General features: G+C 41.1%; 1 protein-coding gene across 1 annotated transcript; it reads left to right on the top strand.

The window, feature by feature from the left end:
• The first annotated feature begins 16,981 nt into the window (after nt 1-16,981).
• On the top strand, nt 16,982-45,995 carry LOC147622047 (carbamoyl phosphate synthase arginine-specific large chain, chloroplastic-like). The gene is made up of 3 exons (XM_086823126.1): nt 16,982-18,795; nt 43,395-44,087; nt 44,216-45,995. The coding sequence occupies exons 1-3, from the start codon at nt 17,314-17,316 to the stop codon at nt 45,731-45,733; spliced, it is 3,693 nt and encodes a 1,230-aa protein (XP_086679252.1). The 5' UTR covers nt 16,982-17,313; the 3' UTR covers nt 45,734-45,995.
• Nucleotides 45,996-72,089: the final 26,094 nt, after the last annotated feature.

Genomic DNA, 72,089 nt, shown 5'->3' with positions numbered 1-72,089 from the left:
TGTATCTCGAGTACATAGCGATCTTGGTTTAGTGAAGCAACCTAAGTCCTGCAATGAGTTGTTTCTCAAAAGGTCTAGCATCATAATCTTAATAAATAATGCGAACAGTGTGAGTCCCAATCCCAACATTTCTACAACCTCTAATATGCTTAGCATTCACGAGAAATTTCTATGCTGCCAAAACAAAGCTCTTGGGTATCGAAGATGGTTTGTTGCTCCTGAAATCATGCCATTTTAAGGCTTGCAATCTAATAAGAAGAAGTCAAAGAAATAGTTCTTGCCTTTTGGGTTGAGCAGCCTTGTGTCTCTCCAAAAAAAAAGGATGTTTTCTGTTAGCGGATAGGGATAAAGTCATACATTACTCATCCAGTGCATCTTCTTGATATTTCCCAAGTGAGCACTTTTCAAAAACACCACTGCTATGTTTGTCTTATAACTAAAAACCACTAGCTCATTAGAGTAGTTAGTTTTATAGATAATATTGAACTAGTTAGTTGTGCACAACTAGTTCTAGACTAGTTAGAGGGTCACCCCATAGACCCTCCACATTACACTACCTAATATCGGACTAGTTGCACATAGTTATAGCTGTGCAATAGCTAGTTCGAGACTAGTTAGTTTTGCAACAGCTAGTTAGTTTTGCACTCTCATATCGGACTAGCTCTACACTAGCTAGTTGTGGAACAACTAACTAGTTGTAGTTATTTTTTTTACTAGCTACTAGCATTGGACTACTAGTTATGGACTCATTTTAGTGGTGCAACAGCTAGTTACTCATGCACCATCTAGTTATGGACTTGTTAGACCAAGAATTACCTACTAGTTAGGTGTCCAGTAATTAGTTAAATGGACATTCACAAGTTAGTTGTGCATTAAGTAATTTTGGGACTAGTTACCTATCAATTAACTTGTTAGTTTTGCATTAACTAGTTAACTATGCATTAACTAGTTAGTTTGTACTATTTTCACTAGCTATTTTCACTAGCTAGCTCTACACTACTTAGTATTCGAACTAGTTAGCTTTCTATTAACTAGTAGTTAGTTATGCCTTAACTAATATTAGTCTACACTAGTTAGGATTGTGATACACTAGTTAGTTGTGGGACTAGTTAACGATTGGACTAAGAGTAATATGCACACTAGTTAGTTGTGTGACTAGTTAACTATTGATTTACTAGTTAGTTTTGCACTATTGTGCATTGGTTAGCTTTGTACTACTAACTAGCTAGTTGTGTATTAACTAGTTAGGTTTGCACTCTTGTGAGACTAGTCAGCTATCCATTAACTAGGTGTGGGTCTAGATATGTACTTCCATTAACTTGTTAAGTTGTTTGGTATGCATCAACTAGTTAACTTCACACTAGTTTCACTATTTAGTTCTACACTAGTAGTATTCAAACTAGTTAGCTTTCCATAAACTAGTTAGTTGGTTTAACTAGTTGTGTGCTTGGTCTTGATATACAGGTGGAGCTTTTTCTCGATTTTACTAGAGAGTATCCAAACGTGTAAATACAGCAACACTATTTTTTGAGCGCTTGAAACCTTTCTTTGTACGAAAACTAAAGGATAAATACTCATGTTATTGTATTCACCATATTCAAATGTTATATCTAAAGTAAGCTCTTGCCAAATGCACCAACACAATGCTGGGTTTTATGGGCAGACATGTTCTTATAGGTGCAATACATGTGGAAGGAACAATGAAGAATTTAGTTTCTTAGCCTTTGAGAAATTAAAACTCAATATTACATCATTATGTGAAACCCGTACCATTCTTTGATATGGATCTATGGGCATTGTCGCAAGTGTGGACCAGCTAGAGTGCAATGATGCCTACATGAATTGGCTAAGATAGGCCATTATGTTTCAGTCAATGTATTTGAAGATATTTAAGTGGAGGTGAAAGGAAAATGCCAAAAGAAGACCAACCAAGAGAAGGAGAAGACTGGGTATAAGAAGAAGACCAACAAAGAAAAGGAGCAGACCAACTAAGACAAGATAAAGGCTAGCCAAGAGATGGAGAAAAATACTCAAGAGAAGGAAAAATCAAAGAAAAACAAGAAATGGTCAACCAAGACAATGAGAAGACTAACATAGAAACAAAGAAAATTGCAATTATTCAATACCCATCTTTGGAAATTTATACAACACAATTTTATATACAAATGGCAGACTGATCAATTTAAAGAGTGTGTTACGGTTCCCTAAGGGCATAATTATATCAGTAGTGGACTTGGCAAAGAACTATACATTCAAAGAGCAGAATAAGATTTAGTCCATGTATTGGCACTAAAGCCAAGTTACCATTTTTGTTCACATCACATATACTTAACATTATGGTGATGTGCAAAAGACCTTCCATTTCTTTGTGTTAGAAGATAGAGTCTATGACACCCTTTTTGTTTAACATTACTTTATGTTACATTATGTATGGCTACAGGAGCAAGGACTCGCATGGCGTAGCACTGGGTTTGGTCTAATGGTGCTACCTGGCTAAAAGACCATTCTACTTTGTGGCTAGATATGCGGGACTCACAAACATGTTGATGACTTGTAATTTCTATGGTTTTGTACATGTTGGCAAGGGTGAGCATGATGGGGCAACTGTTGTGAAGAGAACTTTAACGCACGAGAAATAGTAGATAGATGGGACAAATTTATAATGTGTTGCAGATGGTGTGGCCTTCTTGAGAGCTAACTGGTCACACGCACTGCCAAATCCAGTTATAAATCCAAAGAGAGGGATGTAATAAGAGTGTTTTGGGAGATCAAAGAAGGCGAGGTTGATAGATCCAATAAATAGGACTGTGAAACCCATTGAGAAGACTCACTCCTTGCACAATGTTCAAGGGTATTTAGAAGACAATAGCATGGCACTTAGAACAAGGAGCCTCTCTTGCTTTTGCAATGCTTGCATGTAAGGTGAGTGGGACAGATGCATCAACAAATCACATATCAAGCCATGGATCTATCATACAATCACTCCCATTCTAGATAAAGTGAGAAAAAGGAAGAAGAAGAGGAGATTGCAATATATGAAGATTCTTTTGACACCCTAAGTAATGCTCTTTGCCTTAATGACAATTTTGTTGTGAATGCAAAGCTAGAAAATAAAGAAGGTACTGACTTCTATGTTATAAAATGCACCGAAGTAAAGAGCCAAATCCTGAAGGCAACTTGAGATGGATGGGGTTGTTGAGATATCAAGCTCAAATAGTGCTACAGACATTTATGACCCGCCTGGGTGATAGCTTCCACACTTATGCCACTGGCATGGTTAGTGAGATTATGATTGATATGCTACCAGCAGTGGTGGATGATAGGCTATGTAATAGCCAGATGCCACCAGTGGATAAGCTTTGTCATAGGAGTACTAGAGTTATGTCATAATAGCACCAACCCATATAGTCGAGTTCACACTATAGACCAAGCATTGTATGCTATTGTAGCAGAGTACTTTCCCTTATAGTATGTATTCTTATGTTTTTAGTTATATGGTTGTAGAGAAGAGAAGAAGATAGAAGAAAATTCAGCCATCCATCTCTCTCTCTTGCGTCTTGCTTTCTCGTGTGTGTGTGTGTGCTTTCTCGTGTGTGTGTGTGTGTTTGCTTGCAAGGAACTCAAGCTCTCCCTCTCCCACCGTTCCCTTTTGGTATCAAAGCTCCAATTTGTGTAAGAGCTAAGGAGGCAAGCAAGAGGCAAGAACAAAGCAAGGAAAAAAGTGGTACATGGGTAAGAGCATCATCATCTCTTCCCCTTATTGTTTAGGTACAACACCCCTTGGTAGCTCTGGTAGCTACACATCTCCAATTGAGGAGTTGTCTTTGTAGGTTTAGAGGTGTCTTGCACATAGTACTTTGTACTGATATTTTGCAACCAGAATCACATTTTTAACACATTTTGGTCTCTATTCGATCACTGTAATGTGTTTTCGGCACTTTCGAGGAGTTCTAGTTAAGAATTATCTCTACTCAAAATTTGGTTATTGCAGTGCAATTACACATTTTTTGAGTGTAGACAGTGTTTGCAGATGTTTTCTTGATCTTGGATGTATGTAAATGTACTCTGGTCACATGTGGTGACATAGAGGTTGTGCTGAAGCACTGTTTACGATAGCAGTCACACAGAAGATACTACTGTGTTATAGGTTGCATATAAAAATTATCTATTTGTAGGTTTCTAATTACTACTGGAAAGTATGTTTGACAGAATCAATCAGATTGTCAGAGTGAGAAGCTAGACAAGAACAACTACCATGCCTTGAAGTTCAGAATGACCAACTTCTTGATAGGTAAAGGATTTTGGGACTATGTCAAAAGAGACAATGAGGATACTCCATAGTTGCCTGAAGAGAATGTCACTCCAGCACAGATGTAAAGGCATTCAAGGACTAGAACTAGGGTGCAAGGAAAGTTATGTATTGGCTTTCAATCAGTGTCACCAACACAATGATAGGAGACATACAAGATGCCAACACTCTAGCACTTACATGGCAGAATTTGATGCACATGTTTTAGACCAACACAAAGGCAAGGAAACTGCAACTAAAATAAGAGCTGCATACTGTGGAGAAGAAAAGCATGTCTATCAATGAGTATGCTTTAAAGATCAAGGGCATTGCTGAATCCCTTGGGTCTATCAATGTATCCCTAGAAGTGATGATTTAGTGAGCGTCTATTTAAATGGGCTTGGCAAAGAGTATAAGCCATTCAAGACGCCATTCAAGACCTCCATTGCAGTTAGAGATAATGTTCCAAACTTTCGAGACTTAGTGTTTATGTTGATCATAGAAGAAAAGTCTCTAGGTGAGCACTCTTCTCCACAAAGCAAGAACACATCAAAATAAGCCTTCTACTCGAATTCAGGTAGAGGCAAAGGTAGAGGTAGTGGTTGAGGCCAAGGTAGTGGGGACAACATGGAAACCAAAATTATGCATAACAGTCCAATGATTCGAGCAGCAATCATACACATGTGGAAGAGGCCAATGTAGAGGTAGGGGGAGCCAGAGGAGGCGAGGTGGTTGGCAAAGAAATTAGAGTGCAAATAGCATAGAGTGTTATTATTGTGGCAAACCAAGGCACATGGTAAAGGACTACTTTAAAAAGAATAATGGCATTAAAAGTGGAAAGTTGCAGCAGCAAAACAACTATGCATCATCTAGTAAACAATGTGGTGTGAGGATGACAAAAGTGAGCAGTTGTTTGTGATGCAGAACATGCATAGTTCCACAAGAGGAGATGTGTTAGGATCTAGTAAACAATGTGGTGAGGATGACAAAAGTGAGCAGTTGTTTGTGATGCAGAACATGCGTAGTTCCACAACAAGAGATGGGTTAGGATCTAAAGATATCTAGTATGTGGATTATGGCACCTCTATGGTGAGTGGTTTAGAGACATGCAGAAAATTGAAAACCAGGTTATGTAAAAATAGGTGATGATACTATGCATCCCATTGCGCATGTTGGTAGAGTGCCATTATCTATGGAGGATGGAAAAATAAAGTACTTGGTATATATACTTCATGTTCCAAATATTACAAAGAACCTCGTTTCTATTGGATAAATAGTTGGGCAAGATCTGCAAGTGAGGTTTAACTCTCAAGAATGTTTTATGGAAAACTTCAAAAATCAGTGTCACTTGGTTGCAAAGGGTAACTGAAATGGCACAATGTTTACTTTGGGTGTGAATGTGCCTGAGGTAAAGGCAGCCATGCTTGTGCATGAAATAGGTGTCATTGTTGCAGATATTGACATATGACACAAACACATTCGTCATGTGAATATACATCGACTAAAGTCTATGCATGCCCAAAATATTGTTGTAGGTTTGTCAAAGTTTAAGGTTGAAGGTATGCATAAAGTATGTGAAGCATGCTAGCTTGGTAAGTAGGCCAAACATGACTTCCCACATGAAAAGCATGTCAATGATGCAAGCCCATTAGATGTTATACATTCAGATATATGGAGACCAACCAAGACTACAACAATTGTAGGTTATAGCTATTATATTACATTCATTCATGATAACACTAGGAAAGTGTGGATTTATTTCATGAAGGAGAAAAGTGAGGTGTTTGCTCACTTTTAAAGTCTTAGTCTCGAGAAGGAAAAAAGCATACAAATAAAATGCCTGAGATCAAATGGTGGGGGAGAGTATTTCTCCAATGAGTTCGGTGATTTCTTGAGAAAGCATGGAATTAAGATACAGATTACATGGAGGTACACTCTGCAAAATGATGTTGCAGAAAGAAAAAATAGGCACATTATAGTTCACGATAACCAATCCCCTCGATATCAGAAGGTAGAGCACGAATCATTCGTAGGGTCATGACCTTAGGGAGCTCCTCACCATCAGGTGTAACCCATGTAGATCCTCTAGCTCCCCATCTATCGATTGTAGCCATCATGTGTATCCAATTTAGATCATCTTCAGGTTCAATAGCTTGTATTTTAGCATCTTTGTAGGGTGGAGCCTTCCCTACCTCAATCTCTTCTCTACACTTAGTATAGCAATATTGCAATGGGGTTGAATGAGTGGTGGTGTCTAAATGGTTTTCAAAAAAAAGTCATCCACTGCCCATAGGATGTACATGGCCAATCGCTCGCAAGATCAACTCTGATGATGGAATCATCAAAGACATGTTTCTTATACCAGTCATGTACCATCTTTGCTTCTCTCATGAACGGGTGTCCCAAGATCATTTCATTTGATTCTTTTTGTTTGGAAAATTCCATAACAATGAAGATATGTTTAACTCGATGTTAAAGAACCTTGATCTTTAAATCTCGTAGCATCCCAATAGGTTTGGTGGCAGTCCCGTCAGCCATCTTGACAATGATATCCAAGATTTCTAAACGTAGCTTAGCCATCTTCTCCCAACGTTTCTTGGTGATTATATTGACTCTCGCACCACCATCTAGGACTCCCATTATTGTGATGTCCTTGGCCGTAATTGGTAGTAGTGCGTTAGACTCATCACCTTCAAAATATTGTCCCAATTTGTTAAGTGCAATTTTAACCATAGATTTGGTATTTTCTTCTTCCACTGGGACTATTGATTTGGGTACAACTCAAGGTGTCTCCATTGTATATTGGGGACGTGTCTTATGTATGTCATCAAATGGTGGTAATCCAACATTGAGTTCCCCATTAAGGAGAGCTCTCATCGCTTCAACAATTCAGGATCTCCACTTAATCGGGCGATTATAGTTGTACTGGTTTATGAGGCCATAAAGTCTAACAATTTGGGGATATTTAGTGGTGCGTTCATGACCTTCTTTTCATAAGTAGGTACCGGTGAGACTGAAAAATCCATTTCTAAGATGGGCTCAGGGTTTCCGTATGGTAATTGTCCCTTAAAACAATCAGGGATCAAACTATGAGAGGTGGAGACCTAAGTCTCTTCCATGATGACGCTCGGCACATCTAGAGGTTTGCGACTCTCAATAGTAGACGTTAAGGTACTAGGGTGTACAGTTTTTGAGACTCTCACTTGCTTGGGTCTTGGTTCAAGCTCCTCTTGTGTTTTTGTAACTAAATCACTAATTTATTAGCGTTGCTCAATCTCCTGTTGAGGGTTAGGATAAGAGCCAAGTTTTTTCATATGTGATCTAGTTTCAGGAATCACATGTTCCCGTGGGGTCTCCTTGCCCGTGCTCTTAGTTTTGGAGGGTGTTTCCCTACCTTGTTCAAAATCAACGGTTGTGTCTAAGGAGTCCGAGTCCCCACCTAGGTCCCTAATGAAGACTGGCTCTTGAGGCATCCCAAGATTTGTCTTTATGGTTTCCTTTATTTTCCCATTCTTAACCAACTTTTTTCTTGGGTTTTTCTTCTTCTTTTTAGATTTCTCTACTAAGGCCATAGATTGTTGCTTGAGAACATGGGCCTTATAGCCAGGTGATAGCATTCAATAGTGTATGATCTAGATTTTTTAGGATTTGCCTTTGAGTTTAATTTCTTACCCCAATCATGTTAAGGGTGTGATGATGGGTCCTGTTTGTGGGCTTGTCACCACAATCTTGTTAGGGCATAGTCCTTAATCCAATGATCTATGCCACAACGATTACAAGTAGCCGGTGTCATGTTTGAGGGCATTGCTTGGTTGAGATGAGAAAATTTCAGAGGGTATTCCGAAAATTGATGGGGACCTTGACAATGGTAACATTGAAGGGGCATTCTTCTAGCTGTGGTATTACTGTCCGGGCCCTTGCTCATCTCACAAAAGCAAGTTGGTAGACTGGCTTGACTCTCCCTTTCCCATTGACCACATAATAGTCTGAATGAAGCTCTGTGGACTCCTTAGCAACATGTGAGGTATTGTCTAAGTCAACCTCGTATTCTAGACACTCAAAAGGTCCCTTGAAATCTATTTGATTCAATGGTGTGATCCTCAGGGGGGGGGGGAGATTGAGGTCCCAAAACTGGTGGAGGTAATGACACATTTTGTGCATTCTAAATCCCCCTTGCAAACAAATAGGTTGTTGTGTGGTTTGATCAGTATTGGGTTGAGATGTTGCCATATGAATTATGGCTCGTGGATTTGATGGGGCCGATAAAGCCAAATGTTGAGGCCTAGAAGCATTAGCAAGGGTTTGCAAACATGTGCGACTGTGAAGCCTCATGACCATAACATCCACAAAAATTACAATTACGATTATAGCATGCCCTTAGGACTGGACACTCACCGGTCGAATGTCCTTGTCGGTAGATTGAGCACCATTAAAGCTCTCTCGTTGGGTACATATATACGTTTTTGGGGGCTCTATTGGTCTTCATTCCCTCTTGGAGTGCCTTCATAAAATCTGTGAAATTCATGTCCGCTAAAGTGTTGGCTTTAGCAAGGGGTTTAACTATGGAAGTTCTATGTCCCGTGACTCTGGAAGCAATAGATTTAGAATCCGATGCTTTAGCTCCCTTAACCATGAGATTATCTTCTAGTTGGATGCCATTTATTGTGACTCCATCCCATGTAGTGATCCCTCTAATGACAGCCATTATAGATCACGTTAAGCACATGTGTGGTTCAGCACATGGATGAATCTATCAAGAAGTTGGTCTAATAAAATCTCTAACCAATTCCTCCTCTTCCCTCTTGGATTTGTGTAGCTTTGAAGCCACACCCCATGAGACTCCTTCACGCACAAATTGCTTCAAGAACAATCTCCTAAGAGTGGTGAAGTTCAAGCATTCCTCGACCCTGAGAGTTCTATACCAATCGCTAGCCTTACCATCTAAGGTTATACTAAAGGCATTGGTCTTGGGAACCTCATTTCTTTCTCCTAGGGCCTCACACACTTGATCAAATACTTCCAAATGTCTCCTAGGAACACCATCTCCGGTGAATTTATGAGTTAGCTTGGCTATCTGGGTAGCCTTCCCATGGCTCTATCAACCACCATCTCTCACAACAGGTGCTATGCCTTCCACTACTGCACTTCCTAAGGCCTATGCAAAAGCAACTGGGTTTGTGGGTAGAGCTGGTGCTGGCATAATAGGAGCAACGATAGGAGCAGGTAGAGGTGCAACACATGGCACTGCATGAGGATGCATTGTTCTAAACCTTGGTGGGGGTAAATGTGCTACATAAGATATATGTCCTATTGTGGCATCCCAATAGGTGCTTTCTAGTCATATGGCCTAAACCAGTTGCAGCAGCCGGTCTCTCACTCTAGGGAAGGGATGTTTCATGGGGGCACTAGAATGAGATGTGACCTCTTTCGAAATGGTAATACCAGATATACTAGGCACATGGGGTTCCATATGTGAAGTGGTGTTGGCTACCGTGGTAACCGTGGGCATGGGGCTCAAAGGCAATTCTGCATTAGTCGTCGTAGGTGTCATAGTTGGTAATAATGTCTTGGGCGGGGGAAGTTCTAGGATCTAAGAAGCTGAAGCTCATTCTAGTCTACCCTTGAGTCCCTGCAACATGGCCTTGTGGGTTAAAAGATGTGGTTTGGTCCATGGTTTAGTTGGGTGATACTACAAAAGTAGGCTCCACTGGTGGGCTCACAGGAGGTGTTACCATTTTGCTCATTGTGGGCATTCTTGGTTTGGATGTCCCAACTTGTGCCATGGGTCTTTGGATCCTTTCATGTTCAATTACCCTATATATATAATCTGAGATAGTTTGTAATCATTCCTCCTCTGTTGTGGCCCCAGATATGGATTGGACAATCCCTTCCTAATTAACACCATGATACGCTTGTGGCAAAATCCACAAAAGTCTCTGTTGAGGCATCATACTCCCAATCATTTGTGAGAAGACATTGATCCATGATTTTCAAGCCTACCTCTTTCCTCGAGGTAGACACAATGTTATTTCTCATGTCGAGACTATCAGACACTACTTGTGCAGTCCTAGTTCGGGGCTCGTTTTGGGTGTATTGGGTTGTTTAGGCTATTAATCGTTGTTGTACCAATTACAATGTCTCTTCTTCCTTTCCTCTAGCTGCTTGGATCAATGCCTCTACCGCACGCACTTCCTATAATGTCCTACCATTGGGCATAAGCACTTGTGCAGGGGTGGTTTGATGGTCACAGTTGCAGCAGGTGCAACAGGAGTTGTATGGACAGGGTACACCAGGTGTCTCTCTGGAGTTAACCTCAACTCCTTCATTATATAGTATGTAAGTCATAAGGTTTGGTTCATAGGTAACAATTGAGGCCGAACCTCTGAGATAGCTAGCTACACAGCCAAAAAGACTGGTAGTTGGCTTGACTGGTGAGACCTGGTTAGGGTTCTCACTTCTTGGGACTATGGATCCTTCCATTGAGTCAAAATCTGACGATGTATCACTAGTCCTTTAGTATGGATCCTTGTACAATGCTAAATTAGGTTCCGACCGAAGGTCCTAAGCCCAATGTAGGCTAGTACACACCTAGCTCAATAGATCTTCTATATCGGCCTCTAATACGCGTCCAGATCGCGTCCAGATCGTAGGTGCATGTGATTATAAGACGTAGGAAGGTCCTACAAATGCCCCGGACAAGTTTGGTTTTGAAATTTTTATTTTTTTAATTTATTTTTTTCTTTTTTTGGATTAGCCAAAGTTTTTTTGAAACACATATTTTGTGTTTCTTAACCCGTTTAGCACTAGAAATAGTGTATTTTTTTTCGGTTCAGTCAAGTGCTGCATACACTGGCTCCCATAGTTAAGGAAGCTCCTTAACTATGTAAAATTGTAAAATTTTCGAGTGTCATAAAAGTTGCATCAACGTGATCGCACAATAGCCTAAAACATATATTAGGCAAGTTTGTGCAAGCACTTTTCGTATAAATTAAAAAAATGGCCCCGATACCTTTTACCTTTCTCCTTATACCTTTTCACTTTTCACTTTTCACTTTTTAATTTTGTTTTTTTCTTTTTACGTTTTTCTGTTTACTATTTACGATTTTACTTTTTGGTTTTACCAAAAAGAGGTTTTCCTAGAATCTTTGACTTAGGGGCCTACATGCATTAAATGCGTCTAGCCACTCAAAATAGACCTCTCGACTTTTTTAGCTAGTGGCCTAAAAGCCTGCACGCATTAAATGTGGCCAGCCAATCAAGATGCCTCCAAATTAGGGAGAGGATTGAGTGTACTTAACTCACGTTAATGCGAAAAGATAAAAAACATAGAAATTTTTGTGTTTACCAAATCCTCCCCTACTTTCAGTTAGTATCATAATTTCTCTACGTAAGGAGTTGAAATTGGGATAAACACTATGCGAGGAAACAGATTTGGTGGTCTATTTCACCCAATTCTTTTAATTTAATGCTCAATTGACTATTTTTTAATTTCAAATTTGAAAAAATGCAAAAAGCCAAAAAATGCAAAATTTACAAATTGGACTTGCAAATGATACGTGGGAGAAGAATTAACCTAAATGCACTAATTGCAGCACTCACAGGAAATGGAAAACAAGCAAAAATTGAGATACATGTAGGAATTGCAAAAATTGAACAATATGCAAAAATTTGTAGAAATTACAGATTTTAACAACAATGCCTCAAAATGGACACATTTTTAGCAATCCATTTCTACCCTTCTTGAAGAAACAAAAAACAAAAATTGAACAAAATTCATTCATATACACACGCGCATTCAAAATGCATTGTGGCTATGTGGCTATGTGGTAGGGCTAGTCCCCAGCAGAGCAGCGCCATTTATGGGAAGCCCTTGCACCATAGAAAGAGTGCATGAACTAGCCAAGGTCGTGGGGCTTTGCCTGACCGCATTCAAGAGCATAAAACAGTTCAAACCGAGAAGTTAATCTACCATAACCTAGCCCACAATTGCATAACCAAGATGTGTCACTCACCTTGTAAATGCTTGTGCTTAGATTCTCGTAGGAGAGAATGTTGCCGTGCAGCCACACTCCATGCTCCACTCCAACGCCACCACCGTGCTCAATGGAAGCTCAACCCTCCTCTCACTCAATCACACACACTCACTCTCTCACATACATGCAAGCAAGAACACAAGAGCTCAAACAAGCAAGAGGCAAGCAAGAAAGCAATAGCATAGGAAAGTAGAGAAGAAGAGCACTCTATTGAACTAGAATAAGAGAATGAGTGGTGAGACTACAGAATGACACTTATCTTGGCCTGAGCCTTCACACCTTGGCGACCATACTTTAAAAATAGGTCCATGGCTATCCACGGGCGCTTAGGCTTATGCAAATACTTAATCTAAGAATACAATCTCCATAATTAATCCCGTGGTGCGCCTTTCATAGACAAGCAGTGATCGCATACATAAAATATACAATGACGTTGGAAAGGTGTCCAATGAGGGTTAAGAAAGTCCATAGTTGATTATGGGCTTTTACATGAGGTTGGTATATAGATACAGCTACATGGGTACACAGATGTTGCATTGGGATGGTAGTGTCATAGACAGAAGATCTACTAGTGCTTTGGGAGTTTGGGAGTGGTGGTATGAGTTGGAGCAATAAGAAATAGCCAACATTTGCTTTGTTAAGTACAAAGGCAGAGTACAGGGGTGTTGCTATGGCAGCTTATGATGTAGCTTAGATTTAGAAGCTACTTGAGCCCGTGGAAAGGGCAATTGTCAACTATTGTGACAACATGAGTAGCATATAGTTGGCCAGTAACCTAGTATACCATGCTAGAATGAAGCACATTAAGGTACATTATCACTTTATGAGGGATAAGCTTCTAGCATGTGATGTAGATATGGTATATGTGAGTAGAAAGGATCAAGTGGCTAACATTTTCACAAAGGGATTAGGCACAAAGAAGCTCCACAAGTTTAGGAGCTTACTTGTGTGTGGAGTTGAGCTTGAGGGGGAGTGTTGAGATATCAACCTCAACTAGTGCTGCGGACATTGATGACCCACCTGGGTGATAACTTATGCACTTATGCCACTAGCATTGTTGGTGAGATTATGGATGATATGTCGCCAGTGGATGACAGGCTATGTGATAGCCATATGCTGCCAATGGATGTCAAGCTATGTGATAGCCACTTTGGAGTGCTAGAGTTATGGCATAGTTACAGCACCAGCTCATATAGTCGAGTTCACACTATGGACCGACCATTATATGTTATTGTAGAAGAGTACTTTCCTTGTAGTATGTACTCTTATATTTTTAGTTATATGGTTGTAGAGAAAAGAAGAAGATAGAAGAAAAATCAGCCATCCATCTCTCTCTTGTGTGTCTATGTTTTCTTGCAAGAAACTCAAGCTCTCCCTCTCCCCTTCATTCTCTTTCTGGGTGGCAGTATTGCAGCAAATTCCTAAGTGACCAAGTGAAGTATATGTGAGCTAATTAGGACTCCAAGAGCTTGAGTCTTTGCATCTCTTTCTTGTTCTTTTAGGTATTGGGACAAGGAATCTGGTTGGAGTGTTGTAGGTCAAACCCGTTCTAGAGCCCCTGTATATGAGACTTGGATCCCATTTCCAAAATGTTGTATCTACTTTTCTTCTCTCTTATAATTCAATTCTATGTGATGATTTTTTGTAAGTAAAAAACTTTAGTCAAAATGGACTTTAGTTAACAAGTTAATCTAAAGAGCAAGTGTACGTTTTAACTAATGTAAAACATTAGTTAAAACTAATGTAAAACATTTGTTATAACAAAAAACATTTCCATATTTCATTCATCATGTCTCATTTACAAAAACCCCAAAAGGAATGCTCACAAAAGCGTTATTTTCTACATACAACCACAATGGGAATATTCACTATTAGATTACAGGAACCTTTCCAAACTGGATAACAAATTTTATGGCAATCTATAGTGTTGCCGCCATTTTACCAATAGTAAAGCTTGGAGTATATTGAGATACAAGATTAGACATTGGCAAGTTCCCCACGACAAGTTAAGGTGAGCATTGCCCATTGCATGAGGAGAGGGATGGTGCAGCCAATAACAAATAGTAGGTGAATATATCATAAAGCTAGTAAAAGGAGATCTCCTTGATTCGAAAAGAGGAGAGAGAGAGAGTGACAATATTATAACATTTTGTTTACACTTTTCCTTGATTCATGCAAGAAGAGAGAGAAGGTGTATTATACCCATTGTAAATATAGCACATTAAGCACAATGTGAAAGTTGCTATTTTGAATGTAATTTTTGTTTAATATTGTTTCGAGTATGCGGTTGTTGATTGACCGCTTTTAAGCAGAATTTTAGTATGGTAATCCTAGTGGTTGATGTAGTCATTGCTATGCTAATTTATAAATATTATGACATAACTTGATGACAATAAAATTCAATTTTACTTAATTTATATTGATATGAATAGCTTTATATAACTTGGAGATAGTGTGTGAATGGAGATGTGTATTCAATGTTGCACATAGAGCATGTGCTCTATGTGTGACATATGAGACTATTATATATGATATTTAATTTAAGTATGTGAATGGAGATGTGTATTTAGTGTCACACAAAGAGCATGTACTCTCTGTGTGACAGATGAGACTATTGTATATGGTATTTACTTCAAGTATTCAACTGATTGTTTGCTTTTAAGTGTAATAATGGTATAACTTGATGACAATAAAATCAAGTTTGCTTGCTTTATATATGAGACTATTATATATGATATTTAATTTAAGTATCGTGTGAATGGAGATGTGTATTTAGTGTCACACAAAGAGCATGTACTCTGTGTGTGACACATGAGACTATTGTATATGGTATTTACTTCAAGTATTCAACTGATTGTTTGCTTTTAACTTGATGACAATAAAATCAAGTTTGCTTGCTTTATATTACTTGGAGATAGTGTGTGCATGGCTATGTGTATTTAGTGTTTCAAAAACATTGAGATGAGAGCATGCACTTCATGTGAATTCTAAGACTATTGTATGTTATATTTACTTTAAGTATTCAATTGATTATTTGCATACTAAAGGACATACATGTAGGCCTACTGAAAGTGGGATTGCTTTTTTAAAGGTATCCTTGATCACGACGTGTCTCATATAGATACTAATAAAGTTAAAGATGGAGGAGATGGAGAGGTAATGGTTGAAGAGTTGTAAGATAAGTATGTAAGACTCTAATTTATGTGTTTACGAAGCACAACAAATAATTCAACTTTGGGTTTTTGTCTATGGTCACCCCCACGCTAGTAGGCACATGGAGTCGTCATCTTGAGTAGCTTTGTAGGTGGCATGTAGTAGAGCATTGATTTCATTCGATGTTTGGAGCTTCTTGCCTATAAAGGGGCTAGCTTTAGAGATGGGATACGATATAACACTGCTTTTATGGGATAGCCAGGCCTCGCAGAGACTATGCTACTCTTTTGACAATGATAGTGATATCATGTTGGCTCCTCTTGTGCACAACACTATGAGCAAAAGGGCTCAAGTTTAGGAGGTCTTGGATGAGGAGAATGATGATGATAAGACTAGGTCCTTATGACTTGTAATGCTCATGTAACTATCTGCTTTGTTTTGTTAAAGCATTGTTATCTTTTTTGATGGGATTACTTGGATTGGTCATGGCTAGTTTTGATGATGCAGATTAGATCCTTGGGCAACCTTTATGACCAGTAATGCTCATGCAAACAACTACTTTATTTTGTTAAATATTATTATATTTTTGGATGGGATTCCTTGGATTGGTCATGGCTAGTTTACTACATGATTTTCTTATGTTACTATTTTGTTTAAATTTTAGTGTTATTCCATCTTATACATAGTCAATGGCTTTTAAGACGTGCTCATATAATCATTATAATTGCATCCATGACCTCGAGCATGCCACTTTGTAGAGATACAACGTGAGGAGGAAGATTGATATCGTATATGAGCATGCCTTTGCACAAGTCAAATATAATTCTTGCGTGGATTTTGTGGACGCATGCCTCGACTAGTGTTATGTAATCTCTTTAATTTTTTGGGGACTTGTGTATGTAGTATTTGTTTGAAGTATGAGGTTGATTGGTTACTTTTAAGTATAATTTTAGTAATGGTAATCCAAGTGATTGATGTAGCCATTGCTATGCTAATTTCTAAAATATTATGGCATAACTCGACAATAAAATTCAATTTTAGTTTCTTTATATGGATAGCTTTATATAACTTGGAGATAGTGTGTTGTATGTAGTGTGTAATAAACATTGAGATGAGAGCATGCTTAGTGTGTTAATTGGAGACTATTGTGTGCGATATTTACTTTAGGTTTTCAATTGAATGTTTGCTTTTAAGTGCAGTAATGGCAAATCAAGTGGTATATGTACACCTTGGCACGGCACCTGCTATGTTAATTTCTAAATATTTTGAAATTGGTTGATGACAATGGAATTGGTAATAGTTTTGCTATGTGTGTTTGGTGTTCCATAAAAGATCAAGATAAGATCATGCTCTTTGTGTGAATGCTGACTCAAAAATTGAAGGAAATGTATTAAGGATACCATGAGACTAGTTGTATAAGTGTATTAAGGATAAGAGCATGCTCTTTGTGTGAATGCTGACTCAAAAATTGAAGGAAATGTATTAAGGATACCATGAGACTAGTTGTATAAGTGGAAAATCAAAGTACCAAAAGAAAAAGACGAGTGGAGGCTTCTGCTGTCACCCTAAGGTATGTGGGCGCTGATTCACGCCGCATGTTCTCCCACCATAGCCGCCACTAACAATATTCTTCTGCACTAACAAAACCCTCTGTCCTTCTCACGAATCCCTTTTGCCCTTTCAAAAGAGGAGGGAGAGGGTGAGAGCGCCCAGAGCCCATCCTCTCTTTTTGGCAAACATTTCCTTGTCTCAAGTGGGCTGAGGGGCTGCAGAACATTAGGGTCAGGGTTTCTTCTGCTTCTCTGCTGCTGCACAAAAGCAGCAACTAGCAACAAAGAAATGGGCGATTGCCTTTTAAGGGTACCTTCAACCCCTTACATGGGTTCTCCCGCATGCTATTCTTCATCACAGTCTAAGTTTCTTGGTTCTGTAAGGGTACCTGTTTTTCTGGGTAAAAATACTGCATTCGGGCGGTCTCTCAACGACCAAAGCTCTTCATTGTATGTGCGCTCCTACACCCATAATCATATAGATGCAGGCCATAGCACTCAATTCTACTGTAGCTGCTCAGCATTCAAGTTTCCAGCAGTGGGGGCTTCAAAAGGGGCCCTGAAAAGAGAGGAGAAAAAGCATGGCGTGAGACCAGTAAAAAGCAGTGTATTGGAAGCCACAGAGGCCCCCCTCTCTGATGCTGCCCCAATACAGCAGCCATTTCTAGCCTGGAACATAGAAACTCAGGGTTTGAAAGGGCAGAAGAGGACAGACCTTAGGAAAATACTGATTCTTGGAGCTGGACCAATTGTCATTGGGCAGGCTTGCGAGTTTGACTACTCTGGAACACAAGCCTGCAAGGCTCTAAAAGAGGAAGGCTATGAGGTGGTTCTGATCAACTCGAACCCGGCGACAATCATGACTGATCCTGAGATCGCAGATCGCACCTACATCACACCCATGACTCCTGAGCTGGTGGAGAAAATTCTAGAAAAAGAAAGACCAGATGCTGTGCTGCCAACTATGGGGGGTCAAACTGCCTTAAACCTTGCCGTGGCCTTGTCAGAGATGGGGATACTTGAAAAGTATGGAGTCGAACTGATTGGGGCCAAGCTAGAAACAATAAAGAAGGCAGAAGACCGGGATCTTTTCAAGCAGGCAATGAACCGTATTGGCGTCAAGTCGCCTCCATCTGGAATCGCCACTACACTTGAGGAATGTTTCCGAATAGCAGAGACTATCGGTGAGTATCCTCTTATCATACGGCCAGCATTTACCCTCGGAGGAACAGGTGGGGGAATCGCATACAACAAAGAAGAGTTTGAGGCAATATGTCAGTCAGGCCTAGCCGCCAGTCTTTGTTCACAAGTCTTGGTAGAGAAATCTCTCCTGGGATGGAAGGAGTATGAGCTGGAGGTGATGCGGGATCTGGCAGATAATGTTGTGATCATTTGCTCAATTGAGAATATTGACTCTATGGGGGTTCACACCGGGGACTCTATAACTGTTGCTCCTGCCCAGACACTGACTGACAAGGAGTATCAGCGTCTGAGAGACCAAGCAGTGGCAATCATGAGAGAAATTGGTGTTGAATGTGGGGGTTCCAACGTGCAGTTTGCCATCAACCCAAAAGATGGTGAGGTGATGGTTATAGAAATGAACCCAAGGGTTTCCAGGTCATCTGCACTAGCATCCAAGGCCACAGGATTTCCTATTGCAAAAATGGCAGCAAAGCTTTCTATTGGCTATACATTGGACCTGATTCCAAATGACATCACAAAAAAGACTCCAGCAAGTTTTGAACCGTCAATTGATTATGTTGTCACAAAGGTAAGATCGTTTGAAAAATCTCTCATTTTGATCTCTCTCATAATATTTTAAGAGCAACTAGGCTTTTAAGGATTTTGCAGTCATGGGTTTGCATTTTTCTATTTAACTTTGAGGATGCAATTTCTGGAGTTTCTTGAAATCATTTAAGGGTCTTCGTACGATGGTACTAGTAGCCATGCTTGAAGGGCATTGCGAGGGAAAGTTGCATCCAAGAGAGATGTCTTAGAGTACGGCTCTTTAGTCTTGATAGGTATTGTATTATGTGCTTAAGCTACCATTTTGCCACCTAAAATTATTACAATGAACTACACTCATGCGGATGGGCAGCAGCAGCGAGAGCCAATTCGGTGAAATTTCCCGAAACACTGGTTCCTCTTGTTTGGCTCTTCAACTTGCAGCGCTCATATGTGAGACCTTGACTGCTCGACTACTTGAATAGAAGTCTATTGATTGATTGATTTCTGAATAAAGGATTGAGGGCTTATTTGTAGGCTTGAGCCCTTGATAGTTAAATTTGGGGCCGTTGAGCTGGTGGTGTGGGCTGTTCGATTGCTTATGCACAACTGTGAGCTAGTTGATCAGTTGACACGCTCTTAAACACCACACTTATTTTATTGTATTATGATATTGTGGAGTAGACTCCCTTGCTCCACACATCTTTGTATCTCAGCTACTTTGAGTAGCAATATCTCTCTCTCTCACTCTTTGAGAGCTTGCTGCTATGTACCATCTTTGTGTGTGTGTGTGTGTGTGTGTCTCTTTGTTTCTCTGAAACCCTAACCCCCAACAGTGGTATCAGAGCTGGGTTGCTTCCCTCTGGCCGTGCAGTTTTTGGCGCCCGTCTTCCGGTGAGGTTCCGCGTTTTTCCGTCGCCTGCGCAGTCCGTGCGACACTCGGGCCTTCCGTCTGCACTTCTGTTGTGATATGCAGCGGAAGTCTTCGTATTGGATGATCCTATCACACAAATGCTCACACCGTCTTCTGTATCCTGAGTTTCGTGAGTTTAGCAATCCATTTCAATACTTCAAACTTTAAAGAGATGAGAGAGAGAGATATGATAACTGTACACCAGATTGGGTCCCGAATTACCCACTGAAGGGCCCCCTATCCCGATAACGAGATAGTATTTGCTTTATTTCTTTAGAGAGAATGACTGTGGACTGTAGATAAGCCAAACGCAAGATCTCGGAGGATCGGAGAGTGGCTGATCTGTACACGGCTGTAGAAACACCTCGATGACCTGATCTCGAGCCTATGCACTCTTCCCAAGGGCATGAGGAAGGGCTGCACACTTGAGGCTGAGAAAAGAAGAAGGTGGACTGTTCTACACTATGTTAGAATGCTGAAAACACTTATGAATGCTGTGTTACCTTCACCAGATGACTGTTGCAAGTATGGATGATGCACAGAGGGCTGGACACTGCTGCAAACTATGGATTCAAGGCTGGAAACTGCTGTGGACAGAAACGCAGGCCTGTAGGGAAGCTGCTGAACTGAAACGCATGAGTAATCTGAGGCTGCAGATGGCTGCTGTACGGCTGGACAGAAACGCAGAGGATCTGCTGTACGGCTGGATAAAAATGCAGGTCTGCTGGGCTGATTGCTGGCGTTGAACTGAGGCTTGACAGTATGCTGAGTCAAGGCTGATCCGATGCTGAATCAGGGCTGCTTTGATGCTGAAGACAGGCGCCTAGGGCTGACTGAAGCAAGGGGTTCTCAAGGGGCTGGAGAAGCAAGCTTATGAGCTCCAAGGGCTGGATTAGTCTAGGACTGAAGGCAAGGATACTCCTAGGGCTGAGGAGGAGAGCAATGAAGACTGAATGAGAAACTAAGCCCTATGCAAGCCTATTTATACTAACTGGAGGTTGGTCATTTAATAAAGTTTATATTTATAAATGCCCAATAATGCAAATAATGCTAAATAAATACTATTAAATATGGAAAAAATACCAGATAAATCCTAGTAAATTCCCTAAGACTTCTGGGATGTTCTAAATGATGCACAGGCATATGAATGCATATTATGCAGGATGCAGAGTGCTTTCTGATGCAAACCCTAAGGCTTCTACTGACTCTACATGCATGAATGATTCTCTCCAAGTGGGTTAAGGGACTTGACTGACTGACTGACCCGCTAAGGCTGAGGAATGACCTACGTAGCTCGTGCCTGACTTATCCTGGACTAGGGATGTACAATGGGGTCACGGCGTACGACAATTATCATCCTATTGGGTTCTAAAACTGTACAATTGTTGCACTTCTGATGATGAGCCATCTTGTCACCATGCACTGAGTGCAGAGTGCATGTGACATCTGTCAACATTGTGTGCCTCCGTCTGCACAGTCCGGCCGGCACTGCGTTCCGACGGCCCCATCCGGCCTTTCCTTGCCGCCTCTGCTCTGCCCAGTTGGCCCTTCTCCGCCTTGCCTAACAAGGTGGCGATAGTGGAGAGGGCACCGCCCCGCCCAGTAGCGGTGCTCGCATTACAAGAGGCGGCGCTTAGCCGCACTTGCGGCTTACGTGGCAAGGCCCACAAATTGGCATAATTTGGGTCCAAATTCCGTCACCCTAGCGCTCCGTCCGGTGGTCTTCGTGCCGGCCGTGCCAGATTTGTCGCGGTTGCACTCCGGTTGTCTTCACACCAGCCTGCCCCGTCGTCTGCTTCACTCGTCGCCACGTCAGCAACAAGCCGCCGTCAAGGTTAGTAGCTTGACAATGATAGGGCTTGCTCGCCTATTCTATCTGCCTGCAGCTCCCATTCTCGCCTGCTCTAGTACTAGCCGGTTCCTGCTCGCCACAAGTGGAGCCCGCTTGCTCCAATTCTACCCGGCTCCTGCTTGCTATCAGCTGGCAGCCTGACGTGTCCACCTAGCAACAGCAGCATTGTGGAGAGGGATCCAGAGCCTACCAAAACCTGCAAAATCAGGGTTCATTCTAATCAGAGCCTACCAAAACCTGTGGAGAGGGGTCCAGAGCCTACCAAAACCTGCAAAATCAGGGTTCATTCTAATCAGGTAACTGATTTTATTACTTTTTTTGGGGGGGCTTTTGCGCATACCTTGCTTCATTGCAAGATTCAAGTGCAAGCAACAGTGCAGGGTAGCATTAGGGTGCAGGATTCAGAAAAATTTGGAGACTTGTCAGATTTTGGGGATTTTTTCGAATTTGGGGATTTTTCAGAATTTGCACAATTGCATTTACAGGAAACATAGAAAATTGTGGTTTTTGTGAAACCATTGCTTAATCGCAAAATTGAAGCTCATTGGTACACAATTTTTTGGGGTTTTGTTAATTATGTGCAATCGACACATAAATTAGCCCATTGGTGCTAAAAAATTTGGGGATTTTCAGCATTGCTTAACTGCAGCTTGAAATTCGGGCAAAACATTTGCACAGGATTGGATTTTGCCTGCAAGTGCTTTTTATAGCATATTTGGTTGCACGTGTTTGCATCTCTCTTGGTGAAGAGATTTGAGCAAATGGTTGGAAATACGACCGATATATTCGGGGTTTTGTCCCAAGAGGACAAATTGGATGGCAGTAATTACTCCCTCTGGAGTTTCATGGTCGGAAACCTTCTTGTGGCCAAAGGATTACGGGGTTATGTGTCAGGTGAAGATGTATGCCCTGTCGACATAGCACTTAACACGCCTGGTTGTGGTGCTCAACAAGCAACAGTACCCACTCCTCCCTCATAGGAGCGAAAGAGAGGATACTCGAGATGCCCAAGCGATGGCTTTGATTGCTTTGTAGTAAAGCGATCAATCATATTGCATATTCGGTCTTGTAGGACCTCATGGCGAGCTTGGGATGTACTTGAAACCATGTATCAGGCAAAGAATGAGGCCATGGTTGCATTTCTCAAGAAAGAGGGCATGGCAGATAAAACAAGATGACAAATCTGCACCCTACACCACACTAGGGGCGAGAAGATGGGCAGAACCCCCCCCCCCCCCTTTATGGTTAGATTACCAAAAAGGAGTCTACTTCCAATACAACTTTGCGGGTGCACAGGGTTCACCACTGGCTGCACCTGTTTCTTCCAATACAATATGAAAACAAGAAAACATCACATAATCTGAATTTGCTGACAATTCTCAGCACAAGTGAGCATTACCGGCATCAAGCACATGCAGGACAACTATGGACAGCCCATAGCACTCCCACATCAGCCCGGGACAACTCAACATCTTCATCTTCTTTCTGTCTGGCTCACAGGGTAAGTCGACCTGAAACCGATCCCGTCAAGTGGGAAAGACTCCGCTGGACACCCACACGCTTAATAGCACAACTTTAAAACCACAAATATGAAATGGACAACTTAAAACAACTTGAATTTAAATGAACAGAAATGGAAAGATGGACACCAGCACTGGGGCCGGAACGGGCCGACCCCCCCCTCAATATATGATATATTTATTGGGAGTATTTAATGAATACAATGCTCCATGGGTTCTGAGAACCAGATAATGTCCATGTACATATGAAAACAGTACCAAACAAATAGCTCGAATTTCGATGTAGAAGCTCGAAGCAGATCGACCACTAGTGTGGTCCAATCGCTACGGTCCTGTGCTTTCACTGGACTCCGCGGAGAGCACCACACTGGTGTTCCGAGACCACGCACAGACAGGCGCTCTCGTACTAACGCCTGGCTCTCCCGATCTCAGCACCTTTGGACCGAGGTTCGCCCATATAGCTTGGACAACCCGGCACCGAACGGGTGTAGGCCGAGCGGGACGAATCTTTTACCAGATTTAAACATATAATACTTTACTCAAATCTGAAAATTCACTTACTTGTAGATGGTTGATATGAAACCAATACTTGTAGTATGATGAAGTCTTCCAGGTGATGCGAAGTTCCTTTGATGAAGACTCAGTCGCCTCGTGGTGAACCACCAAGGCAAGTTCCACCACAAAGGGCACAGCCGCCTGCTGTGAGAGAGAGAAACTTCCACTTGCAAGAGAGGAGAGAGTCAATACACAGCTACCAGTATAGATTATAACCGCCAGCAAGGGGGTACAGAAGGTACACAGCCTGCAACAAGAAGGTACAGCTTGCAGTACGGAGGGTACAGAGGCTGTTGCAGCCAGTCGCTTGTGGAAAAACAAACGTAGGAGAGGTGTAGGGCAGCCACCAGGGAGTACAGTCGTAGCAGAGGGTACAGAAGGTACACAGCCTGCAGCAAGTAGGTACAGCCTGCAGAAAACTGGCGCAGCCACCTGTATGGAGGAAGTGCCGCCACTGTGCAGGGAAGGAGAAGTAGCCGCCAGCAGGGTATAGTCGCCTGTATGAGCAGCAGCCTGTAGGGCGGATGCAATGGTATAGCAGCCAGCCGCCTGCAATGAGTGCTAGCCGCCTGTAGAAGAGGAGGCGCAGCCAGCAGCAGAGACAACAGAAGCAGTCGCCTGTAGAATACGTGCGCCAGAGAGAGGAAGGTTCGCCGGTTGTCTCACGTAAGGTGTAGCGATGGGTGATGGATCAACGCCAGGTAGATGCGATTGCCTTTACGCTTGAAGGAGAGCCATATTTAATAAAAATTGAAGTGAAGATAACCTTAGAGCTACCCACGCATGCATGTGGGGGATTAGTGGGGGTTGGTGACCATGCCCACCCCCACACTCACTTAAAAGTGGGGCTCCCCACCTTGGCCCCAAAGTGGGTGCCCAAAGGGGGTGCCCACTTTTAAATAAGTGTGAACCCCTAACCTTATAAATGAAAGGGTTAGAATTTAAAACATTAAAACAACGTGTACCATATACTTACCACCTGTTCACATGCACTGAAACTCGTCAGAATACAGGGCAGACTTCACGACTCACTGGCAGGCGTCCCCGCTCAGTAAGTAACACGTCAGGCAGGCAAACACACGAATACATATCATGCGAAAACAGTTTCAAGCATACAAATCATGTGTGCATGTGCAAAAAGTAACATGGACATATCTCCCGTTCATGGAACATGTACAAAATATCTGTCGGCACAAAACTGGCACGACATAAAAAAACATAAAATCCTGGTCTTCCTATGGAGTGACAGTCCCATAGGTAAGACACAGTTCCAGGCACGAGTTTCCCTAGGTGTGACAGTCCCATAGGTAAAACACGGCACGAATACTGGCTCTTCCATGGCGTGACAGTCCCATGGATCGAGCACAGTCCAGGTCATACACGGGTGGCACTGATCTGGCTCCCGTCCATACGACACCATCCTGCTAACACACGGGTGGCACCAGTCTGGCTCCCGTCCATGTCAGCAAAATACTGGCCTCTTCACATGAGACACCGGCCTGGCCTCAAGTGAACGAGACGCAAAAACTAGGAATGGACCAAATGGTCGGCCAATTGGTGACATCCCCCCGGGCTTCTAAAGAGTTGACCTCAACTGAAAAGCCTCAAGATATGCCTGCAACAATTGCGGATAATCTGCAAAGTAATCTTCATTTACCCATTTGGCATCAATAGGCAAATAATTCTTAAACTTCACAAGGTATCTCCTGGAAAGCGTTCCTGCAGGTAGCTTTCTCTCCTTGTGAAAAACAATCTGTTCTGGCTGGAGGATCTCCTCAAGCTCTTCAATTTCTGGCGGATCTTCCTGACAGGCTCATCAGGATCTGGCCCCACATATTTCCGAAATAGACTCACATGAAAAGCATTGTGAATCTTCCAATGACTAGGTAAAGCAAGCCTGTAGGACACTTCATTGATCTTCTGAATCACCTTGAAGGGTCCATAATAGCGAGGAGAAAGCTTAGGATATGATCCTTCTCGTCCTGGCCTCTTCCGAAGCCTAGCCTTCTCAAATTACAGCAATACCCAATCACCTTCTTTGACTTCCATGTCCCTTCTATGCTTGTCAGCAGCCTTTTTATGCTTATCCTGAGATCTTGCAATGGCTGTCCGCACCTGACCAAAGGCAACATCCAAGTCACGAACATATTCATCAGCTGCAAAAATCTCATCCTTAGTACGAAGGATGGGTGGCAAGACCACTCTGCCATAAATAATCTCAAACGGAGCCTTTCCTGTGGAAGCATGGATTGTATTGTTGTAGGCAAACTCAACAAGTGGAAGATACTTCTCCCATGCACTCTTTTGATCTGCCACATAACACTTCAACAAATCCAACACGGCTGAATTTGCAGCTTCACTTTGGCCATCCGTTTGGGGATGATAAGCTGATGAAAACTCAAGCTTAGTACCCATATTATCAAATAAAGCCCTCCAAAATAGGCTTGTAGTCCTGGGATCTCTATCCCCAACAATGGATTTAGGCATACCATGATGCTTGAAAATATTAGCAAGAAAAAGCTTTACCATATGATCAGCTTTAATGGTTTTCTTGACGGGCAAGAAGTGAGCTTGCTTGCTAAACCTGTCCACAATAGTCCAAATAGCATCATTCCCATGCTGGGATCTAGGCAAATCCATAATAAAATCCATCGTGATACTTTCCCAAGGTTGCGAGGGAATAGGCAATGGCTGAAGCAAACCTGGAGGCTTTTGCCTGTCAAATTTCACCTTTTGGCAAGTAATACATGTACGCACATAAGCCTCAATGTCTTTACGCATGCTTGGCCAAAAGAAATACCTCTGAATCATGCGAGTAGTAGGCATAATACCTCGATGACCAGCATATGGTGGAGCGTGACATTCGTCCATAACCTTTGGACGCAAATCCTTCACCACACATAGGCAATTATCCTTCATTAGATAACCCTCGTTGATAACATAAGAGGCATGTGAATGACCAGCCATCAAATCAGTCCATATATGGCAAAAATCAGCATCCAAATGATACAAATCTCTCATAGCGGATAGATCTCCATGAGAGGCCACTGAGACTGCAGCAATATAAGGCCTCCTAGATAGTGCATCGGCCACCACATTTTTCTTTCCTGGAGTATGCACAATCTGAAAATGAAACATAGAAAGAAAATTCGCCATTCACATTTGCTTCTCTGAAAGCTTGGTTTGAGATAGAAAGTATCTCAAGCTTTGATGATCTGTCTTGACCACAAATTCAGCCCCAAGAAGGTAGTGTTTCCAAATCTTTAAGGCGTGAATTACAGCCAAGAGCTCTTTCTCATAGATATCCATATGAAGCTCAGCATCATGCAAACGACGGCTCTCGTATGCAACTGCATGCCCTTCTTGGTTTAAGACAGCTCCTATGCAATCACCACAAGCATCACATTCAACCACGAATGACTTGTGCAAGTCAGGAACAATCAATACTGGACCACATATGATCGCATGCTTGAGCTACAAGAAAGCATCCTGTTCCTTTGAAGTCCATTTGAAAACAGTTTTCTTCTTCGTGAGATCATGTAGAGGAGTGGCAATCATAGCAAAATGCCTTATGAAACGCCTGTAGTACGAACATAATCCCAGAAAACTACGTACTTGATGTACGTTTTGCAAATCGGGCCAATTCCGAATAGTCTCTATCTTTGCAGGATCCATTGTAACTCCATCCTTGGATACAATATGTCCCAGATAATGAATCTCTGAAAGGAAAAACTCACTTTTCTTAGCATTGACGAAAAGTTTATGCTTCCGCAACTCTTCGAACACTGTGACCAAATGAGTTCTGTGTTCCTGCTCATTCTTGGAGAAAACCAAGATATCATCAAAGAAGACTCCTGTAAACTTGCGATGGGTCGGAATATCCTATCCATCATACGATTAAAAGTAGCAGGAGCATTGGTGAGACCAAAAGGCATTACCAAGAATTCATATAATCCGAAGGCTGTCCTGAATGCAGTCTTATGGACATCTTGTCGCACCACGCGTATCTGGTGATAGCCACTTTTCAAATCAAGTCTGCTAAAGCAAGCCGAACCATCAAGCTTATCCAAGATATCATCAATACGTGGAATAGGGAATCTGTTCTTGATGGTAAGCTTGTTCAAAGCTCTATAGTCCACACACATACGGAATGATCCGTCCTTCTTTTGAACTAGAAGCACAAGAGAGCAGTAAGGTGAGGAACTGGGCTGAACCAAACCTTTCTCTAAAAGCTCGTTTACCTGCTTCATAATTTCTTCTTGTTGTGCAGCACTCACTCGGTATGCGGGTTTGTTAGGTGGAGAACTACCTGGCACAAGATCTATACGGTGATCTTCGGGCCTTTGGGGAGGTAATTCACCTGGCAACGAGTCAGCAAAACAGTCGTTGAATGCATTAAGAAAATTCAGCCTATCATTAGACATAGCATCCACATGTTGATGATTTGGCACAAGACTATCACGCACAAAAACCAAGTACGCTGAAAGACTCTTTTTCATTGCTTTATTAATTTGGATGTGTGATACAAGTGGGATAGAATCCCCTTCTTTGCCAGCATCAATAAAATGCATGCGGCCTTTATGCATAAAAGAAATCATATTGGACTTGTAGTCTTTGCGGGGCTCAAGCCTATGGTGCCACGGCTTGCCCAACAATACATCACATCCATTCAAAGGAGCAACTAAGAAATGCTCATTATCAAGATAGCCCTGTATATGAATACGCAACTTCCCAATCAAAGGGGTAACCTGCACCTCTTTACCAATAAATGCAGCTTCGGCTTCAATCTGAGGTCCCATGTTTTCAACCTCAATTCCCAATGCAGCTGCCATTTGCATAGAGATGAAATTGTCAGTTGCACAGTCATCAAACATGAAGAGTGCGGGCTGATCCTTGATTTGCCCCCAAGCCTTGCAAACCATACGCTCTTTTGCATCATGACCTGTATTACCTTGCACATCAGGAACTGCATGAACATTTGCTTTGGTGTGCTTGTCCTCGTGCTTTGGTTTGCGATCTGGGCATTGCCGGAACATGTGGTCTTTGCTACCACAAGAAAAGCATTTTCCATCCTTAGCATATTGCTCTCTTTGCTCCGGGGTTAATCCAAATTTGTTCTTTCTTGGGCCCTGTTCTTTAGATGGGTTATTTTCAGCTTTACCACCTTTGTATGGCTCCCGGAAGTTCTTTTTAGGTGGCTGTCCACCCTTTTGCTGATTTGGGACAGCCTTGTCCTTCCCCTTGGAACCTCCTTGATCTTGCTTGATCTTGAGCACCAATTGCTCTGTAGCAAGGGCAGAAGCTGTGAGTTGTTGCAACGTATGTTTTGGGTGCAATTCAATACCCGATCTATATGCAGGTTGCAATCCAGAACGAAACTTCCTCTTTCTTTCATCCTCTGTGATTAGCATGAAGGGAGTCACTTCCAGCAACACTTTCCAAAATTTGTTAACATACTGTTGCACACTCTCATTGTCTTTTTGTTCCAGCCTGTCGCACTTTTGAGTGAGAGTTTGCTCTGCATTGGGTGGCAAGAACTGAGCATAAAATCTATCTTTGAATTCCTTCCAAGTAGAGATGGGATCCTTGGTGATCTTTTCAGTGATCCACCAATGGGCAGCAGTGCCTTTCAGAAACATGCTAGCATGGCGCACCTTTGATTTTTCTGTAAAGTCCTCATCGCTAAAAGCAATGTCGAACTGTGCGACAAACGCTAACACCTTAGAAGCATCGTGTTCACCATGAAAGACATCAAATTTGACAGATTTATCACCTGCTTTGAACTCCTTGAGCTTCCTGGCATGAGGCTCATGGTCTTCTCTTTTTCTTTTCCCCTTATCCAACGGGGTAGCCCTATCTGCATGGGCTCCATGGGCCGTCATAGAAGCTTCATGGGGCACGGTGGCATGTGCTCCACGAACTCGAAGCTCAGATGCATGTGACTTACCTGCATATGGCATGGTCTCTCCATGAGACAACTCAGAAGGCAAAATTTTTCTGGAAGCAGACCTGTCACCATGAGATACATATCTTGCATGCATGTGACTTTCGTACCCTCCATGAGCACTGGCATACATAAATCTGTCAGGCTTAGTGCCTTGGGGAGAGGATGCATGACGAGAGGTGACAGTCACCTCTTCCTTTTGCATAAAAGATTTCAGCCTCTGGGATGCAGGATCTCCATGCTTCAAACGAGGTGGATTTCTGAAAATCAGCTCTCCGTCATCCCCCTCTTTGATTTCACCTTTGCGAAGGAGATAGGCAAGTGCCAACTCCCTTGGTTTCTTGCCCACTTCACGAGCCATTGATTCAAAAGTTACATCAACCATAGCATCAGCCTTCTTGGCTTCAATAGCACTTTGTAGATGAGGATCTTCATGCAAAAACTTCAATTCTTGCTCTTGAGCCTGCAAAAGTTTTCTCATATGTTCCATTTCAGCTTTCATAGCATCAGGGTCTTGTTCAAGCATAACTGTCTTTCCTGGAGACAGTTGACCCTTGGATTCACTATCAAGAACCCTTTCAAGGGGCTTGTGCCTACCACGCAGGGCATCAGACCCACGAGAGGCACTAGATGGACCCCTCAAATTTGGTACTTCCAAAGGGTTGCCTTGGCTGTCCATTGTGTTCAAAGTTTGCTAAAAGCGGGATGTCCAGTACACAGGTTCGTTTCCCCACTAGGAAGAAGGAAACAACCGTGCTCTGATACCAATGAAACCGATCCCGTCAAGTGGGAAAGACTCCGCTGGACACCCACACGCTTAATAGCACAACTTTAAAACCACAAATATGAAATGGACAACTTAAAACAACTTGAATTTAAATGAACAGAAATGGAAAGATGGACACCAGCACTGGGGCCGGAACGGGCCGACCCCCCCCTCAATATATGATATATTTATTGGGAGTATTTAATGAATACAATGCTCCATGGGTTCCATTTCAGCTTTCATAGCATCAGGGTCTTGTTCAAGCATAACTGTCTTTCCTGGAGACAGTTGACCCTTGGATTCACTATCAAGAACCCTTTCAAGGGGCTTGTGCCTACCACGCAGGGCATCAGACCCACGAGAGGCACTAGATGGACCCCTCAAATTTGGTACTTCCAAAGGGTTGCCTTGGCTGTCCATTGTGTTCAAAGTTTGCTAAAAGCGGGATGTCCAGTACACAGGTTCGTTTCCCCACTAGGAAGAAGGAAACAACCGTGCTCTGATACCAATGAAACCGATCCCGTCAAGTGGGAAAGACTCCGCTGGACACCCACACGCTTAATAGCACAACTTTAAAACCACAAATATGAAATGGACAACTTAAAACAACTTGAATTTAAATGAACAGAAATGGAAAGATGGACACCAGCACTGGGGCCGGAACGGGCCGACCCCCCCTCAATATATGATATATTTATTGGGAGTATTTAATGAATACAATGCTCCATGGGTTCTGAGAACCAGATAATGTCCATGTACATATGAAAACAGTACCAAACAAATAGCTCGAACTTCGATGTAGAAGCTCGAAGCAGATCGACCACTAGTGTGGTCCAATCGCTACGGTCCTGTGCTTTCATTGGACTCCGCGGAGAGCACCACACTGGTGTTCCGAGACCACGCACAGACAGGCGCTCTCGTACTAACGCCTGGCTCTCCCGATCTCAGCACCTTTGGACCGAGGTTCGCCCATATAGCTTGGACAACCCGGCACCGAACGGGTGTAGGCCGAGCGGGACGAATCTTTTACCAGATTTAAACATATAATACTTTACTCAAATCTGAAAATTCACTTACTTGTAGATGGTTGATATGAAACCAATACTTGTAGTATGATGAAGTCTTCCAGGTGATGCAAAGTCCCTTTGATGAAGACTCAGTCGCCTCGTGGTGAACCACCAAGGCAAGTTCCACCACAAAGGGCACAGCCGCCTGCTGTGAGAGAGAGAAACTTCCACTTGCAAGAGAGGAGAGAGTCAATACACAGCTACCAGTATAGATTATAACCGCCAGCAAGGGGGTACAGAAGGTACACAGCCTGCAACAAGAAGGTACAGCCTGCAGTACGGAGGGTACAGAGGCTGTTGCAGCCAGTCGCTTGTGGAAAAACAAACGTAGGAGAGGTGTAGGGCAGCCACCAGGGAGTACAGTCGTAGCAGAGGGTACAGAAGGTACACAGCCTGCAGCAAGTAGGTACAGCCTGCAGAAAACTGGCGCAGCCACCTGTATGGAGGAAGTGCCGCCACTGTGCAGGGAAGGAGAAGTAGCCGCCAGCAGGGTATAGTCGCCTGTATGAGCAGCAGCCTGTAGGGCGGATGCAATGGTATAGCAGCCAGCCGCCTGCAATGAGTGCTAGCCGCCTGTAGAAGAGGAGGCGCAGCCAGCAGCAGAGACAACAGAAGCAGTCGCCTGTAGAATACGTGCGCCAGAGAGAGGAAGGTTCGCCGGTTGTCTCACGTAAGGTGTAGCGATGGGTGATGGATCAACGCCAGGTAGATGCGATTGCCTTTACGCTTGAAGGAGAGCCATATTTAATAAAAATTGAAGTGAAGATAACCTTAGAGCTACCCACGCATGCATGTGGGGGATTAGTGGGGGTTGGTGACCATGCCCACCCCCACACTCACTTAAAAGTGGGGCTCCCCACCTTGGCCCCAAAGTGGGTGCCCAAAGGGGGTGCCCACTTTTAAATAAGTGTGAACCCCTAACCTTATAAATGAAAGGGTTAGAATTTAAAACATTAAAACAACGTGTACCATATACTTACCACCTGTTCACATGCACTGAAACTCGTCAGAATACAGGGCAGACTTCACGACTCACTGGCAGGCGTCCCCGCTCAGTAAGTAACACGTCAGGCAGGCAAACACACGAATACATATCATGCGAAAACAGTTTCAAGCATACAAATCATGTGTGCATGTGCAAAAAGTAACATGGACATATCTCCCGTTCATGGAACATGTACAAAATATCTGTCGGCACAAAACTGGCACGACATAAAAAAACATAAAATCCTGGTCTTCCTATGGAGTGACAGTCCCATAGGTAAGACACAGTTCCAGGCACGAGTTTCCCTAGGTGTGACAGTCCCATAGGTAAAACACGGCACGAATACTGGCTCTTCCATGGCGTGACAGTCCCATGGATCGAGCACAGTCCAGGTCATACACGGGTGGCACTGATCTGGCTCCCGTCCATACGACACCATCCTGCTAACACACGGGTGGCACCAGTCTGGCTCCCGTCCATGTCAGCAAAATACTGGCCTCTTCACATGAGACACCGGCCTGGCCTCAAGTGAACGAGACGCAAAAACTAGGAATGGACCAAATGGTCGGCCAATTGGTGACACGACCAGCCCTCAGAGGCTGTTTTCAGCAGTCAACCAGCCATCAGTAGCCACAGAAGAAAGCGACCAGCAGTTGTGCACAAGCTTGCAAAGCTCGGGTCGGAAGGAAAACTGTCTAGAAGCCCACGACCAGCTCTTCCTCCCTGTTTTTAACCTCTGTCCAGCCTCTATTCAAGCTGTAGATAAGCCGCCAGCAGGAGAACATGCAGCAAGAGTTGGCCAGCTTCTCCCATGCATCCGGTGAACTTCAGTCGCGATGGATGGCTGTAGAAACTTGCCAACAGGCTGAAAACCAGCCGACCAGCCTCATGCACTCCTGAAAAGCATGCGCCCTCCCCTCAATATGGAGTTTTTGTTAATATTGGAGGATCCCCTGCTGAAAATAGCCCACACATGTGCTTTTCTGGTCCAGAAAGGGGCGCCTACATGAAGGGAGTCCAAATAATGTCCAGTGCCCGGTCTTTGGCCGCCACGTGTATTGAATAAGTCGTGTTCAATGTGTGCTCACTTATAAGTTGTCCGGTCACTTATAAGTGAGTGTGAACCTGCACCCATAATTATTAACATGTGAACTCATAAAGCTGTAAATTGAGTTTTTGGGAATACTTACCACGTGCAAAACACATGTAGACCACCTGTCAGTCCCAAACGTGTGTGCACATACACGTCCACAGGGTGCCTAGGCATCCCTGGCCCCATGGACAACAAAGGCAGAATTCTCAGGCATTGTCCAGGCAAACAAGACAAGTCATCCAAAGATAAAATCAAAGTCATGCACACACGAGTGCAATTATATTGGAAAAAACACCCATCTGCTTAGTTGTATTCGATAAAATGTCCAGGGCTCATGATCCTTCCGGAACCTTCTCAGAACATAAATACACAAGATCTCCAGGATAGCTAGTCCTAGAGACTTTCATCATGTCAGGCTCCATGGCCATACATGTACACCATGTCAGGCCCCACAAGCCACGCATGTACTATCATGTCAGGCTACACCAGCCATACATGTACTGTCATGTCAGGCTCCATATGCTACACAGACACACCATGTCAGGCTAAACCAGCCATACATGTATGTCAGGCTCCACATGCCACACATGAACAGTAGAAAAATAGAAGCTATAAATAAATTTTGTGACATTCTCCCCGGTTTCTAAGCAGTTGACCGCAACTGAAAAGCTTCCGAGTAGGCCTTCAGAAGTTCCGGATAATCCACAAAATAATCCTCGTCCATCCATTTTGCATCCATAGCCGAATAGTTTTTAAACTTCACAAGATACCTGCGCACTAGCTTGCCACGTGCATGCGTGTGCTCTTTATGAAAAACTATTTGCTCAAGTTTTAAAAGTTCATCCACTCCAGGTGGATCTTCCAAAATTGGTTCCATAGGAGGTGGTTCCACGTAAGGCCTTGACAAATTGACATGAAAAGCATTGTGTATATTCCAGTGATCGGGCAATACCAATCTATATGCCACTTCATTTATTTTTTTGCAAAATTTGGAATGGCCCGTAACACCTGTTTGAAAGCTTAAGAAACCGGCCTTCTTTACCTGGCCGCTTTCGAAGACGTGCTTTCTCAAACTTTAGTAATACCCAATCACCTTCCTTGAAAACCACCTCTCGCTTGTGTTTGTCAGCTACCTTTTTCTGCTTAGCTTGAGATCTTTCTATGGCTGTCCGAACCTGTGTAAACGCAGCATCCAAATCACGGACATACTCATCTGCTGTAAAGATTTCATCTTTTGTTCGTAAGATAGGTAGAAGCACCACCTTTCCATAGACACTCTCAAATGGAGCCTTATTAGTTGAAGAATGCACTGTGTTATTGTATGTAAATTCAACCAATGGCAAATACTTTTCCCAATCTGAATTTTGCTCAGATACATAACATTTGAGCAAGTCAAGCACAGCTGAATTTGCTATTTCACTCTGACCATCCGTCTGAGGATGTAAGGCTGATGAAAAACTCAACTTTGTGCCCGTATTAGCAAACAATGCTCGCCAAAATAGACTGGTAGTCCGAGGATCTCTATCCCCCACAATAGACTTCGGCATGCCATGATGTTTGAAAATCTGAGCTAAGAACAACTTTGCCATGTGCTGTGGCTTGATTGTTTTCCTCACGGAAATAAAGTGTGCATGTTTGCTAAAACGATCTATAATAGTCCATATAGCATTATTTTCATGTGATGATTTCGGCAGATCCATAATGAAATCCATAGTAATGCTTTCCCATGGTTCCTGTGAAATGTGTAAGGGCTGAAGTAAACCAGGTGTCTTGTGTCTGTCAAACTTGACTTTCTGACACACTATGCACTCTCGCACATAAGCTTCAATATCCCTGCGTAGAGCTGGCCAAAAGAAATATCTTTCCAAAGCCTGTGTAGTAGCCATAATACCACGATGGCCAGCATATGGCGGAGCATGACACTCTTCCATAACCTTTCACTCAGTACACAAATACGATTCTGCATCATCAAAACCCATCTCTAATCGAATAAGATGAGACAACAGTACCATGATTCAAATCAGCCCAAATAAGCTGAAAATCTGTGTCCAAAGCATATATATCTGGCATCCTTGATAAGTCCTGATGGTAGGCGGTAGTTACGGCATGCACTTGTGGCCTACGTGACAAAGCATCCGCTACCAAATTCTTCTTGCCCAGGGTATTTAAATCTGAACAGGGAACATGGACAAGAAGTTTGCCCACCTTAGATGCTTTTCCGAGATTTTAGGCTGTGTAAGAAAGTGCCGTAAGCTCTGATGGTCTGTTTTCACCATAAATTCAGTCCCCAAAAGAAAATGCTTCCATGTTTGAAGGGCATGAATAACGGCTAACAACTCTTTCTCATAAACCTGCAAATACAATTCCGCATGTTGCAAGCGGCAGCTTTCAAAAGCCATTGCATGTCCCTCTTGGTTCAAAACAGCCCCCAAGCAATCTCCACATGCATCGCACTCAACCACAAAAGGCCTATGCAAATCTGGAATAATAAGAATTGGCCTTGATATGATGGCATCCTTTAACTTCTGAAAAGCTGTCTTTTCTGGTTCCGACCAATGGAATGCTATTTTCTTCTTCGTTAGATCATGTAACGGTGAAGCTAAGAAAGCAAAGTGTCGAATGAATCAACGATAGTACGAGCATAAACCAATAAAGCTCCTAACTTGATACACATTTTGCAATTTTGGCCAATCCTTGATTGCTTGAATCTTTGCGGGATCCATGCGTACTCCATCCTTGGAAACAATATGCCCTAAATAGTGAATTTCTGACAAGAAGAATTCACTCTTCTTCCCATTGATGAAAAGCTTATGTTTCCTTAGCTCTTCAAAAACAATGGCAAGATGCTCTTTATGTTCAGCCTCACTCTTTGAGAAAATGATAATATCATCAAAGAAAGTTCCTGTGAACTTGCGGTGAGGTCTAAAAATTCAGTCCATCATTCTATTGAAAGTGGCGGGAGCATTCGTAAGTCCAAATGGCACAACCAAATACTCATATAATCCAAATGATGTTCGAAAAGCCGTTTTGTGCACATCTTGAGGTACCACTCGAATTTGATGGTAACCACTCCATAGTTGTTTCTCGTACCGGTACGAATGGGTTCGTACGGTATGATACCGTACGATATCGTACGGTACGAGTTTTTTTTTTTCTCCCAAAAAATTATTTTTCCTTGAATTTTTTTTTCCCAAATGCTTAAAAAAAAATAGAAACCTTGCTTTACGAAGATCCCAAATATTCGCAATACTTCGCAACTTTTGTGTCCACTCAGTATTCCATATGGGGTTGTTGAGAGACCTAAAAAATCTGGCGAGGTAGACTGGTAGTGTACACTTGATTGGTAGGATGAGAGAATCTTGCTACATCACTTGGGGATCCCTGGTATAGGTAGGTTAGACAATTAGATTCTCAAGTTATGTACGAGGGAGAAGATTTGGACATGGCCATTTTGATCTAGAGAGGAGTCCCTAAACTTATCACCCTAGATGCACTCCTCGTATTTGTGCAAGGACGGTCCCTTAGTCATAATAAACGCTACACTGGGAGACCTTTGGTATTGCATTACCCATCCAGGTTCTTTTTTGGAGACAATCGGGAGATCCAACCGGGAGAGACACATATCCATGTTCTGGTTTCTCAAGCACTGTAGACTCCTCCTCTCCCAACCTTCCCTCACATTCAAGCTTGAAGCTCCATAGGTTGTAAGTGTAAAAAATAAAAACTGTATTTTATCGTACGGTATCCGAAAATTTCATATCGTACCAAAAATTTCCGTACGGTATCGTATTTTCGTACCGTGACAACCATGAACCACTCTTAAGATCAATGTGGCTGCAACAAGCAGCTCCCTCAAGTTTATCAAGAATATCATCGATTCGGGGAATCGGAAACTTGTTCTTGATAGTAATCTTGTTAAGGGCCCTATAATCAACACACATCGTGTATGTCCCATCCTTTTTCTGCACAAGTAAAACTGGAGAACAATAAGGTGAAGAACTTGGCCTTATCAACCCCTTCTCAAGTAAATCATTTACTTGAGTCATGATTTCCTCCTGTTGGGCAGCACTCACTCTATAAGGAGGTCAGTTAGGAGGAGAGCTCCCAAGGATTATGTCAATACAATGATCCTTTGGTCTCTCTGGAGGTAACTGTCCTGGAAGTGAATCGGCAAAACAATCAGCATATTCACCTCTGATATCAATCTTATCTTGATCTACGGGAGCTACAGCATCATGCTTAACATTATCACGTACAAGTCCATGCCCAATTCATCATGCTTAACATTATCACGTACAAGTCCATGCCCAATTCTTCAGGCTTTAACCCAAGAGCAGCAGCCATCTGTATGGATATGAAGTTATCTGTTGAGGCATTATCAAAAAGGAATAAAGCTGTTTGGTCCTTTAACTTGCCCCAAGCTTTGCATAAAATCCTGCTCTTTGGTTCATGTGCAGTGTTACCCTGAACATCAGGTATAACATTCACACTTGGTTTGGCATCCTGCACATTATTCTTTTTGAGATTCTGGGGGCATTGAGCTTTCATGTGATCTTTGCTCCCACAGGAGAAACACTTCTCCTCTCTCATGCAATCAAAGATATACTATCTGGACAGCTTAGGATCATCCTTTTTACCCCTGGGCTTCTTTTCTGAACCCCCTTTTGCATCCTTGGACTCATGAGACATAAACTTAGGTGGCTGTCCACCCTTTTTCTGCTCATTTCCAGCTCTGAATTTTCCCTTGTATGAGCTGAATTCTTGTCTTTTTGATGCTCCCTTGCCATGCAACTCCTCGGAAATAGTTGCTGAGTGTATGAGCTCCTGTAAAGTGTTGTGGGGGTACACGTTGTAGCCCTGACTCAAACTTTTTCTTCTCGTCCTCACTAATCGTCATGAAAGGTGTGACCTTGAGAAGAATCCGCCAAAACTTTGAAACATAAGAAGAAACGGATTCGCTTTCATCCTGTGTAGCCAATCCCATTCCTTTCGTACATCCTTCTCAAAGTGAGGAGGAAGGAACTGATCATAAAATTGCTCTTTGAAAGCACTCCATGTACGGGGAGCTGTCCTATCCAAAAGCTTTGCCATCCACCAATCACTTGCAGTCTCTTTAAGATGCACTTTACAATGGCAATGGCCAGCACCTAGATGTTGAACTATGTGCAAGTGAATTGGATGAAAGAGTGAATAATGGGGAACTCCTTATATAGTGCCTCATTGAGCTGGCCGACTGCTCATAGGACAAATAAATAGGAGAAATACAATAAAATGCCCAGATAAATGGTAAAGGCCCTAGAACACTGAGATGCACAATTCTAACAAAAAAGGGGGTGGCGAAGAGAGAAAAAAGGGGGGGGGGGCAGCGAAAGAGGTGCAGAGAGGGGGGTATGCAGAGGGGCGAAATATGGGGAGGGGCAGTGAAAGAAGCACAGCGAATAGGGGGGTGGGGGCAGCAGATCGAATGGAGGGGGGGGGAGCGGCCAGCAGAACTGTGAAAAGGGGGGTGGGGGCGGCGGCGAGCAAGCTGCGAAGAGGAGAAGGGGCAAAAAGCTACAAACAGGGGGTGTGGGGGGGGGGGGGGGGGGGGGGGGGCACAGGTGATGGGGGGGGGGGGGTCAGCGGGGACGAGCTCACGACTCCAAGTTTGTCTGCTCTAGAATACACTTGACGCGGGGCATTGGGAACTTGTTGAGTGCCCCGTAATTCACGCATAAACATGCAATCTTATCTTTCTTTTGAGCGAATAAGATGGGTGCAATGACAACGAGGAGGATGGGTAGTTGAATCCGGCCCTGAATAATTGAGATAAATGTTGTTCCAGTTCGCCCTCCAATGCCTTAGAAAGGTGATAGGGGAACTTACTGGGAGGCTCTGTCTCAGGGACCAACTCAATGCGAGCTCAGGGCGAGAGGGTGGGAACTGTGGTGGGAGATCGTCCCTCAACATGATGCCTTGGAACTTTGGAAGGAGACCTGCCAACTTTCTTTCTAAGGGGGTTGCTAGTTGAACAACAGACTGTTGGGCGCAGACATAAAGCAACGCACACTTGACTCCTTTTTTGAGAGCTCTCTGGGCCTGTACGTGTGAAATGAGAGGGATTCCTTTGGATGCTTCTATCCCCGTCAACAGTTTTGAAGGTGTCTTGTTGCCGATCAGGAATGGGTGCATGCTCTCGGAACCATTGGATGCCGAGAATTACGTCACACCCCAAAAGTAGTGAGACTATGAAATTTCGTTCGAATGAACATTGAACTCAAACTGTTAAGTTTTATGAGTGATATGTGTGCAGAGACCAAGTGTAAACCCATCCACAACTAAATTATGAGACACTTATGTGCAACTCATGGTCTTAGCCAACTGCGGAGAGATGGTGTCTTCTACGCTGCCCATGCCAAATAGGACAATGAATTGTTGTCCCTTGGCTGTACCATAAGCACGGATGAGAGCTTTTGTCTGCCCTTCAGTGTTGCCCTCTTGCATATCAGCAAATAGCATTGGGGGTACTAGATTCAAAGAGGCTAATAGCTATATGACATTCGCATTTGAAGATGGAGGGTAGAGGAGGATGCTTTGGTGGCTTCATAAGCCTGTAACTTAGTGCAATTCCTTTTACCATGGCCTACTTGATGACAGAAAAAACAACTTTTCTTTGTCTGGTACCGCTTTGGCTGGAGATAACCTCCAATAATTCCCTGCTTGGCCTTCTCCTCAGGTGTCTGTTTAGGGTTAGCCTCTGTGGTTTTCTTGGTGCCTGAGGTGCTCTGAGTCTTATTGTCCTTTCTGTCTTTACTGTTCTGAGTACCCTTAACATATTGGGATGAAGATTGCTATTGCTGCTGGGGTTTGGGCTGGTCTTGACTGGCTTAGGCTTACCTTCGTTCAGCATCGTATCTTTATTCTGTGCCAAAGTCAAAGCCCGGTCATAGGACTGAGGCACGAAATTGTGGATGGAAAACTTGATGTTCGTATCTAACCCTCTGAGAAATTGTTTCAGCTTCTCATCTTCTGTCTTCCCCAACTCTTGTGCCATGGTGATGACCTTATTGGAATAAGTCAACACGAGCGACCCATTCTAAGAGAGTTTGTAAAACTTATCCTCAAAATTGGTCATGTATTGAGGTCCAACACAAAAGTCTCCCATACGTAATGGGTCTTGCCTGTGGTGGTTCGGTTTGTGTGCAGACCTGACCAATGTTGCACCAAGTAACGGCTTCTCCTGCGAGGTGTGGAGCCACCAAATGGAATTTGTCTTTTGGATTTGAAACTTGAGCTAAAGGGAAATATGCAACAAATTGATGAATAAATTGTGTAACTGCAGAATGATCACACTTACCATCATACTTGGTGAAGTTTGGTTGAGGTCGTATGACAGTGGTTGATGGAGCCGATAGGTGCTAGGACTAGGTGTCATTTTGGGAAATGTTGCCATAAGGTTGGCATGAAAGGTTGCTAGCAACCGTTGATGGTGGAGTTGCATGGCTTCCCAATCTAGCTTATATTGGTATTCTTCTGCTGTGCGTTCTGCTTGGCGTTGGTCTTCAACCTCCCTGTGCTTGGTTTCCTCTATCTGTCGCGCCTCATCAAGTTCCCGTCTTCTTTGTTGCTTCATGAGAAGAAGCATATGCTAAAAACTTTGGGGACCCTGCTCCATAATCTGCTCTTTAGGTTGCTCTTTAGGCTGTTCCTTTTTTTTTCTTTTGCTTCTTTTTGCTTCTTTTGCTTCTTGTAGTTGTAGCGTGAGTAACTTGTTTTGTTCCATTAGCTCTTGAAGGATTATAGTTGCGCTTTGCAGAAGCGTTTGTTCTTTTCTTGTGTCTTCGGGGACACTTTCTTTTGTTGTGGTGTCTTTGTGGACACTTTCTTCTATAGTGATGGCTTCTTGGTAACTTCTTTCTTCTTCTCTTGACATGGTGAATGGCTGAGTGGTTTTCCTTGACCTCAGTTTTACCATTCATGGTTTTGCTCTCACTTAGGTAGTCAAGCTGGGTCACAACCAGAAGCTTTGATACCAATGTAACATGCAATTGGCTAGATCTTGTAACGCATAGCGAGACCTATATACCTTTACGAAGTGAGTATGAACTTTGAAGCAATCTTTTATACACGGGGGGTAGAGAGAGAGAGAGAGAGAGAGAGAGAGAGAGAGAGAAGAAGAAGAAGAAGAAGAAGAAGCAAAGACAACACCAGATTGGGTTCCAATTTACCCATTGAGAGCAACGCCCCCCCCACCTCCCCCCCCCCTAACAAGCAGGAGTATTTGCTTATATTACTTTGGAGAAGTGTTACAATGCAAAGAACTTACTGAGACTTGACTGACGGAGATTGCCAAACGCAAGGACGTTGTAGACCAGGCGTCTACCGAACCATCAACCGGTATGAAGCCAACTTTGAAGCCACTTCGGATAGCCTTATACACACCCAGATCTGCTGAGGGAGATGCACTACTAAAGGCTGACTCTTGAAGCAAACTTTGGGGATGCCTGTGGATTGAAGCACTAGGTGCTTGGCTGTGATTTATGCTTGCAAAGACCAAGGTCTTCAAGCATACATATCTGCATTGTGTTCTGAGATGGAGTTATGCAATGAAATGAGGGGTTGCTTTTATATGAGTCCAGGCTGCTGGTCGGTGGAAATGTATAGCTGTCAGCCTGTTTACAGAAGCTCACGACCTGAATTTACAAGCATTAAATACTGCACTTGGTCATGGGTGAGAGTATGACTGTTGTGGCATCTTCTGATGCTGGCCGAGTGCATCCCCACCTGACCGGCAGGGTTCCTAGACCTATATAAGCTGCCGACCGGTTCGTAGGGCTCTCCCATGGGCTGGCCAATGGCCTAGCCCATAAGCCCATGTCCTACCAAGCCCTGTGGGCTGGCCAATAGGCTGGCCCATGTACCAAGGTAACTATATGCTGTAACATGCTCTATATATGCATCTAAAGGACTGACTTTTACTATGCCTAACCTCAGATGACCTAAATGCTTGTTCTCCAAGTGGGTTAAGGGACTGACCTTGACATCTAAGGCTGGGAGACTGACCTACGTAGCTCATGCCCGACATGTCCCAGACTGGGGCTCACAATGGGGCCACGGCATCTGACAATTAATCCTAAAAAGGGTGCTAAACATCTGTATAAGTATATCACTATTGATGAGCTAGTGTGTCACACTGCACCTCAGTGCATGGTGCATGTGACATGCATCCAATGGTGCAATTCTCTAGAAATTTGTGCCTAAGATTATTATCATGCCTAAAAACCTGGAAATTAGTCTTGTAAGATAGGAATGTAAATATCTCGCATTATAGACCTGATCTTGAAAATCCCAATGGTGAGAAGGTAAAACACATTGTAATCTACATTTCTATCGTTTCAATCTCAACTCAATCCAAGGGTTCATCACTGAATGAAACTCTAGTGAGAATATGGGTACAGTAGTAAACAGTTTATTGTAAAAGACTAATGATCATTTTTGCTATCCAGTCTAACCATGTGATCAGACATGTAATATCTGTGCTTTTGAATGGTTGATCTGTTTCAAAGTCTGTACTTGATCTTTGGGCTGCATAGCCATGAAGGGCTGCTCCACACTTTCACTCTCCCCTGACCGTCTCTTAAGAAAGGGGAGGCCAGTGGTGGTGGTGGGGATTCTGCCTCTTGCACAAATGTGGCACCTCCTGTTGGTGCATCTGGGACGTGCTAGCAAGGCTGTTTAGGTTGCCATTGTAGCCTCTTCCAATAATAAACACCATAAGAATGCCTTGTATTGCTGCAAACCATTCTGATATTGCCATGGACAGATTAAGCATTTTCCAATTCTACTGATTCTCATGTTTATGTACAACACTAATTTCTAGTACTAGCACGCCTCTGCTGTGAAAGTAGATGCCAATGTTTGTCTTGTTAGCATGGATCTGTGGCTAATAAGTGCTGGTTCAACCTGTGCAGATTCCTCGTTTTGCCTTTGAAAAGTTTCCAGGTTCTCAACCAGTTTTAACCACTCAAATGAAATCTGTGGGTGAGGCCATGGCCATGGGGCGAACGTTCCAGGAATCATTTCAGAAGGCAGTAAGATCTTTGGAGACTGGGCACTATGGATGGGGTTGTGAAAAGGTTAAGGAGCTGGAGTGGGACTTGGAAAGGCTTAAGTACAGTTTACGTGTGCCAAATCCGGATAGAATGTATGCAGTATATGCTGCTCTCAAGAGGGGAATGCCAGAGGAAGAGCTTCATGAGCTAACCTATATTGATCCATGGTTTCTTTCCCAGCTAAGTGAATTGCTAGAGGTTGAACAGTTTCTTGGTAAAATTAGTCTAACGAATCTCATCAAAGAAGATCTCTATGAATTGAAGAGAAGAGGCTTCAGTGATAGGCAAATAGCTTATGCTACGGGCTCGTTGGAGAAAGAGGTCCGTGCTCACCGCATAGCTCTTGGTGTGATTCCTGCATTTAAGCGTGTGGATACATGTGCTGCAGAGTTTGAAGCCAACACACCTTATTTGTACTCTTCCTATGATGATGAATGTGAGGCTTCTCCAAACAATAAGAAAAAAGTGCTCATTTTGGGAGGTGGTCCGAATCGCATTGGCCAGGGGATTGAGTTTGACTACTGCTGCTGCCATGCATGCTTTGCTCTTCAGGTAATTTATTCATCTTCACATAGCTAATGATGCCGTTAAAGTGGAAAGGCTATGTCAACGTCCCTTTGAAGCATGACTCTCCATGCATGCATGATTCTACTGAGCCAAAACTCTCTTTTGTTGTTCAGGATGCTGGCTTTGAGACAATCATGATGAATTCCAACCCGGAAACGGTCTCCACGGACTATGATACCAGTGACAGGCTCTACTTTGAGCCTCTTACTATTGAAGATGTTCTAAATGTCATTGATTTGGAGAAGCCAGATGGAATCATAATGCAATTTGGAGGCCAGACTCCATTGAAATTAGCAGTGCCAATACAGAATTACCTTGATGAATTCAAGCCGAAAGCTGCCAGTGGGTTTGGGTTGGTTAAGATATGGGGTACGTCTCCTGATTCAATTGATGCTGCTGAAGATAGGAAGAGGTTCAATTCCATACTCAATGAGCTTGGGATCAAACAACCTCCTGGTGGAATTGCAAGAAGTGAAGAGGATGCTCTTGGAATAGCTGAGAAAGTCGGGTTTCCTGTTGTTGTCCGCCCTTCCTATGTCTTAGGAGGACGTGCTATGGAGATAGTTTACTCGGCTGATAAACTAAAGGCTTATCTTGAGACAGCTGTAGAGGTGGATCCAGATAGACCTGTCCTTGTGGATCGGTACCTGACTGATGCTAGTGAGATTGATGTGGATTCTCTGGCTGATGCAGATGGTAATGTGGTGATTGGAGGTATAATGGAGCATATTGAGCAAGCTGGTGTGCATTCAGGTGATTCTGCATGCTGTATTCCTACCAAAACTGTCAGTGCACATGCTTTGTCAGTTATCCGAAAGTGGACATCAGATTTAGCAAAGAAACTTAAGGTGCTTGGCTTGATGAACTGTCAATATGCTATCACGGCATCAGATGATGTGTACATACTGGAAGCAAATCCAAGGGCGTCCAGAACAGTGCCATTTGTGTCGAAAGCGATCGGCCATCCACTGGCAAAATATGCCGCCCTTCTCATGTCCGGCTTATCTATACATGACATAGGGTTCAGCGAGGAGGTTATTCCAAATCATGTCTCAGTGAAGGAAGCAGTTCTTCCCTTTGATAAATTCCAAGGTTGTGATGTCTTGCTGGGTCCTGAAATGCGCAGTACGGGAGAAGTGATGGGCATAGACTATGGGTTTGACATGGCGTTTGCAAAGGCACAAATTGCAGCCAACCAAAAGTTGCCACTCACTGGGACTGTTTTCATTAGCATGAATGATCTGACCAAGCCAAAGGTTCTACCGATTGCCCAGTGTTTTGCTAATCTTGGTTTCAGCATTCTTGCAACTGCAGGTACAGCAGGGTTTTTGGAGTCGCAAGGGGTACCAGTAGACAGGATTTTGAAGCTCCATGAAGGTCACCCACATGTGGGAGATATGCTTGCCAATGGTCAGATTCAACTTGTTGTCATAACAAGTTCAGGTGATGTTTTGGATCAAAAGGATGGAAGGCAGATTCGACGAATGGCTCTTACCTACAAAGTACCTATGATAACAACAATTGCAGGAGCCTCAGCAACACTGGAAGCTATAAAGGGGTTAAAAAAAAGTCCTGTTAGCATGATTGCATTGCAAGAGTTCTTTCAAGTGGAAAAGTCTGATGTACAATGAAAGACATTAAGGTTGGTTGGCTTTTTGCAGGGAATACCAAAACATAACCCTTTCTGTTGCCGCTTTTTGGTGTCTTTCAGGCCTGCTTTTCATAAGCAGGTATCTCTTCCGTCAAGGAACCTTTGCAGTACTTGAGCTGAAATTGAGTACGTGATCTCATGCTCCTTTCAACCATGTAGTCAATTCATGCTCCCTTCAACCATGTGCTTTTCTTGTAAAGCTGTAGAACTCTCTTCTAAAAGTCAATTTTGGCTTCTGAGAATGTGGGTCTTTTGGAATGTTGTGTTTGCCATTTATCCTGCTTGAAACATAAGCATTGCTTTGCTTATGAAGAGGCTCTTTCCTTTTTGGGGTTTATTTTTCAGAGTTTTTTTTTCCCTTTTATTTGAGATATATTGCTATGAACAAGCTCAATCTATACACCACGTACCTATGTGTAAGTTGGGGGTAACTTCAAAAACTTGCACATTGGGGGCATTTGCTATTCCCTGGAGAGATGGACATAATTTTTTGAGGAGAAAGGGGGAGAGGGAGGATGATGTGGTTTGGCAGGCCTTCCCTGTGGGACACTTGAGCCTCCATTAATTACCCCCATGGTCCAACGTTCGGCCTTATGCCCCCAACCTAGGTATTCTGATCTGCCCCACCGACGCCCAATGCAGCCATGCTCATGGTGCTCAAAAGACAGCCGAGAGAGAGAGAGAGAGAGAGAGAGAGAGAGAGAGAGTGAGTCTAGCCCTCCTCACAGAGAAGATGCTCGCAAGAGTAAGCTTCTTGTGAGAGCCTTCCCCTCCACTGCAAGCAAACCGGAGCTTCCTATGAGGAACCTTTCCCTCCTCTGGATGACAACTTTCTCTCATCTAAGATTACCGAGAGAGAGAGAGAGAGAGAGAGAGAGAGAGAGAGAGAGTAGCCCTGCTCATAGAGAAGATCCTCGCTGATGCAAGAGTAAGCTTCGTGCAAGAGCCTTCCCCCTCCACTGCGAGCAAAACTGAGCTTCCTCTTGCAAGAGCCTTTACCCTCCACTGCGAGCAAACCCGAGCTTCCTATGAGGAGCCTCTGCATGACAGAACTTTATCTCATACTACGGAAACGAGAGAGAGAGAGAGAGAGAGCCAAAATTTCTCCCCTTTGCTAGTCTTCACCAAGAAAACGCAGCAAGCAATCGGAGCAAGCAAATACATGAGCTCCAGGAGCCACATAGATATTTGTCTCTTTGCACTGTCAAACTTTAACCAAAGAGGGCCGTCTCTTTGCATTGTCAAAAACCCTAACCACAGAGGGCTTCAGGTTCTTTCCCTAGGCACAGCTCAACAAAGTTGAGGACATGTCTCCACGCATATCGAAGTACAGGAGATCTCTCCACATAGAGTTCAACAATCTCTCTCCCTCCATCAAACCCTATCTTGAGGGCTAGCCCATGTGCTAGTGGCGTGTTCTACTAGAGGAGGAACTCCCTTTCTCTCTTGGCGCTAGGTTGCTGTAAAACTGATGTCTCTCTCTCTTTCTCTTCGTGAGGATTGAGGGAGCGATTGCAGGACACTCTCTCTCTCTCTCTCTCTCTCTCTCTCTCTCACACACACACACACACACAGAATTGTAAAAACACAGTGAGGGTGGAGGCGGTGCGATTAGCTGTGAGCTTGCAAAGGTGAGTTGTGTTGGTAGACTTCCGTGTGTTCACAGAGATAAGAATTGGATTATAGATTTTGAATGAACAAAAGGAGGAGTGTAGGCAGGCCTAAGAAGTTATCAAATATTGACGATATTATGGAACAATCAAATGCCAACTTCAAAGTTCTTGATTTGAGTGTGACAATATCAATAGGTCTGAGTGATATTCATGAAGCATTAAGAATTAATCTCAATGAATTCCTTACAATAGAACGCCTTGTTGGCTATTGCTCATTGGAATGTGGAGGTGCAATTTTTCGTCTACACTATGAAATGTTATTAGAATTCATGCAAAGTCAATCATTGTAGTTAATAAGCTGATCAAAAAGTATCTTGGATGGGGTAAGAATGGTCTTGTTGTTTGGTGGAATCCCAATGTAGAGCTTTAAAGCAAAAGAACAGTCACACATTTCATGGGGTGATTGATTATTGCATGAAAGATTTGGATAAGCCTCATTACAAGAATGTTTCACATAATATTAGTGCGAAAGATATCACTTTAGGAATAGAAATTTACATGGAATATGGTGTAGATGAGTTAAAGAATGAAGTATATCTCACTCCTATAAAAACAATTTTAAGGACATTGATGCTTTGGAAGTTCAACTTAAAGCATCACAATAATTTTTGTACTACAATTCACAAAATGAGTAACAGAGGAAAATATTATCCATATTTTTAATTGGATAACACCATACCAAGGTAGATGATTGGAGCAAAAAAAATTTAGTGTTTTATAGAGGACAGTGGTACATCCATCTAGAACAACAATGGAAAACCTCTATGATATTTTTATTAATAATCAAAATTTTGATGCTTCTCATTCAAGATCAGATTAGTTTATCGATAAGTGAAAAAAAAATGAGAACAAAGTTGATGATCCAAGGTATGGATATGAATTTGATGAAATAGAAAAGAGTATGAACAAAACTACAAAAGAAACAATTAAAATAATAGAGTGAGCAGACAAAGAAAATGAGAAGATTATTAATATAGAAAGTGAAGATGATGAGAAAAAGTGCTATTGTAATCACATGAAAATGTACTAAATGATATTTCTAATACGAAAATTCTAGTTCCTGTTTCTCCTAAACCACCAATCTTGCCTACCGCCCACACTAGCACCTCCTGTGTCTGCAAGTCGATGGCCACCTCTCTCTCAATCCTGCCTACTACCGCCCAAAGCACCACCTCCTCCATTAATAGATTCTTCCTCAATTCTGCCACACCACCACCTGCCCATAGAGATGACCTCAGATTATGAGGCAAGTCTTCCCTACTACGAGAGCCAAAAAGAGACAGAGATGCACGTGGTCATGGTTAATCAACAGCCCTCCCTGCGAGAGCCAAAGAGAGAGAGAGAGAGAGAGAGAGAGAGAGAGAGCTCGTCCCACTGATTGACGTGTCTCTCTCTCTCTCTCATGCCAGAGTAATATTGTGTCTCCCCCCAACCCACACTCGACCACATGAACAGCCCCTTCCCTCCATTTAGATAGGTGGCTTGGTTTCACACCCTCCATTTAGATAGGTGGCTTGGTTTCACACCCACATGAACAGCCCCTTCCCTCCATTTAGATAGGTGGCTTGGTTTCACACCCACATTTAGATAGGTGGCTTGGTTTCACACCCACATTTGTCGAAAAAGTCAAATATGGGCGGTTGAAATGTATCCTTGGCCCCCTCTTCCACTTTGCGTGTTCATAGTGAATGAAATCGTTTTGAAGCTTTCTCAAATTAATACGAGCTTTTGTTTTCCTTGATGCAATTGTTTGTGTTTAAAATTACAAAACTATAGTTGTTTTTCAGGGGCACAAGCAAACAATCAACTGTGAAGGGAAAGCATGGCTTGCTCAAAAAAATAGGGAAACCGTTTACCACTCCTTTTTAAAAGAGAGAATTTTTTTTGGGATTTTAAGTAGGGGAAAATCTATTCCAATGTATGGTAGTGTTGGGTTTTGTGAATAACAAACTATAACTTATCAACCCTCAATGTTGCTTTTCAAGTGTTATTTTAGATTGTTTTATCTTGTGAAAGAATAAGTTTTTAACTATATTAAAAAAGGCGCATAGTTTTTTTAGAAGGTCTAAAAAAGCTAGCACTTTTGCTAGGCAAAAAAATCTCGCAGGAGAAAGCTCACACAAAAATCATACTTCAGTAAGGTCCCTTAATCATTCCAAAAGAGAGAAAGAAAGCAAAATGGTTAATTTTGGATTAATCTTTAATTATATTTTCTCACAACTCATTGGTGACTAATGAGCATTCTCAATGGGAAGATGCCTTATGAGTTGGATAGAATCTACTTTTGGGTGGCATTTATGGCATGTGTAAGAGGTGTCATAAAGTGTTGATTTTTTCCTCCCACTTATCTTTTTGGGAAAAACCTCTTACACTCCCTATTTTGAAATTCAAAACCACTCTCTCTACACAAAGTAGATTCCAAAAACCACTATAAAAACTCGAATCAAAAACTCAAAAAATAAGAAAAGAGATAATCATGCCGACAATAGCATAAAAAACCAGAGATATTCATACGTGAAAAACTCAAATTTTCATGATCATGATAACTCAAAAAAAAAAAGTAAAAAAGGCATAATCACAGCAAGATGGTGGCACGAAAAACCAAAGACATTCACACGTGAAAAACTCAAAAAAAGAAGACCAAATTTTTTTAAAAAAATTTTGAGATATTCACACCGACCCTTGGCGTGAAAAACCAAGACAATTCACATAAAAAAGTTGTGCAAATCACTTAGTGATCTGAGGAATCACACACCAAGTCTAAGAAAACTTATTCCTCAAATCAGTCAGTGATTTGAGGAATCGCATTGCTAAGTCTAAAAAACCTTATCTTAAAAATCTCATGCTCAAATTTCGGTGTGAAAAACCGGTCTCGTTTTTCATAGTTGGAAAGATGATAGAGACTAACTATTGAAGTCTATTGGAGGTGATTTTGTATTGAAAACTTGAAAAATTTTTGTGTGAAAAACGATAATCGACACTAGTTTTTTACGTCCAAAACAATCAATTTTTAGAGGTTGGAAAGGTGAAAACTTGTTTTGTGTGGACATAATCTCACGATCCTTGAACTTTGGTAGTTATTAAGTCAGCCTACACTATAAGCTCATCTTGAGTGGATCACTTTCACGAAGAGCAACAAGATGCCATGTCTAGAGGTACTTTGAACATACAATCTATATGCAAATTAAGCCCCTTGGCTATAAATTCTTTGTGGTTGAGTTTGTGTTGGAGGTAGACTTAGTTCTGGGATGAGAATGGATTATTGCTACCAATGCAAAACCATGCTTCATTAGCAACACAATCACCTTGAAGGTCCACAACATGGTGATGGTCATAACGTTTTGTGATAGTGGGAGTCTTACCAAACAGTAAGCAACCTTTTCTAAGCTAGTTGAAAATTGGAGCGAAACTTGGCAACAAACCCTAAAAATTTAGAATTAACTTGATAAACTTTTAGAATAGAAAATAATGCAAAGTGAGCACAAGACACAAGCAGTTACATTATTTTCCATTCACATGCATGAAAATCTTTGATTGAAGCAACACGGTTCCTATCATTGCAGTACATTAGAAGATCACGTCAATCACCATACAAAATTGAAATACCACTCCAACTACAATTTTGTGACTGCACGGAACATGACCCAACAATATCTGCATTAAACAAGACCGAAACAAAATCACTTATCATGGCTCGCAAGCAAACACAAAAGCCATGTGTTGCATTGTCCACTACATATACCATAACAAATCAAGTTGAGTCACACTCATCCCCTATAAAAACATGATGAGCGTGACGTCGTTTTGCATGGTCCTTCTCAAAACGTGCATCTCCGGCCATGGTTCTTGCCATTGCTTTGGCATACATTGGCATAATACTTGGCATAGAAAATAAAGAATAAAAATTGTTTAGTTTTTGCAAATTCACATGTTTAGTATATCTGTGTATTGTAGATCAAACTTGAATGTTCTAGTCTTAAAATATATGTACGAAGGTAACCAAAATCACAAACTTGGATCCTCAAGCATTGACCTAATGTGAAACACTGCTAAATCCATATCAAAATAGAGTGACAATAGTCCCAAACAAGCACATCAAAAAATAAACCCAAATAAATAGTCATCAATGTAGCACTGAATAAGGTCAAGATGCTCACTACTCATATGGATTATGTTCCACACGCTGATCAATATCATCATCCTAATCATATGAACTGCTAGCCTCCCCCTGCCTCCTTGCCTCTTAGGTAGAAGCAATAGCTGTACGTATGAAGATAGAAGACCCTCGTCAGATTCCATCGAAGCGCATAAACAACCTGACCTCAAACATGCCTTAAGTAGAGGAGCTGTGCCGCAACCCAACTCAAGCCAAACACCACCAGGATGACAAAACAACTCCAAATACCCTTCAATGAAAGTAACGTTGCGCTCCACCAAAACACCACGGATCTCCACACCCCCAAGATCCCTATAGCACAAGATACATCTAACAAATAATGGTATGCCACTGAATCCATAGGATGCATATGAAGCGCCTCGAAAAGAGGTGCGCTCTCCAAGCAGTAAATCGCAAGAATCATACCTTGTCTGTGAAGTGCAAAGAGCATAAGAAGAGGTATACTGCAACAATCTAATGAGGTAAAAAAATCGTATATACCGAACAAAATTCGCTAGAACCACCACTAAACACACTACCTCTATCCAGAAACCAGGAATCTCATAGTATCCATAGGGTGAGAGATGCATGACAATAACACGGTGTCAAATCTCCAAATCCGACACGGCAATAGCGATCAACCCAACCCACTGTCTCTCCTATAACACATAACATAACTTTTACCAAACAAATTGCAAGACAAAAAGAAAGGCTTGCAAGCTTCCAACACATAGAATATTACCTCCCATCGATGCCATAATCAACAACCAGCTAGAATCACCAATAGTTGATGCAACCAAACCAACTCCATACCGCACATGGTCCTCAGATATTGTATCTCACGGGGGCCTAGAGTCATTGACACCATGTACTACTCCACCAAAAGGAAGGTCAAAAAATATCAAATCAACCACCCAAGAAACTGATCTCCCTTTCCTTGCATATTGTCTATCCTTTGGTGAGAATTTTTGCATGTGCTCATGAACTACGGTGTAAGATGCATTCTTTGTGCCAATCATAAAATCCTTGCCAATAGCAATATAATCCCCAACAATAGCTAAACACTTTGGACCATCCCCACATGACACATCCGAAAAACTGGCAAATGTGGCTGGTAGACATATGTTGTCATTCTTTTAGAAATGATTCCTATTGTTTTGCCATTAAGGCCCTCATCTTGAAAACAACCCAAAGCAAGATTTACAGTAATTTTTTTTTCTTATTCATGCAATTGTCGATAGGATAGTCAAAAAGTCAAAAAACCATAACTTGACATAATGTACTATCAACACAACAAAAAGAATATTCCAAGCTCAATTCTAGAGAGGTTGAAAATGACTTACCATCATCATGAGCATCCTTAATATTCATGCCTATCTCATCATCCAATAAGTCCACCCTTGGTGGCTGCTCTTCCACAACTTTGTCTTTGTCTTACACATGTAAAAAAAGCAACGAGCAACTCAAGACAATGACCAATAGTTAGTAGATGCCTACATTGATAAAGAACTCGACTAACCTCTCCTTTATGTAGGTCTCTTTTTCTCCACTGCCCTATCAACAATCACCTTCTCCACCTCGACAGGTTTCCCAAGATTGAAATGTTGATGGAGCTCCTTCTCTCGCTCCAAAACGTGACCCTTCTCAAGGTCAATCCACCAAGGACACATCTCTAGCTCCCACTTGGACAACTTATGCATACTTTGAGGGTACATACACAAAGCCTCATTATCCAGAGCCAACCATTTCTTTGCTCTTATAGGCATGATAGCCAAATGACCCCTTTCTTTTAAACACATGAAATATCTGAAAACATTGAAAAGAAACATATGATTGAGAATGGATTTTTGAGTTAAAAAGAATGTAGCATTTTCGTATGAACATTTCCAACACTACTCGCAAAAGATCAATCTCTAAATCAACCTCTGGGCAACCATCTGGACCATGTCATACTTGTTTGTTACCTTTTCAGCATTCTTTTTTTCCCTTGTGTCTTGGCCTGTCTCAAGAGGGAACAATTGCTTCCTCTTCTCAATCTTTATCTCCTCGTAATAATCAGAGAGCAAGCAATCATTGGGCACCACCAGGCCATTAGGCTCATCCACGAAATCTTTAAGGATAGCATTTATCCTTTGCAAAATCTTTTCAAGAGTGACCTCTTTTCGAAGCCAGCTTCAAAGAAAAAAGAAATCACATCACAAAGGAAAGTACACATATGACATATTTGCAGAAATTGCAAACAACTAAACACAAATAGCTATAGAAAACCATGACTTATTGTCTATAGATATGATCTCCGCGCACAAGGCCAAACATATTTTTGGTTGTCTTGTTTGCCTCCAATAAACCCAACCAAAAGATTTTGGACTCTATTGGTACATCACACGATGCTAATAAATTCAGCTTCTCTAGTGTTGCAAAGCTATCCACATCCCACTTTAAGGACCACACTATAGCCTGCCATGCATCACTATGCTTTGGATAAATAATGTGAAGGATCTACACAAATGGAAATAATTCTTAATTCACTATTAATATTGTCTTGAAACACAATTAGAATCACACTATATTAATCTCAATAGTCATGCAACTCACCATTGTAAAACACACTACAAAATACCTTCCCTATGTGGTCACCATATCTTGTGGCCAATTCCTCCCGCATAGGAACTTTAATTGGACCATAATCCAAAAATTTCTGAAAATCTAGACCCTTAGGCTAAGGTCCTTTACCCATTTCCAATTAATTCCAATTGCACATTGGAAAGCTCTTTTTGAATTTCTGTTTCAGGGGAATTCATTTTAGACACTAGGAGGATTTTTATATCCAAAAATATCTCAATTTTGGACTCTCTCTCTCTAGACATTTTCTCTCTCTAGATCAAAACAAGGTAAAACAGAATCTTTCTTTTATTTTAGAGAGGGAAATAATTATAAAATCAGAAGGGGAGGTTCTTACACCTGCACAACTCAAAAAGCTGGAGGGAGAAATCTTACAGGTCGGATCAGTTTGGTTAGTTAAGGCTCTTGACTACGTTAGAATAAAAATAACCTGGAGGAATCGTCTATGTCTGCTGGGCGAGGGAAGTTTTTTCGGGTTCGGTTTTGGAAGAACCGAGGGATTAGTCTTTTGTCCAGATATCTGTGTGGGGGGCGAGGCCCTGAGTGAGAGGTTCTGCCTTGCTGTGTACGAAGTGCTACTTCCACTACTAGCACCCCCCGGAATTTGTTGCGCGGAGGGGGCAGGGATCTTTCAGCTCGTATCTGAGCGAATTGGCTAAAGTGGAACAACCGAGAAGCCAAAAATGTCAAAATTTTATGAAGTACCAGTAAAAGATTGTAATTGTGTGATGAAATTCATACAAATTGATATTGAGAATGAAGATTCATAAATTGGAAATTGGGTCTTCAGATGGAAGTACCGCAATTGTATGGAATCCCTGACTTGCTTGAGGCCTAGATATGATGGTATTTACCTTATAGCTCCAAGGACCGTGACTACCCATATATACCGTGGATATATCTGCAACTCTTTACTAACAATATATACGAGTAAATCTAAGACCTTGAAGTTATAAGCAAAAGTGCTATCCAGAGGATGAATTCGAATGCTGGTTGATATGCTTTTAGAATTTTGGTTGAGAATTGACGAGTTGATTTGGATTCTGATTGAAAGATGATGATTCATGAGTTCTGGTTGAAGGAAGATAAGTTGAACAAAGCCACAATGAGGATGAATGGGACGAATCCGAGTGATGATGTTAGTAACTGGAATGACGATTATGACTTCAGCAAATCACTATGAGATTAGTGGATTGTGCTGCTGAGACAGATTGTTGTTGTTTGACCTTTGATCCAGTGGATCTAATTAAGGGATGACAAATTGAGAACCTGTATAAATGAAATTCTCGTGGAGGAATGTTCAGATAAAATTTTAGGTCTGATGGACCATTATTGTGTTAAGGATATGAATGATATGTTCTGAATGAATTGTTCTCTGATAATGAGTTCTGTATGTTCTTCTTGTAGAAGGGATCTTTATCTCAGGATTCTGTGGGTTGACCAGACTATAAGGAACCCCAGAATCAGTTGGATCTTAAGGTGAAAGAGTTTATCCTCCTGCTTGCGAGATGAGGACATCTCGCATTTTTTAAGTGCAGTAGGATGTAAGATTCCTCCCTCCAGCTGTTGAGGTGTAAAGATGTAAGAACCTCCCCTTCTATTCTCGAAATTATTTCCCTCTCTGAAATAGGAGAAAGATCTTGTTTTACCCTGTTTTGGCCTAGAGAGAGAAAAATATCTAGAGAGAGATAATCCAAAATTTAGATATCTTTGGATATAAAAATCCTCCTAGTGACTAAAATGGATTCCCCTGAAACAGGAGTTCAAAATGAACTTTCCAATGTGCATTAGGAATTCATTGAAAATGGTATAAGGGACCTTAACCAAAGGGTCTACATTTTTAAAAAAATTTGGATTATGGTCTAATTAAGGTTCTAATGGGCCAATTGGATTAATCCAAGTGGTGGGAAGAGATAAATCCAAAGAATAAAAGAAAATACCTAAAAAGGAGTAAATGTTCACATAAGATGAAAAGTTGACTGAGTACAAGGTTTATTAGTTAAAAATTATGAGATACTACTAAAAAATGAGATATTTTGGAATAATGATGCATTTTTGACACCTTGGTAAGGAGAGGGGGGCTCTTGAGGTAGGCGCCTATTTCACATGTGTGGAAGGGTTTTTAATTCAAAAAAATTGTGATATTTTTATCTCTCCTCTCTCCTGGATCAAACCATATCAAAAAGGGAGCCAAACTGGTCCAAATCTTGTCCAAATTGAGTCAAACTGTCTCCTTAGCTTCAATTTTTTTCACCTCATCTTCTCCCATGGTCAAGCGCACTTTCTCAAGATTTTTGTTCAAGGCTTGAATAATTTGAACCTTCACATAACATCAAATCTCATCACATGACAATTTAAAGCAAAGCATGAGTATTAAGCAAAGCTTAAGCTATCAAATACTCACATTATAAAAAGCTTGCCCAAGTATCTACAAGTAAGAGGGTACCAAGGCTTGGTTCCCTTTGGATTCTTCTTCTAATCAAAGTAATTAACTTTCTATCTCTCTCTGGTAAATCTTTCATGTAATCATCATGATTGGCAACACTAATGTTGGCACAATTTACAATCTCGTCCCACAAGGTTGTGGTTACCACAGCATGAGTATTCAAGCTTTAAAAAATGGAGACAAAAAAATTACAATTTGCCCAAGCCAAAACACCACATGATCAAGGTCTCAAACATAAATTTATAAGAAACTTACTAATTCATCCTTTTCAAGCTTGCCAAGAGAGCGATCTCACTCATACGTGTAGGATCAATGATTGTACACAATACATGATGGTGCTTTGATGTGCAGAAAATCCACCACTGGTGCTTTGATGTGTAGAAAATCCACCACTGGTGGTGGGGTGAAAGCGTACCAAGAGAGAAAGGAGTTGAAAAGGAAGGGGATTCTCAAGAAATAGTTAGCTTGGACCAAATTAGTCAAGTGGTGGAGACTAACTTTGAGGGTGTTCAGAGGAGGTTGAGAGTCAGACAGTGACTAACCCTTTGCTGGGTAGCTCACATGTGATTGTTGATGATATAATCGTAGGTTAGAGGCAGCACTCAAGAAAAGGGTGGTATTACTTTACCAAGTACCTCTCTTAATACAATGGATGAGTGGAATGGCAAAGAAGCTTTCTTACAAATTGTGCCTTATGTGATGAGATCGGAGGTGCCTCCATTGGAGGACAACAAAGATGAGGATAAGATTTACATTGACAAAGGTGAGGACATAATGCAAAAAATTAGATTGTTTAGTTGTTTTCAATGTCATATGATCCCTTTGTGTAGACTTACCAATAATCCTTCCAAACACAACCATTAATGCTTCACAACATAACCATTCAACTATGCATCACCAAAAAACTTGACCACTTATTTCACCAAAACACATGACCATTCATTTCATCAACTATGCTTCTGTAGCTCTGAGAGAGACAATCACCATCAAAAGGGACAACTGTCAAAGCTTCTATAGCTCATAGAGACGCAAACATATAAAAACAATGCCCAGAAATAGAGACAAACATCACTCCTTGAACTCACAAAGGAGTCTCAAACATCACCTCCATATCCCTTCAACTTCATCTCAAACCTCCCATGCATCCTTAATTCTCCCGCATGTGCCCTAATCATGCCCTCAACAAATATAAAAAACATATGCCCCACTTGTTTCCTAATCATGTCCATCCATAGCCCTAATCATACCCTTGAAGAAAGACACTCCCCTTGCATCTCGGCCTCAGCCAAACATAAATTAAAAACATCCTTGGCCACACCTTTAAGAGACCCACACACCCTCATTATATGCCCCAAAAGTGCCCCTATCATGCCCATCCATAGCCCTTATCTTACTCAAACATGGAAAAAAAAATGCCTAGAAACAGGCCACGCCGATGTGGCCTGTTTCTGGGCTTTTTTTTACTTCACTTAACAAGAGACATGGCCTCGGCTAGCCACAGCCCCTTGCTTACAAAAAAAAGGCTTGATTCCTCTCGGTCTCAGCCATAGCTCTGAGAGACCCAAACAAAAAAAACTAGTTGCAGCGCATGGCCTATTTCTAGGCAGTTTTTTTTAATCATGTAGCAAGAGACACAGCCTTGGCCAGCCACAGCCCCTTGCTTACAAAAAAAGGGCTTGATGCCTCTTGGTCTTGGCCACAGCTTTGAGAGACCCAAACAAAAAAAACCAATTGCCCAAAAGAGCCCTAATCATGCCCATCCATAGCCCTTATCATACCCAAACACATAAAAAAAATGCCCAGAAACAGGCTGTGCTAGTGCGGCTTGTTTCTGGGCTTTTTTAAAAATCTCTTTGAACCCATGACAACATAACTCCTTAAAGTCACAAGGCTCACTATGTCTTGGAAGAGACCAATACATATTTTAAAAAAATCCCAAAAACAAGCTGCGGCCTGTTTCTGGGCTTTTTTTTAAAATCTCTTTGAACACAATGTCTGCAAGAAATAACACCACTACTACAAGCCCTAAGTTGACATGCTAATGCAAAGCTCCATGCACACACACTTAAGCCCTTCAATACTAGCCACATAAGAGACTAATATGTCTTTGAAGAGACCAATACACATAATAAAAATGCCCAAAAACAGGCCTGTTTCTGGGATTTTTTAAAAATCTCTTTGAACACAATGTCTGCAAGAAATAATGTCTACAATCTCTTTGAACACAATGTCAAGCCCTTCAATACTAGCCCACAGAAGAGACCAATATGCACGAAGAGACCAATACATAGAAAAAAAAGCCCCAGAAATAGGGTGCGCCAGTGTGCGGTCTGTTTTTCTGGGCTTTTTTTTAAAAATCTCTTTGAACACATGACAGAAGGAGCTCTATGAACTTTAAAGAGAGTGCAATACATCTCTTTTACTATTTCTTTAAGAGCTCAGTGCAATACATAATTAAAAAAACCCAAAAACAAGCCATGCTAACGAGGCTTGTTTCTGGGATAAGAAACTAGGTGTTGGCGGCTTCCTCAGGCGCATATCGGCATTGGTTTCCATCGGCCTTGCTTTTTCAATTGTCTTCCTCAACCCTTCTTTTCCACGAACCCTACTCTTCATAAATAATATGTTTAAATTAAAAAAGTTATTTTAACTTGTAAACGTTATTGATCCCCAATTTTAAGCTTAGAAAAGTTATTTTAAGCAGGTAAAGGTTAATGAATTCTTAGAAACGTTATTTTAGGCTTGTAGATTATAAGGGGAGAAATACTATGTTTAAAAATTTAAATGGTATGTTTAAAAAATGAAATAGTATGTTTAAAAATATAAATAGTGTGTTTTAAAAATTTATAAGGTTCCAAATAGTATGTTAAAATAAACTATTGAATTATTAGAAAAATAATTTTAAGCTTGTTAATTATAAGGCATAAATAGTATGTTTAAAAATATAAATAGTATGTTTTAAAATTTTATAAGGTTTAAAATAGTATGTTTAAATAAACTATTGAATTCTTAGAAAAAATATTTTAAGCTTGTTAATTATAAGGTATAAAATAGTATGTTTAAAATTTTAAATAGTATGTTTAAAAATATAAATAGTATGTTTAAAAAAAAATTATAAGGTTCAAAATAGGATGTTTAAATAAACTATTGAATTCTTAGAAAATTTATTTTAAGCTTGTCAATTATAAGGTATAAAATAGTATGTTTAAAAATTTGAATAGTATATTTAAAAAATTAAATAGTATGTTTAAAAAATAAATAAAGGTTTAAAATATTTTGTTTTAAAATTAAATAGTATGTTCCAGAAAAGGAAAGATACCAAATTTAAAATTCAAGGGAAGAGGGGCGATCTTTAATATGCTTGGACACATTATGAGATTTCATGTCTCCCAAGACATGTCATGTCTCCTCCCAAGCTTTCCTACAAACATTGTGTTCAAATGCCTGAATGTGTGAAAACATGCCCAACTGTTATCTATTACTATCTACCAAGAGATCATCAGAATACAAGTAGATGTGCTATACATATGGGTAATCATGCGCATCCTTACAAAGAAGGCATAAGTACATGCATTGGGAAAATTCTGGAAGAGAAGGTGAACAGTAGGGAAGCCCTTAATCCTTTCACTATAGCAAAGTAGTTGCAAACAACAGTGGCCCAAGATGTTATATTTGACATGCTAATGAAGGATGATGCAATGGTTACTTAGATATTGGGCATGATGAGTTTGTAGAAATGTTGGAGTATGTTACTCCTTTGTTCAATAAGAAACACATTGAGAGATGTTTAGAATATGCCAAGCGGGATAATAATACTTCAGGTACTGGTCTTGAGACGGTACTTGAACTTAAGAACAGGTGTCGATACCCTTTTCTTTAAAGTGTGCTCTTTCCGGGCCAGTTAGGGGACAAACATCAACCCCATGATTTTAAGATGTCTACAAAGGGTCCTGGTAGTGGATTAGACTTGGTTAACAAGATGAGACTAGGTAGTAGTTTGCAACATATGTGGGTCCATTTCAACCATGTTCATAGGGTGTTTGGATGTGGCCTACAATGTCTGCCCGTGTATACGATCCATTCATCCGTGAACTAGTCACCCTGGCTACATGCAAATTTAGAGTTGAGGATCGTATGCACAAATAGAATTTTGGAAGATGTTGAATACAATGGTTCAGAAAAACGGCATTAATAAACCTGAGTTCCGTGGATTCATGGGGCAGATGAAGCAAATGCTAATTGGATTGTTGTTCGCACCGTTTATTTTGGAGGGGCAAAGAAAATATTGCATGAGAAAGAGAGAAGTTGTGTTTTCCATTGGGAACAAAGTATGGTGAGGCACTCGCGTAAGTGTATTCACCCATCTTTCATTGAGGAACACAAGTCTTTGTGTAGAAAATGGAGAAATGCTCCTTCAGAGAAAACCGCAGAGGCTTGTAAAAATGAGATTAGAAAGTTTTGGTTTTCTGGCCATGCTGTGCAGGGAGAGATTCCTGCATTTTGGAGACATGGCTAGTTTGGTGGGATATTAGGGCTTTTCACTAAGGCTCTTAGTTTGTTACTCAGGAGGACTCTAGAGTTTTTGTTCCAAGGACAAACCTTTCTGAGGCAAAGCAGAGTACGAGAGCATCAGTAGGTTATAAAAGTCAGATTAGCTTGTTCAAGGCCATAGGTGTAGACATGGCATTGGCTGTTTTGCAAAGTGTGAACTATAATGCTTACTTTTGAAAGGTGTGCACTCTAGCACATGACCAAAAATGCAGAACATGGCTGACAGATTTATGAGTACGGGTGAAAAAACATCTTCTGGCAAAAGACTCATTGATTTGGCTCACACAACTATGCAGGAGATGGGTATTGACTCTCCTGAGATGCAGCGTGGCAAGAGAGGTCAGCAAAGTGTGCACCAAAAGCATCCACTATGTGCGACCAAATCTTGGATGAAGACAATAATCGACCAAATTATGTGACTGTGTCAGTAGACCATCCACAGGGTGGCACGCGGAATGGAGAGAGTGTGGAGACAAGTACATGTGTGGAGACTAAAATGCCCAAAACAATGTGGTCAATTCACAGAACTACTCCTGGTAGTAGCAAGGTAACTTGTTTTGATGATCGATTGCCAGGACAGAATGGCAGATGTGGATCTCAAATACTTGATGTAGGGCTGGTGGATAAAAATAGTGGAGTTCCAGCTCCATGTTTTTGGGGTCGTTAGAAAGTATCCCGATGGATTTGTTGGAGGGTATGTCTGGTTCTGTAATTCGTCTCCGACATACTCTTGGGATGTTGACTAGGACCATGTGATAGGTGCACCAGGACCGGCGCCCGAGGTCTGGCCTGTGGAAGAAGGTACCAATTTGGATTGTCATGAGGTGAAAATGCTTGAAAGAAATGGATTCGTTTTGCAAAAAAGGATTGTCGTTTCACTAAGCACACGGAATAATATGATTGCAAATGGTACGGTGGCTAGTACTTTTCATCCACGGTTTCGTGAGTGATGGGAAAATTGTGAGATGGAGGACAAGGTTAACAAAAGAATTTAATGAGAATGTTGATAAGGGTTGAAAATTGGATGGACAGGTAATCCGTGAGGCCATTATTGGATAGGCAACGAGTCTCATATCTTCTACGTAAGCACTGATGGATCTAGAGCATTGGGAGTGAACTACTTTGTGAAAAACGATCAACAACTTTCCAAATGCACGTGTGAAGATTTTTAGAAAAGAGAGAGTAAGCGCTCTACATACATTCCATGCAAGCACATGTACTTTGTTTACTTGCAAGTCCTTGGTTTGGATGCAACTGCTCATGAGTTTATTCACCAAGCAGCTCTAACAAAAATTGAGTTGTTTCAAGCACTTGGAGGCAGGCAATCAAATGTCGCACCTTGAAAGAGCGTGGTTGAATGTGGTTTTTTTCATCGGATGTTTATGCCTTTTTGGGGTCTACAGGACATGGGATTGTTAGAATGTTTTGTGTAGTTTAGTTTTGTGTAGTTACAATGTTTTCTTTGCCTATATTTTGGATTAGTTTTGTGTATTGGTGGTTCATGCAATTTTGGGGACTTCCAATTGATTGGTGGTTATGTAAGAATGGTCACTTATATATGCACTCTAATATAGACAGGTTTTTTGACTGGTTTATTGTGAGGTGTGAATGGAAAATTATTGAAGTGCTTATGTCTTATGCTCGTTGGATTGGCGAAAAATGTAGCACTGTTTTCTAATTACATTTGTGTTTTAAAATTTTATCTAGAAAATTTTAATTTATTTTGAGATATATTGCCAAGTTTGACTGTAATTTTCATCTTGCTCGGAGAAGGTTGCTCAAAGAATGGGATTGCATGTGATGGTGAAGAGAATCTGACACTGAAGGATTTGTATGATGCTACACTTAAAAGGCTACAAGGTTCCTCCGAAAAAGCTCCATAACCTTAAAAACTACCTTCTCTATTGGAGGCCCTTCTTGATAAAACCTTTATTCTTTTTAACTTCATCCTCACCATCAGAAGAACAAGCTTCCACCTCTAACTTCACAACCTCACAGGCAGTCCGATAGCTACCACTTTGGAACATGTCCCTTCTTATATCTTGTTGGCACCAACGTCATAGCTTGAACCTTACTTTGGAAAGGGTAAGCCTCTGCTGGCAAATCCCAAGAAAATAGACTCTCTTATGACTGCCATTGAGAATAAGGCCTAGTCTCTACTTCAGCAGTACCTTTTGATGAAGCCTATACCTTGAGAGTCCCTCTTTTGACCAACTTCACCAAAGGAGTCAACAGTTTCCATCACAAAGACCTAGTCATCAATAGCCTCTCTTGAAAATGATCCTAAATCAACAATGATAACACCAAAAGTCATCTGCAGCTAGCAAAGGAAAATCCATTTGAGTGACCTCACGAGACAACCCCTATCATCAAGACCCAAGCCTCATCATCGATGCTACCCAAACCAACAAATATCATTGATCCATTGCAAGATAATGCTAAGAAACCTTTAGTTTCACACAAAATAAGGCATATCCACCAAATAAGTTAATGTGAAGTCATATCCATTGTATTAAAAGGTGGGTGGAGAAGTAGTTATTCATAAATCAATGCTACTATGAGGATGGCAATCAGATTTGGTTGTCTCACCTGCACTCAAGGTAGCACACACAACGTAAAATCAAAAAAGCCTAAAGAGAAGAGTACTTGTTAGCTTTTCTTGTAATAAAGACCGAAAAGAGCCCAACAAAATCTTCCTCTAACTCATAAAAAATGGGTTGCCAAGAAATTATTGCAAGCAGAGGGATTCTATGAAGGTAATGACGATGTACGGATCCCAAAGAGATCCAAAAGATCCCCTCAACTTACATACGGGAAACAACCTTATCAATGCACAAACCCCCTCATCGTAAGGTAAATTAAAAATAGGTGCCTACATGCCTACTTATTGCTCAAGGGTAATATGATGGTAATTCTACCACGTGGGTGCCCAAGGCCATGAAAAGAAGAATAGCCTCATTACCAACATTTGTGCCAAGAAAAAGTACACCCATGTCACAAATGGTATGTGGCCAAAGCAACAACTAGACCATAAACAAGAACCCTCTCCTAGAAATGGAGAAGCAATAAGAATCTACTTTCACTATGACCAATAAGGAGATGCAACAAGTGACATCATCCAGATACATCAATATCAAAAGAGCTACTAGTTAAAGCTTCACCTCCAATAATTACTCTAAGTATGACAAAATCAGCTAAGCACTCAATGGCACAATTCAAACTTTTTGCCAACCCACTCTGGAAGTCATTGCCCCCAGGGAACCTTGAAGCTTAGCAGTAGGAATAAGGAAGGGCCCCAACACCCATGAAAGGCAAGATGAACAAATAGGTATGAATGTTCATGCATGAATTTCCTCAAATAGATAGTCATGTCATGAGTCTTAGATTTTTATGCCCAAAAAAGTCACTTAAAGGATCAATAATCATGCTTAGTACTCAAAAGTCAAGGGAATATTAAAGGACACTCAAAAACATGAAGTTTAAAAAACCAATTGGCATGAAAAACTAGTGACATCTTCACGACATGAAAAACTTATCAAAGTTTAGCTAATGTGAAAAACTTATCAGAGTTCATGTCGTGAGTATCTTGATTTTTCATGTCCAAAAAAGGTGGTTCAAAGGCACTATAAAACATATAAAGGTCTTCACAATGATTAGGCACTTCAAAAAATTAGCTTAAAGATATAAAATTTAAAAGTTTTTGACGTAAAAAACTAGATGTTCACACGATCGTGAATATCTCAGGTTTTTCATGCATAAAAAAGTTTTTCGATTCTATCAATTGAGGTGATCACAAGCTTCCATAGGGCTTAAAGAGACCCCACATCTAGTAAGAATCATAAATTAGCAAACTTTCTTCAGTCTAAATATCTCAAGATATTCACACCATGAAAAATTAGTATAGTTATATATATATATATATAAAAGGTCAAGAATGGCACTTTTCACATTGATCACATCTTGTTTTGCATAAATGAACCATTTAAGATGATGATGTTTTCCAGACATGAATATCTCAAGATATCATAGCCATAAAAAACCAATTTAGTTTTTCATGCCAAAGGAAATTCTTCTAGATCATTATACGGCATGTAGATCACTAAAATACGTTGCACACACACACACACACACACACACACAATCATATGCAAACAATCACATTTACATTATTTGGTAAATTAACAAACACTCACCCTCACACAAATACACACACACTCAAATACAGAGACACGTTAACATAAATAATCTTAAAACTAACATAATTGTATTATCAAAGTTAGTATTCCAGTACATTAATATTGGTTTTGTTGTGCAAAAACTCATCTCATTGAGTGACGATTAAAGTGGGCTTTGGAACATTCCACTGTATAATCTTTTCTAGATTGGGCATACAGTTGGAATCTTGTCTCTATTAACATACAAGTACTCACAATGCACCTGCGGTTATTCCTTTTTTGTATAAGGTGTGATTGATTATGCATTATAAATACATTTTTTATTATTCCCTATTAATGCATTCTTCTAGCTATTAGTTTTGAACTTGCTATATATGTGGTTGGGCGTAACTATGGGAAAAAACCTCTTTACTTCATAAATGTGTTAATATTAGATCTTTTCTTGTTTCAACTTTGGTTCTATATAAAATTTTGTTCATAGGATTTATATAAAATGTTTCTTCTTTCTACATCAACAACAATAATGAAACGTAACCCTAATTATTCTTTTCAATAATGTGAAAAGATTTGCAAAAATTTAGACACCCATATCCAAGGTCTTCTACAGCAGTAAATCCCACTTCTCCAAATAGCAATTTTATGTCTAAGCTAAAACCCTTCTCTATTGTTTAATCACCATTTTTAGACCAACCTGCATATCAAAAATTAACGCAATTTAGTAGATGGCGGCTTTTTCAATTATTAGATCTTAAAATGGTCTACAGCGCTTCGCCAACTCTCTTACTACTCGCGTTAATAGATGCGCAACATGGCTCTCATTAAATTTTATATAATAACGGCAAGGAGTAATCATCGATAGTAGTTAATCAAATATAACTGTTGGTAGTTAACTAGTAAACAATGGCCATAATAATCTTGTTTTGTTCGCCTAATAATGTTTAAGTTGTAAGCCGACTTGCTAATCTTCTTGCGTACCTATAAATGCACCACCTTCTTGTATAGCGACTGTATCACCTACCACTTACTTGCTATAGAGGGGTATGCTTGCTATGGTGACTCGCTCTTATTTCGTAGTCTTATACATTTATCTCCAGCCTGATACTTAGACAATGCACTCCGATTAAGTGTTTAATTTCATTTGTTCTTTACTAATACTATTGAGTTTCATCTCTTTCATACCCTGTTAATACTATTGGTTTTTATATTGAGTCAATAAAGAACTCAATTACTGCTAGCTACCATTCAACGTTTGGATGTCATGGTAACTTCTTTGTTTAATTAATTAAGTCTTAGTATTATTAAACCCTCTAATATAACCCGTTTACTACATAACCAATACTGTTTCGCTAATTCGTTTAATATTTTCCTTAATCGTTCACTCGTTGATTTATAGGTGCAGTAAGGTTTTAATAGGCTAATTCGAGCTTGTTAATAACATTGATGTAGTGATAAATTAACTTTAACACTTGATAAATTTCTCTTAACATTTGATAATATTACGAGGTTTTCCATTAAAACGTATGATCGGTTGTTCTCATTTGTATTTAGGGAATTTTGTAATATGCATACTAGTGTTACAATGTTTCCTTCACTAAGTTTCATGCTAGTAATAATATTAGGATTTTTCATTTAAATACTATTTAGCATATTTATTTTTTACATAATGTTCTCTAATTTTCTCTATGTTCTCTCTCTCTCTCTCTCTCTCTCTCTCTCTCTCTCTCTCTCTCTCTCTCTCTCTCTCTCTCTCTCTCTCTCTCTCTCTCTCACACACACACACACACACACACACACACACACACACGTACACACACGCGCACACCTACACACGTGCACACACACACACACACACATTTATAAACATTTATTTGATGAATAATTGAAGAATTTTTCAATTTGCACCTTTTGAGTGCATCATAAGTTAATAATATAGGTTGCCAAGCTAATTTTCCTACAATTTCTTATGAGGTGCACTTAGTTATTGTCATAATTGGGACTTGAGACAATTACTTTTGGACCAATTTTAGTTGCAATTGGCATTAGAATTAATCTCGTTAGGATTATATTATGCACTTTTTTGTGTTTTAACTCTACACTTTGTTTATACGCACTTGTGCTAATATTTTTGACTAAACATGTTATGCTGCTTTATTATTCCTATTGTATTAACATTTTGACTATTTAATAGCCATGATAGAAGGATTAAAAGTTTTTTTCTTAACACATTGATTGTTGGTAGATGATCAATACTCTTTTCTAGCCTTAGGGTTGGTTAGGTTCTTTAAACTCGATTAAACAACATGACAGCGATAACAAGTGGATGAGTAACGCTTGGATACCTGTCACCCATACAATATATTGAAAGTCCTAACTTTGTATGTTTTTTGGTTGGCTGACATTTATAGTTGTTCATCCCTCGGATAATGGTTGTTAAAGACGTTACTACTCTAGCTAGAGACATAATCATGTTCCAATTGTATAAACAACATATTTTTTCATTTTAATAATAATTTCCTAGTCTGATTTGATTGTATGGTTCATTTATGATGGGATATTGAAATCTAAACACACACCTTGGTTTCCCAACTAGCCTTTGGTCTAGTACCATACAATCTCGGACTTTTGTCAATTGGTCAATCTGTGTATTAACAATTTTTGGATTGTGCAGTTGCAATGGATCCCCTCTTTGGTGAAACTGGGTTATGTTGCTATACTAATGTCCTCCTCCCCATCCCTACTATTGGTACCCAATGCATTCTTTCATGCTTTAAAGGTCAATATTTTCACAAAGAATTGTTGGATTTGAAAAAGCAAGCTTTGCTAACTAAAACTCCTTCTGCTTTCAACATTGCCTCTGTTAATGATTGGATTGCCCTTCTTGTTACTTCTAAAAAGGACCAATCATCTTTCATAGAAGCCTTCAATAAGTTACTTTCCTCCTTATCCCTTATTGACTTTCAGGATTCGTGTGACCTTAACTTCTACTTTTCTACCTTACCTTCTATTGTGGACAAACTCTTTCAAATCAATGGCCTCCCCTCCATACCTTTAGAAATCAAATCTACCCCTGAAATTGTTAACCCTCTCCTTGACTTTGATCTTTTGGATAATGATGAAAAAGAATCCCTTTCTACCTTAGCATCCAAACCTTCTTCTTCCTTCCCCTCTCAGAAAGTAATTTCCCCTTCCTTTTCAGGAGTTATTCCTCTCCTTCCCCTCCCCGTCAACTTGAGTTGGACTCTATTAGACTGGATCATAAATTATGGGACTTTGAGGTGATTAACCATCGTGCACCTTTCTCTATCTCTTCCTTAGCCCTATTTTGTAGTTTTTCCTCTGACGTGGTTAGTCAATGTAGGTCCTCTTCCATTCAAACTAAGCATTTACTATCTAATGATTTGTTTTTTGAACTAGGATAAATTAAGCTTTTTGATATATTTTTCAATTGATTCTGAGCCTTGCATTTGTGCTACCTCAAAGAGATCTAACTCTTTTACGAAAGACTTTGAGAATTTTGGGTTCCACATTCTTACTACAGACCCTTTCTATTTGTAGACATCCTATATTACAAGAATTCTTGGAAAAAGGCCTTAACCATATCCCTTCTATCCCCATTAATCCCTACCTTAATCCCTACCCTGTAATCAAAGAGTTAATCACTGCTTGGTCTAAACTTTGTAATTTGATGTGCATTAATGTCTCAATTGAGCATACCACTATTATTAGAAACATTGTCCTTAGAGAATTTAACACCCTTTTTCCTAAACATAGGTTTAATCAATCACCTTGGTGTTTAAAGACCCAAACATCATGAATGAAATTGAGTACCTTACTAACCATCTTTACATTTGTGGGCTAGATAAATAAGCACAAACCCCCCACATTCATCTGCAAACGTCTTATGAGACTTGTTGCTCTTCAAAGAGTTAATCCCCCTGAGTTCTCTCCTTCTCCCTTAACTGAAATCGAAATAATCAAGTTAGTGGTACCCTTTTCACTCTCTTACGAGATTACACCTCTCGCTAGTTCTACCTTTCCATATATTATGGGCACTTGAGGCAGGAATCATAGAATTTATTGAAAAACTTCACAACAAAGACATTTGGGTTTTCTCTCATATCCGCACTAATGCCTATTGGATTATCCATAATCAATATGACTTTTTGATAAATCTTCATATCTACTCTATCTATACCTTTGACATTATGTCGTGCTTTGAAGCTATCCCTCATAAAGGTGATAATAGTCTAATTAACTCACTTCATAAACTTATCAGAATTCTACAAAATTCAAGATATTGTGGTTTCAAAAAACATAGAAAATAATTTGTGCTCACTAAGAAAACCGAAGATATTGCTATTAACTTTAAGGATTTTATAAGCCTTGACCTCTTTATTTTAGATAATTGTTTTATTGAGTTAGGCAATGCTGTTTTTGTTCAAACTAGAGGTATCCCAATGGGATATTCATGCTCACCCCTTTGGTGTAATTATACTTGGCTTGGTTTGAATTAGAATTCATTCAAAAATTGTCTAAACTTAAACAAGTTAAAATGCTTAATGCCTTCTATTTGTCGTTTCGCTTTATGGATGATTTAGAATTTATTAACAATAATTTTATCTTGAATTATCTTTCTAATAACAGGTCTATTGATCCTTCTGATCATTTGAGCATATATCCTTTGGATATTATTACCATCAAATCTACTTATGACTCTTACTTGTGATTTTGGTACAGTCCAAGCTTGTGGTGTTAGTTGGGAAGGGATTGTCCAATCAATATCTGGGGCCACAACAAAGGAGTAACAATTACAAGGTATCTATGATTGCATATATAGGATCATTGAAAATGAAAGGATCCAAAGACATATAGTGCAAGTCAGGACATCCAAAGCAAGAATGTCAACAATGAGCATAATGGTAACACCTCCTTTAAGCCCAGTGGATCCTAATTTTGTAGTATCACACCCGGCTATACTATGGGCCAACCCACATCTTCTAACCCACAAGGCCATGCAGGGACTCAAGAACATACTAGCATGAGCTTCACCTTCTTAGATCCTAGAGTTATCCCCACCCAAGACAATGCTAGTACACTACCTCATCTAGTGATGGTAAGCACCACACTACCAACTATGGCACCTATGACTGACATATTATTACCTTTGAGCCACATGCCCATGGTTACCCATGGTAGCCCACCACCACTTCACACATGGACCTCCCTATGCACCTCGCATATCTAGTATTGCCATTCTTAGAGGGGTCACATCTCATTCTAGTGCACCCATGAAACACCCCTTCCCTAGAGTGAGTATGCTACCAACTCCTGCTCTACGAGACCAACTACACTTAATGCCCACATGACTAAAGCACCTACTAGGGTGCCAACAATAGACACATACCTTATGTAGCACATCTACCCGCACTAGGGTTTAGACCAATACATCCTCATACAGTGCCACATGTTGCACCTCCACCTACTCCTATCTCATTTCTCATGTTATACCAACACCAGATCTACCCACACACCTAGTTGCTTTTGCACAGGCCCTGGGAAGAGCGGTATAGCGCCTATTGGTGAGAGATGGTGATCAACATAGCCATGGAAAGGCTTCCTAGATAGCCAAGATAACTCATAAACTCATTGGAGATGGTGATCCTAGGAGACATTTGGAGGTATTTGATCAAGTGTGTGAGGCACTGGGAGAACAAAATGAGACCAACACCTTTAGTCTAACATTAGACGGTAAGGTTGGGGATTGGTATAGAACTCTCAACGTCGAGAAACACTTGAACTTCATTGCTCTCTTTGGGAGATTGTTCTTGAAGCAATGTGTGCGTGAAGGAGTATTATGGGGTGTAGCTTCACAGCTACACAAAGCTGAGAGAGAAGAAGAGGAGTCAGTTGAGATTTCATTAGCCATCTCAAGCATGTGAATTCTCGTTACCTTCCGCATGAACATTATTTGAATAACCAACTTCTTAATAGATTCATCCATGGGATTAAACATGAAGCAATCTATAATGGCTTAGTCAATATAGATAGATGGATCACTATGTGGAATGAAGTCAGAATAAATTCCATCCAACTAGAAGATAATATGATGTTCAAGGGAGCCAAAGCATCAGATTCTAAATCTGTTGCATCTGGAGTCATGAGACATAGCATTTCTACTGTTAACTCATTACTAAGAGGGTAACACTTTAGCGGAGATGAATTTCACAGATTTCATGAAAGCACTCTAAGAGGGGATGAAGGCCAATAGAGATCTAGAAAACATACATATGTCTCCAAGGAGAGAGCTTCAATGGTGCTCAATCTGCCCAACAAGGGCATTTGACCAGTGAGTGTTTAGTCCTAAGGGTGCACTATAATGAAAATTATACTTTTTATGGATGTTATGGTCATGAGGCTTCATAGTGTTGCACGAATTTACAAACCCTATGCTTCTAGACCTCAACAATTGGCTTTACCAGCTTCATCATATCCCATAAACCATAATGCCTACTGGAACACGTCAACCCAATGATGAGCAAACAGCACAACAACTTATTGCAAGGGGGGTTTACAATGCACAAAATGTGTCGTTACCTCCACCAGTCTTGGGATCTCAGCCTACACCCTCGAGGATCACACCATTGAATCAAATAGGTTTCGAGGAACCTTTTGAGTTTCCAGAATACGAGGTTGACTTGGGCAGTGCCTCACAT

The sequence above is a fragment of the Cibotium barometz genome, chromosome 29 (assembly GCF_041138505.1).
Source record: "Cibotium barometz isolate CiBa-2024 chromosome 29, ASM4113850v1, whole genome shotgun sequence".
NCBI classification, from domain to species: domain Eukaryota; kingdom Viridiplantae; phylum Streptophyta; class Polypodiopsida; order Cyatheales; family Cibotiaceae; genus Cibotium; species Cibotium barometz.
Note: the sequence above shows the minus strand (reverse complement) of the source record. Positions and strands in the feature narration are given on the sequence as shown.

What these genes read in the sequence shown, in the direction of transcription:
- LOC147622047 (XM_086823126.1), top strand. Translation starts at nt 17,314, where the DNA reads ATGGGCGATTGCCTTTTAAGGGTACCTTCAACCCCTTACATGGGTTCT. An exon ending in TTGATTATGTTGTCACAAAG is followed by an intron (nt 18,796 to 43,394) that starts GTAAGATCGTTT and finishes CAACCTGTGCAG; the next exon opens with ATTCCTCGTTTTGCCTTTGA. An exon ending in ATGCATGCTTTGCTCTTCAG is followed by an intron (nt 44,088 to 44,215) that starts GTAATTTATTCA and finishes TTTGTTGTTCAG; the next exon opens with GATGCTGGCTTTGAGACAAT.